General features: G+C 41.9%; 1 protein-coding gene across 1 annotated transcript; it reads left to right on the top strand.

Annotated features, from left to right (window-relative positions):
- Window positions 1-30,623: 30,623 nt before the first annotated feature.
- Window positions 30,624-40,831, top strand: LOC122451515 (cytochrome P450 7A1). The gene is made up of 6 exons (XM_043484493.1): window positions 30,624-30,784; window positions 33,236-33,476; window positions 34,657-35,234; window positions 36,914-37,044; window positions 38,363-38,538; window positions 39,351-40,831. Exons 1-6 carry the CDS (start codon window positions 30,705-30,707, stop codon window positions 39,648-39,650), a joined length of 1,506 nt encoding a protein of 501 aa, XP_043340428.1. The 5' UTR covers window positions 30,624-30,704; the 3' UTR covers window positions 39,651-40,831.
- Window positions 40,832-72,089: the final 31,258 nt, after the last annotated feature.

Genomic DNA, 72,089 nt, shown 5'->3' with positions numbered 1-72,089 from the left:
ATCTTAGTTCTCTGACCAGAGATTGAACCAATTCCCTGTAGTGGAAGTGCAGAGTCTTAACCACTGGACCACCAGGGAAGTACTCTGTACTGTATTTATCAGTACAATAAGTTTACGTCCTATGTTTAGAAAATGAATCAACTGCCAGTATCTATATCAATATTGTCTTATAGAAAACACTGTATGTTATACGTATTACTAACACTAGACATCACAAATAAAAGATAAATGTTTCTTTGTCACATTATTTACAAGTATGATGATTCAAGGAAGAAGCACCAATATGACTGCTTCCGTAGGAAAGCTTCTCAGTAGCTCAGCTTGTACACTAATGAATCATAAAAATTTCATGTCTCACAGTATTACAGTCATATTTCATAATATAGCATTGGAAATGTTACACTTTAAAAAACACTTGTGATGGTAGGCTGACATGCAGTTCTTCCAATTATGAGAGAGAGGCATACTGTATAGTAATGGAATTCTTTAAAAACAAAGTTATAAAACAGTAATAAAATATTAAACATCACTTACCTTACGCCTCTGTAAGGATAGGCCATCTACTTCAAGTTCTGCACACTGTTTTTGTTGTTGTTTAGTTGATAAGCTGTGTCTGACTTTTTTTCTTTGAAGTTTTTATTGTAGTAAGACACGTATAACATGGAGTTACCAGTTTAACCATTTTTAAGTGTATACAATTCAGAGGGATTAAGTGCATTCCCAGTGTTGTGCAACCAGCATCATCCATCTCCAGAACTTTCTCATCAGCCCCACTGAACAGTAACTATATATTATCTCTGTTCCTCAGTCTCTAGGAACTACTGCGCTACTTTGTCTCTATGAATTTGCCTAATCTATGCATGTCCTGTAAATAGAATCACATAATTTTTAACCTCTTGTATCATGTCCTACTCTTTTGGGACCCCACAAACTGTAGCCTACCAGGCTCCTCTCTCCATGGGATTCTCCAGGCAAGAATACTGGAGTGGGTTGCCATTTCCTCCAGGGGATCTTCCTGACCCAGGGATCAAACTCACGTCTTCTGCATTGGTAGGCAGATTCTTTACCACTGAGCCACCTGGGAAGCATCTCCATGTATATTTTTGCAGAGTTACTGAAAAGAATCTGCATATAAGTGAACCCACGCTGTTCAAACTCTGGTTATTCAAGGGTCAACTGAAACACTTGGGTAAAGAAAAAATAGAAATAAGTATTTTAAATTACCTTAGTGCATAATTTTTTTCTATATCAACTGACTATAAAAACAAACACATTCCAAACATTGACAGTTACTATTTTTATCAAAGCTGATGGACTTGATTTTTATCATTCATTATCTGGATTAAAATCTAACTTTATTTGTTTGCTTAGTCCCTATGCATTTTTGTTTACCAGGGAAACAATTTGATAGCAATTGACTGAATAAACCAGAATATAAGTTCACAACTTGTTATGTACCAAAAAGATGTAGGTAAAAAGGGAAGCTTATCTTTGTCCAAATGAACTATCTAGGAACTATGCCCCGAAGTGCAAAATTAATGGTCAAGTAATACTGAATAATTAAGAAGAAAGAATGCGTGGTAAAAATAACAATGGCAATTAAAATTTTCTTCTGGCCACATGGAGGAGCATATAGGATTTTCATGCCCCAGCAAAAAATGGAACCCACACCATCTGCAGTGGAATTGTGAAGTACCAACCACTGGACTGCCACAGAATTCCCAAGAGCTGGCAATCTTTTAAGTTGATCCTTTAATACTACTTTCCTTTTTCAGTATGTTTTCCTAATCTTGCATTTGATAAAAGCAACTCCTCTCCAAGGCTGGACTTCCATGTGTTATATCTGGAAGAGACTCTTTCCTTTACCGATAAGTTATAGTATAATTTTCTGATTAAACCCTTATATTTAGAAAAGACTGGGTTTCTACCAGGCTTCCCAGGAGGCACTACTTGGTAAAGAACCTGCCTGTCAATGCAGGAGAAACCTGCCAAGAGGCGTGGGTTTGTACCAGTCTCCCCTCGGGTGGCCTCTAGGTGGAGAAACAACCAAGCACTCTTAATTATGTACTAAAAATGCCTGGAAATATGTTTAGGAGGTTCCCGGTGGGAAGAGGCTGAGCTGTATGGTAGCAAACCCACCTATAGAGAAGTGATCAAACTCTTCTTTGAAGTAACTGATGAGAGGAATCAATGCACTGAAACAAGTAACATTGGCAATTGGTGTCTACACATTCAACTTTAAAGCGATGTCTAGATGACTGGTGTGTGAACAGAGTGAGAAAGTATACCAGAATATACCCAACAGTATTTGACTGTAAATAAATTTCTCCCAGCAAGGCAAACTATTTGCTAAATGTTCAGCAATACAACTCAGAGTGATAGAATCTGTAAAGAAATTAGTTTTCAACTTTAAAGTAGTGCTGTATAACAGGGATGCCATGTGGAGAGGTAAATTCATTGCAGCCAATCCTTTAAAAAGATGTCCTTTCTATCACAGGGGACTGAAATAGAAAAGTAGGAAGTCAAGAGATACCTGGAGTAACAGGCAAATCTGGCTTTGGAGTACAAAATTAAGCAGGGCAAGGCTAACAGAGTTTTGCCAAGAGAATGTAACAGTCATAGCAAAAACCCTCATCCAACAACACAAGAGAAGACTCTACACGTGGACATCACCAGATTGTCAATATCAAAATCAGATTGATTATATTCTTTGCAGCCAAAGATGGAGAAACTCTATACAGTCAGCAAAAACAAGATCAGAGGCTGATTGTGGCTCAGATCATGAACTACTTATTGCCAAATTCAGACTGAAATTGAAGAAAGTACGGAAAGCCACTAGACCAATCAGGTATGAACTAAATCAAATTATACAGTGGAAGTGTAGGATTAGATCTGATAGACAGAGTGCCTGAAGAACTATGGATGGAGGTTCGTGACATTGTACAGGAGACAGGAATCAAGACCATCCCCAAGAAAAAGAAATGTAAAAAGGCAAAATGGTTGTCTGAGGAGGGCTTACAAACAACTGAGAAGAGAAAAAGTGAAAGGCAAAGAAGAAAAAGAAAGATATACCCATTTGAGTTAGCAGTTTCAAAGAAGAGCAAGGAGAGATAAGAAAGCCTTCCTCAGTGATCAATGCAAAGAAACAGGAAAACAATAGAATGCGAAAGACTAGAGACCTCTTCAAGCAAATCAGAGACACCAAGGGAACATTTCATGCAAAGATGGGTACAATAAATGACAGAAATGGTATGGACCTAACAGAAGCAGAAGATATTAAGAAGAGGTGGCAAGGGTACACAGAAGAACTATACAAAAAAGATCTTCATGACCCAGATAATCACGATGGTGTGATCACTCACCTAGAGCCAGATATCCTGGAATGCAAAATCAAGTGGGCCTTACGAAGCATTACTATGAACAAAGCTAGTGAAGATGATGGAATTCCAGTTGAGCTACTTCAAATCCTAAAAGATGATGCTGTGAAAGTGCTGCACTCAACATGCCAGCAAATTTGGAAAACTCAGCAGTGGCCACAGGACTGGAAAAGGTCGATTTTCATTCCAATCCCAAAGAAAGGCAATGCCAAAGAATGTTCAAACTACCACACAATTGTACTCATCTCACATGCTAGCAAAGTAATACTCAAGATTCTCTAAGTCAGGCTTCAACAGTACGTGAACCATGAACTTCCAGATGTTCAGGCTGGATTTAGAAAAGCCAGAGGAACCAGAGATTAAATTGCTTACATCTGTTGGATCATAAAAAAACAAGAGAATTGCAGAAAAACATCTGCTTCATTAATTACGCCAAAGCCTTTGACTGTGTAGATCACAACAAACTGGAAAATTCTTAAAGAGATGGGAATACCAGATCACCTCACCTGAGAAATCTGTAAGCAGGTCAAGAAGCAACAGTTAGAACTGGACAAGGAACAACAGACTGGTTCCAAATCGGGAAAGGAGTACATCAAGGCTGCATACTGTCACCCTGCTTATTTAACTTCTATGCAGAGTACGTCATGAGAAATACTAGGCTGGATGAAGCACAAGCTGGAAACAAGACTGCCAGGAGAAATACCAATAACCTCAGATACACAGGTGACACCACCCTTATGGCAGAAAGTGAAGAAGAACTAAAGAGCCTCTTGATGAAAGTGAAAGAGTGAAAAAACTGGCTTAAAACTCAACATTCAAAAAATGAAGATCATGGCATCTGGTCCCATCACTTCATGGCAAATAGATGGGGAAACAATGGAAACAGTGACAGATTTTATTTTTTGGGGCTTCAAAAATCACTGCAGATGGTGACTGTAGCTATGAAGTTAAACGATGCTTCCTGCTTGGAAGAAAAGCTATGACCAGCTGAGACAGCATATTAAAAAGCAGAGACATTATTTTGCCGACAAAGGTCAGTCTAGTCAAAGCTATGGTTTTTCCAGTGGTCATGTTTGGATGTGAGAGTTGGACTATAAAGAAAGTTGAGTGTAGAATTGATGTTTTTGAACTGTGGTGTTGAGGACTCTTGAGAGTCCCTTGGACTGCAACGAGGTTCAACCAGTCCATCCTAAAGGAAATCAGTCCTGAATATGCATTGGAAGGGCTGATGCTGAAGCTGAAACTCCAATACTTTGGCCACATGATGCGAAGAGCTGACTCACTGGAAAAGACCCCAATGCTGAGAAAGACTGAAGGTAGGAGAAGGGGACGACAGAGGATGAGATGGTCGGATGGCATCACCGACTCAATGGACATGAGTTTGAGCAAGCTCTGGGAGTCGGTGATAGACAGGGAAGTCTGGTGTTCTGCAGTCCATGGAGTAGCAAAGAGTCGGACATGACTGACTGACTGAACTGAACTGAATCCTTAAAAATTCTGTGGGCCAGGGAAACATGCAAAACTGGAACCAGGGGATGTCCATGGTGGTGTAGTAGATAGGAATCCTCCTGCGAATGCAGGAGACACGGGTTCAATCCCTGATCTGGGAAGACTCCACATGCCATGGAGCAACTAAGCCCATGTACCACAACTACTGAGCCTGTGCTCTTGAGCCCAGGAGCTACAACTGTTGCAGGAAGGGGGACCCCTTCCAGGGCCCAAAACTGGGCTCTTGTCTAACACTCAGAAATGAATTGTCCGAGGAGACACATGTGCTGACAAAGCAAGAGATTTTATTGGGAAAGGGCACCCGGGTGGAGAGCAGGAGGGTAAGGGAACCCAGGAGAACTGCTCTGCCGTGTGGCTCGCAGTCTCGGGTTTTATGGTGATGGCATTAGTTTCCGGGTGGTCTTTGGCCAATCATTCTAATTCAGAGTCTTTCCTGGTGGTGCACGCATCGCTCAGCCGAGATGGATGCTAGCAAGAGGGATTCTGGGAAGTGGACGGACAGGCAGGGTCTCCTCTTGACCTTTCCTGAACTCTTCCGGCTGGTGGTGGCTTACTAGTTCCCTATTCCTTATCAGGATCTCCTGTCATAAAAACAACTCATGCAAATGGTTACTATGGTGCCTGGCCAGGGTGGGTGGTTTCAATCAGTGTGCTTCCCCTAACACAACTACTGAGCCCATGGGCTGCAACTATTGAAGCCCACTCACTTAGAGCCTGTGCCCCGAAATGAGAGAAGCCACCAGAATGAGAAAACTGCACTGCAACTGGAGAGGAGTCCCTGCTTGCTGCAACTAGAGAAAAGTCTGAGCAGCAATGAAAACCCAGCACAATCAAACAAACAAACAACAGAATAAGAATGCGTGAAAGTGAAAGTCGCCCAGTCATGTTCTTTGTGATCCCATGGACTATACAGTCCACGGAATTCTCCAGACTAGAGTACTGGAGTGGGTAGCCTTTCCCTTCTCCAGGGAATCTTCCCAACCCAGGGATTGAACCCAGGTCTCCTGCATAGCAGTGGGATTCTTTACCAGCTGAGCTGTGAGGGAAGCCCAAGGAATAAACTCTGACTTGGCTGTAGGAATGGATGCAGGGCTGGAGAAGGGCTGGGGTAAGGGGAGTAGGGGTAGGGAGGGGACCGTGGAAATCTGGGCAGAGCTGCAGCTGGGCACAAGGTCACAATGCACTGAGTCAGAGTTTTCAGTATTTAGTTATCCTTGTGGGTTAAGTAATGCCTGTGCCCAATCAATACCTGTGGTGGACCAGGTACAGAGAACCTATAAAGTGATGAACTGGACAGTGGTGGGACACAGTGAGTCACAGTGAGTCACAGCACACTAAATATGCATGTCACAAGAAAGCAGAGCTTATAAAAGTCAGATAATCAAGAGCAGGAAGTCCACCCAGGTGGCTCAGCGGTAAGAATCCGCCTGCCAATGCAGGAGTCACGTGTTCAATCCCTGGTCAGGAAGATCTCCTGAAGAAGGAAATGGCAACCCACTCCAGTATTCTTGCCTGGGAAATCTTATGGACAGAGGAGCCTTGGTAGGCTATAATCCAGGGGTCACAAAGAGTTGGACATGACTTAGTAACTAAACAACAATTAAAAGAAGAAAACTATCTCTTTTGTTGTAGGGTCTGATATCAGAGACCCATTGTATATAAAGATTGGAGATCTGCCCATGAATTTTCCACACTCTTAGAAGTATCAGTTCTCTGTTTTTCTTCTAACCAGAGTGTGACCGAGGCCAAGCTCGCTCTGTTCGCCCCACGATAGGTCAATGAATCCGAGAGATGAGGTATTGAGGCGAGGAAGATACTTTAATCTGGGAACCAGCAGACCTAGAAGATGGCAGCTTATCGCCTCAAAATAACTATCTTATTGGGGTCTGGATATCAGGTTCTTTTTTTCTTTTTTTTTGTCACATAGAGTCTTTATTTTTTTGTTTGTTTGTTTGTTTTCAGTGCTTCATTTATTTTTTTCCCCATTTATTTTTATTAGTTGGAGGCTAATTACTTTACAATATTGTAGTGGTTTTTGTCGTACATTGACATGAATCAGCCATGGATTTACATGTATTCCCCATCCCGAGCCCCACTCCCACCTCCCTCTCCATCCGATTCCTCTGGGTCTTCCCAGTGCACCAGGCCCGAGCACTTGTCTCATGCATCCAGCCTGGGCTGGTGATCTGTTTCACCCTAGATAATATACATGTTTCAATGCTGTTCTCTCGAAACATCCTACCCTCGCCTTCTCCCACAGGGTCCAAAAGTCTGTTCTGTACATCTGTGTCTCTTTTGCTGTCTTGCATATAGGGTTATCGTTACCATCTTTCTAAATTTCATATATATGCACTAGTATACTGTATTGGTCTTTATCTTTCTGGCTTACTTCACTCTGTATAATGGGCTCCAGTTTCATCCATCTCATTAGAACTGATTCAAATGAATTCTTTTTAATGGCTGAGTAATATTCCATGGTGTATATGTACCACAGCTTCCTTATCCATTCGTCTGCTGATGGGCATCTAGGTTGCTTCCATGTCCTGGCTATTATAAACAGTGCTGCGATGAACATTGGTGTGCACGTGTCTCTTTCAGATCTGGTTTCCTCAGTGTGTATGCCCAGAAGTGGGATTGCTGGGTCATATGGCGGTTCTAATTCCAGTTTTTTAAGAAATATCCACACTGTTCTCCATAGTGGCTGTACTAGTTTGCATTTCCACCAACAGTGTAAGAGGGTTCCCTTTTCTCTACACCCTCTCCAGCATTTATTGCTTGTAGACTTTTGGATAGCAACCATCCTGACTGGCGTGTAATGGTACCTCATTGCAGTTTTGATTTGCATTTCTCTGATAATGAGTGATGTTGAGCATCTTTTCATGTGTTTGTTAGCCATCTGTATGTCTTCTTTGGAGAAATGTCTGTTTAGTTCTTTGGCCCATTTTTTGATTGGGTCTTTTATTTTTCCGGAATTGAGCTGCAGGAGTTGCTTGTATATTTTTGAGATTAATCCTTTGTCTGTTGCTTTGTTTGCTATTATTTTCTCCCAATCGAGGGCTGTCTTTTCACCTTGCTCATAGTTTCCTTTATTGTGCAAAAGCTTTTAAGTTTCATTAGGTCCCATTTGTTTATTTTTGCTTTTATTTCCAATATTCTGGGAGGTGGGTCATAGAGGATCCTGCTGTGATTCATGTCGGAGATTGTTTTGCCTATGTTCTCCTCTAGGAGTTTTATAGTTTCTGGTCTTACATTTAGATCTTTAATCCATTTTGAGTTTATTTTTGTGTATGGTGTTAGAAAGTGTTCTAGTTTCATTCTTTTACAAGTGGTTGACCAGTTTTCCCAGCACCACTTGTTAAAGAGGTTGTCTTTTTTCCATTGTATATTCTTGCCTCCTTTGTCAAAGATAAGGTGTCCATAGGTTCATGGATTTATCTCTGGGCTTTCTATTCTGTTCCATTGATCTATATTTCTGCCTTTGTGCCAGTACCATACTGTCTTGATGACTGTGGCTTTGTAGTATAGTCTGAAGTCAGGCAGGTTGATTTCTCCAGTTCCATTCTTCTTTCTCAAGATTACTTTGGCTATTTGAGGTTTTTTGTATTTCCATACAAATTGTGAAATTATTTGTTCTAGTTCTGTAAAAAATACCATTGGTAGCTTGATAGGGATTGCATTGAATCTATAGACTGCTTTGGGTAGTATAGCCATTTTGACAATATTGATTCTTCAAATCCATGAACTCGGTATATTTCTCCATCTGTTTGTGTCCTCTTTGATTTCTTTCATCAGGTTCTTTTATATATCAGAGATGATGGGAGGGGAGGAAGCAAAGTGAAAAGCCCATTAATCTTGCAAATGTCTCCTAGAATGGCAAGCCTCAGGCAGGGGATATGTTAATTCTTCCTTCCTGCCATCCACAGATGGACAGAGTTCTGAAGAAAGGCACTTTAGTTTAACAGTCAGGCAGAGGGGCAGGATTCTGAGGCAAACCATCCTGTTTGATTATAATAACAAAAGCAATGAAAAGCAAGTAAAAGAAACAGTTCCAACGTGGAGTCAGAATTGGCTTCCTCCCTGCAATAAGAGGTCTTTGATTTTTAACATTTGCTGGTGATTCACAGCTAATCCTATAGGAGATCTGACTGGCTCAATTTGGGAACCCAGTCATCCCATCAAAGCAACTTCTAAAAAATATCTGCCTTGCTCAAAGCCTAAGGGGCAGTGGGGGCCACATCATACCACCACTGGGCAGTTCTTACATTGATCTGAAGAACAAGGAATGATGATTTAATGAAAGCAATTAATATCATCATCAAAATTGCTTTGAAGGTCATAGCCTGAGAAGCTATGAGAAATACCCCCTAACAGCTGAAGGAAAATAAGATACCTAGAAAGGAGAATTCGATATGTGGATCAACACGATTAGCACCAGAAATAATATCACTGGGCTCTTTGGCTTAAAATGTAAATCATCTTTATCAGTTTAAACCAAAATAAAATAACGTCATCTACTGCTGTATAAAAAGTCAATACAATATAGAGAGTCCATAAAGTTATTCATTAAACAAATCTAAAGACAAGGTGGACACATTGCTTAATTAGTAACCAGTTTTTAAAACTCAAATGGTGATATTTAAGCAGCAGGGTAAACCACCCATGCATGACAGCCCTGCCCTTGCATATAATTATTTCACTGCTGCAACTGAACCAGATAATGGCTATCTTTCACTTTGTCTTGTCTAATGGCTAAATACAAAGATTTATCATGGCTAATGGCTAAATACAAGGATTTATCATGCCCCAAATACACCCGACAATTTCCAATCAATAAATGCTGAAAAGTAGACTAAGATAAGGAATATTTAGAAACCACTTCACTAGCTAAGGTTTATTGGTGATCTGCCAAGTCACAGTACTTCCTCCATTTGGGAAAAAAAGGTAGAACACATTGAGGAGAGCAGTCCATGTGTTAGTCGCTGCTCAGTCGTGTCTGACTCTTTGTGACCCCGTGGACTGTACCCACCAGGCTCCTCTGTCCATGGAATTCTCCAGGCAAGAATACTGGAGTGGGTAGTCATTCCCTTCTCCTGGGGATCTTCCTGACTCTGGAATTGAACCCAGGTCTACCGCATCACAGGCAGATTATTTACCAACTGCATTCCATACAATCTGAGACTATTCCCTTCCTGAAAGGAAATTCATGTAAATTATAGCAAAGGAGGAGAAAAAATATGAGTTGTGTTGTTGAGTCATTATAGCATGCTCTAAGTCATGAAAATTAACACTTGCTTGATGATTCGAATCACATCTTTTAGAAAATTGAAGAAATCTGTCTTCTAGTAGGGCTTCCCAGGGGGCACTAGTGATAAAGAACCTTTCTGCCAGTGCAGAAGACTAAAGAGACATGGGTTCGATTCCTGGGTCAGGAAGATCTCCTGGAGGAGGGCATGGTAACCCACTCCAGTATTCTTGCCTGGAGAATCCCATGGGCAGAGAAGCCTGGCAGGCTATAGTCCATGGGGTCGCAAAGAGTCAGACATGTCTTCTAGTACTCCTGTAGAAAAAGTGAAAAGTTATGCAGTTAAACATTATCACTGTCAATTATCTCTGGATGCAATGACCAGATTGTTACACAAATTTGGTCTGTGAAGATCTCTCTCCTGCTTGTGTCTCTCCTAATGAAGGAAGAAACAGAATAGGCTCTATCTGGAAAGCAGGACTCCATCTTGAGCTATATGCCCAGTATCTATGTGAACGACATACCAACTGGAAAACCAGGCCCCTTGGAAGGAAGAGCCCCAGGGCTCATACCTAGACTCTCCATCACCTAAAAGAATACCCTAATTATCTGTGTAACCGAATAGAATCATACATTCTATTATGCTTATTGGGGTATGACCACAGGCCTATTGATAATTGTCCACTGTTAACTACCTAGGCTTAAGGCATATGAATCACAGGTTAACTTTGATTGTATCTTTCTTTTTCCTTTGTCCAGACTAGTTTCAGAGAATCTGGCAAGGCTGGTTTTGAGTTTGTGCACGTACACTTAGGGTATATAATGTTTTCACAAAAACTGGTTGGGGTCCTTGGCTAAGAGGAGACACTGCCTTGGGCCCTTGGTATAATAAACTGCACTCCACTATCTGCATTGTCCTTCTGAGTGAGTTTGTTTCCCAGAATGTGTGGCCAAAACACTAAGACATAAAAAGGGGAGTTCCTTCATTGCACACAGCTCTGAAGTGATGTTGGAGAAGTCTAAATATAAGATGGTTGAGAAATCACAGCAGAGAACATTCAATTACATAATGATCCTAAGTAAAAAATAAATGGAACTGTCTTGAAAACCTGTTTCATCTGAGGCCTCTCTCTTGGCATTCTGATTCTCATTACTTTATGGGAAAAAAAGTAACTTGAATACTATTAAAGAAAAAGGATGCTTCTGCAATCTTGGGTTAACAATTTAAACACAGCGTTAAAATGGTATGCAAGTGAAAATATAGCCTTAAAAACAGATATTAGAAAGATTGAAAATAAACTAGGCATACAATTCAGGAAGACAGGCAAAGTATATCAAATAGCCACCACCCCCAAAGAGAAGGAATCAATAAATACAAAAGCAGAAATGAAATCGGAAACAAAAAACTGATTTGACCAATCATCATCAAAAGTTTGTTAGTTGAATAAAATAGACAAATCTGATCTAGAATTAAGATACATTTAAACAACAGTAGAAACAGGAAAGAGATATAAGTACTGGGCACAGAGACTTTTAATATTATAAAAAAATTACCCAGAGAAATGTATTGAACTGACTTATTGATAAGTTCTATTTATTAGGACTGATGGACTTGCGTGGTGGCTCAGATGGTAAAGGATCTGCCTGCAGTGTGGGAGACCTGGGTTTGATCCCTGGGTTGGGAAGACCGCCTGGAGGAGGGCATGGCAATCCACTCCAGTATTCTTGCCTAGAGAATTACCTAGGACAGAGGAGCTGGTGGGGTTCATTCCATGGGTTTGCAAAGCATGCAACACAACTGAGTGACTAAACACACATATTAGAAATGATAGTTTAAAATAGCTCATTTTTTGTTCCTGAATAGCAGACATCTGCCAGCAGATCCACAGTTCCTCTCTTAGTTGTAGATTTCAGTTTGATGTTTTTGTGTGCAATTTAAGCCTCTCCCCTTCCATCTGAAAATGTCTCACCTAGGCTTGGAGACCTGCAGTGGAAAAGGGGTGGGGTGGCAGTCTTCTTTCTCCTCCCTGACCCCCACCCCCATCCCTGGATGTTTGTTGCTAGTTCAGCCCGACCCTACCTCCACCCCACCCCTGACCAGGCAGGGTGAGTTGTGGGTGGACTTTATAGACTGGAATGGTGGTTATCTGGCCTCCTGACCTCCTGAAGTCCATTTCCATGCCTCCCTACCCCCAGCACCCCCAGAGCATGAAATGGCAACCCACTCCAGTATTCTTGCCTGGAGAATCCCAAGGACAGAGGAGGCTGGGGGCTATACTCCAGGGGGTCGCAAAGAGTTGAACATGACTTAGCAACTTTCACTTTACTTCTGATGATGTGCTTTGTCTAATCTTGGAGTCTCTACTCCTGGGGGGATCTCCTACCAGGAAGCCCCTATTTGTAACCCACCTTCAGCTCCTGTTTCTGAAGTCTCAACCCACTTGCACCCTTCCCCTGGAGTCACTCTCCTCTCTTCCAGGCCATCCTTCTGGGCATGTCCTTGTCAAGGTGACTTAGCTGGAGTCTTTCTCTGCCCAATGCTGGAGGTGGAGGCTGCTTCCTGTGAGGCTCTCTTCTCTGTCAGCCCCCTGGCTCCAGCAAGTCTCTTAGCTATGTCCCCCAAATGCCAGGGGGCACATGAAGGTTCCTGGAGCAGTTCTTTGAAATGCCCTTGTTTGGTTTGAAGTGAGGGAAGAAAACCCCTCGTTCTTCCATCATCTGGGGAGCACTTAGTACAATATCAGAGAAACTGTACTGCTGAACTCAAAGAATTTCTCATTTCCACTAAAACCCCTAAAATACTAGACAAAATAAAAAATCTTTTAAATGTCCAACTACACAATTTTTTGTTAGCCCTTTCTCTTAGGATGCAGCTTTCTGAGGGTCAATTACTAACGTACATGTAATTAGATGCCCAGAAAAAGACAGTAAAAAGTGATCCTAGCTATATATGCCTTGGTTGCATGCTCCAGCTTGCAGAGAGAAATTCTGGTTCCTCCTCACCATTCTAATTTTCCATTTTCTGCCTCAGTCACAAATTCAAGCAGAGTCAGCTCTTAACCAGAAACAACCAAACTTTCCTACTGAAGCCCAATCTGCAGTATAGATTCTCTCTTCGCTCATGGTGAGTTTTTATTTCCTGCTATCTAACATGGATGAATTTAAATCTCATCATAGATAGGTTCTACAAAAAGGACAAAAAGAATATCAACCATCTTCAAGAAATAAAGCGTTCAAAAGATCCAGACTCAGAGATGACCAAGATGTTGGATAGGGAATGACCAGGATGTTGGATGCTGATAGGGAATTTAAAGTAACCACGAAAGAAATGTTAACAGATCTAGAGGCATAAAAGGACAGCAGATATTAACAGATGGGGAATTTCATTAGAAAAAGAGAATTTTCATTAGAAAGATGGAAACCATAAAACAGTCAAGTGGAGATTCTAGAAATAAACATGAGGTCAGAGATGAAGAATTTCTTCAATAAACTTACTGGCAGCCTAAAAACTAGAGAAGAAAGAAGTCATTGGACTTGAAAATAAGTCAGTAGGAATCATACAAACATAAAGAGAAAAAAATAAGGAACAACTATGGGTTAACAATAAAAAGTTTTTGTTATTGTAAAGTTATTGTTAACTACGGGTTTACAATAAAAAGTCCCTTGAACTGCAAGGAGATCAAACCAGTCAATCCTAAAGGAAATCAACTCTGAATATTCATTGGAAGGACTGAGGCTGAAGCTCCAATACTTTGGCCACCTGATGCGAGGAGCCAACTCATTAGGAAAGACCCTAATGCTGGGAAAGATTGAAGGTGGGAGAAGGGGACGACAGATGATGAGATGGTTGGATGCCATCACCGACTCGATGGACATGAGTTTGAGCAAGCTCTGGGAGATAGCTGCAGTCCATGGGGTCAAAAAGAGTTGGATAGGACTGAAGTGACTTAGCATGCACTCACAGAATAGTGACTGTCTTCAGTGGACTCTTTCCACAGCCCTACAAATACATGCAGGCCAACAGTGACGTCACCCACAACATTACCCAAACACAACCAGGACAGCACAGAGCCTCCCTCTCCTGTCAGGAGAGGAAGCTCTCCCTCCTCGTCCCTGCTCCCTTTTCCACCTTCCAGGCCTGTATCACTGACTCAATGGACATGAGTTTGAGCAAGGTCTGGGAGACTGTGAAGGACAGGGAAGCCTGGTGTGCTGCAGTCCAGGGGTTGAAAAGAGTCGGGCACGACTGAGCAAATGAACAACAAATGGGTGAAGAAGCTAACATACATGTAACTGGAATTCCGGAAAAAGAGTGAGAGAGGGCAGAAGACTACTTGAAGATATAATGGCCAAGAATTTTCCAAAAATCAGTGAAAGAGCAGAAGCCACAAATTCAAGGAAGAAAAAAAACCCCTAAAAACATCACACTGCTGAGAACCAAAGTTTCAAAAGAATAATCTTGAAGATAGTCAGAGGGGGAAGCACATTACACAGAGACCCAGGACCACAGGCTGATCAGCATGAGTGACTGGCAGGCTGACCCACTGCTGGATTTCTCATCTCTGTCCACAGGCTACAGAGACAGAAAAGCTCATGAGGACTAGTCCTGGTGTCTCTCAATTTGGAGCTTCTCCAGAGTCCTGCACCTTCATGGTCTTACCACCTTGTTTGTGAGAATGCCAGTGCCTTGGCTTAAAACAACAGAATGGAGGATCTCCAAGCCTAGGTTTTGCAGGCTCCAAAATGTGGGGTGTGAGGCTGGGCTCTCTTTCTGTAAGTTGGGTTTATGTGGTGCTTTCTACAATTCTAGTTCAGAGTTCACTCAGGTGCAAGTTACTGTGGCTTCTTCTGGTTTCCTTAACTACAGAGGAAGTGTCAGTTCACATAGCTCTCCACTAGAGGGCAATATAAGCATTAGGTTTTTAAAACACGAGGCCACAGATTTTTTAGCACGAGCATACATTACTGAAAAAATAAATGAATCCCTAAACAACACAAATTTAATTTTTCATATTACCTTTTGGCTTGTGCTATGGTTGGAACATGTCTAACATTTCTTAAAAATACACATTAATAGAGGAAAAATCAAGCACATGTAAGGGTTGCTAGGATGATAAAAGGGTTAATCCATCTAGAAAAAACAGTTTTAAGTATAAATCCACCTAAAAGTTACAAAATACATGAATCAAAACTGACAGAATTTGAGAGAGAAATAGGCAATTCAGCAATTATAGAACCTTTGATGCCTAATTTTCAATAATAGGACAGTGAGCTAGGAGGCCAACAAGGATAGAAGACTTGAACACCAGCGTAAGCAAACTAGACTTGATAGATGTACAAAGGAGACATCACACGGCAGCAGCAGAATACAAAGTCCCTCAGGTATGTATGCAACATTCTCTAGGATAGATACCTGTTAGGCCAGAAAATAAGTCTTAATAAACTAGAAGTAGATAAATAAATTAGAAGTAGATTTCCCCCCCACTCCTCCCAGGGAAAGCAATTTGAGTTCTTCTCCTGTGGACAGAAACTCCAAAATACCTGTGGGGACCAGGAGGCTGGGCCCTGACCAGCTAAACGAGACCACACATTTCTCATTCTCAAAATCAAGGAAAACTTCCTGACTAGAAAACTCCTTGGAGGTCAGAAGTGGAGTGGTGCTAAGTCTACCCATAGGCCTCTTCATAGGAATAAATCTTGGTTGAGAGATTGCACGCATACAAGGGAGGATCCTGAGATGTATGAAATATGGACTCAGTACCAGGCAAATAACAATGGTTAGCCAAAGGAAACCCAGAACAGATGCCCCATAAAAGTGACTGACACCACCGTAAGGGCAGACTCTCTCTGAGCCCACTTATGTGTCTACCCACATGGACTCTTTTTCCTTCTAGTTGTCAGGTGAGTGTATGCTCCTCAGCTCTGTCTCGTCACAACAAAGATTTGGAGTGACGGACATTAAAGGCCCCCTTGGTATGTCACAGCTCTCCGGTCTTGGACAGACCATGTTACAGCTCTCAGGTCTCGAACGGACCGTGTTATAGCTCTTAGATAGATCAGTGTTACAGCTCTATTTTATTTAGACCATAGCAGGAAAATCCATCTTGGAGGCGTGAGGGCACGTTGATCCAAAGACGCGAAGAGAAGAGCGCCCCAGCGCAAGGGGGAGAGAGAGAGTGCTAGCTTTGGCTCCTGTTTTTATATGTTTTTCTCTCCCTGGGCCTGTCCTATGTAAATTGGGCCATCTAGGAGTGCTGTTTGTTTTACCTGAGGTTCTCACTCCGGTCCTTGGACCTTCCTTTGTTCTATTTTCACGGGCTTTTCCCTTCCAGGTCTTTTAGCCACTGCCATTCTGGACTCCTTTTCCCTATTCTAACTACCTAACATAATGAACATTTCATTTGTTTCACTGCTTTCTGTCTTTGTGGGAATTCTTTTCTGCAAAGCCGAAAGGTTGGGGCCTTGTCACTGATCACTAGGCTAGTGGTTAGGATTTGGTGCTCTTACCGCCTCTACCTGACCTTAATCTCTGGCTGGGAACTGAAACCTTCAGCTTCAAGCAGCAGTGTGCTGAGTTCACCTGAGATCATGACCACTCAACATCTAACTCAACATCTACATACAGAGCAGCTGGGCAAGAAAAAGAAAGGAAAGACATACACATTTGAATGAAAAACTCTCTCTCTTTTCAAAAGACTTAATCTTGTATACATTTCCCTGGTATAAACTTGGTAAAAAGTTTATACTCAGTGGTAAAAAACTTGCCTGCAATGTAGGAGATGCAAGTTTGATCCCTGGGTCAGGAAGATCAACTGGAGAAGTAAATGGCAACCCACTCCAGTATTCTTGCCTGGGAAACCTCATGGACAGAGGAGTCTGGCAGGCTATAGCCCATGGGGTTGCAAAAGAGTTGGACATGACTTATTGACTAAATAACAATAATCTTATCCATGGCTGATTCATGTCAATGTATGACAAAAACCACTACAATATAAAAAAAATAATAATAATCTTGTATACACTGAAAAGCCTTTTGAATCCACCAAAAAACCTCTGAGTGCTAATAAACAAGTTCAGCAAATGTGAAACCAACACCACTAAATCAGCTTATTTCTATACATTAACAATGGACAATTCATAAATGACATTGAAAACACATTTGCTTATAAATTGCATCAATAAGAATAAAATAACTTCAGTTCAGTTGCTCAGTCGTGTCTGACTCTTTGTGACCCCATGGACTGCAGCATGCCAGGCTTCCCTGTCCATCACCAACTCCCAAAGCTTGTTCACACTCACGTCCACTGAGTCAGTGACCATCCAATCATCTTATCCTCTGTCATCCCCTTCTCCTCCTGCCTTCAATCTTTCCCAGCATCAGGGTCTTTTTCAGTGAGTCAGTTCTTCACATCACGTGGCCAAAGTATTGGAGTATCAGCTTCAGCATCCATCCTTCCAATGAATATTCAGGGTTGATTTCCTTTTGGATTGACTGGTTGGATCTCCTTGCAGTCCAAGGGACTCCCAAGAGTCTTCTCCAACACCATAGTTCAAAAACATCAATTTTTCGGCGCTCAGTTTTCTTTATAGTCCAACTCTCACATCCATACTTGACTACTGGAAAAACCATAGCTTTGACTAGATGGACATTTGTCAACAAAGTAATGTCTCTGCTTTTTAATATGCTGTCTAGACTGGTCATAGCTTTTCTTCCAAGGAGCAAGCATCTTTTAATTTCATGGCTGCAGTCAGCATCTGCAGTGATTTTGGAGCCCAAGAAAATAGTCTGTCACTGTTTCCATTGTTTCCCCATCTATTTGCCATGAAGTGATGGGACCGGATGCCATGATCTTCATTATTTGAATGTTGAGTTTTAAGCCAGCTTTTTCACTCTCCACTTTCACTTTCATCAAGAGGCTCTTTAGTTCCTCTTTACTTTCTGCCATAAGGGTGGTGTCATCTGCGTATCTGAGGTTATTGATATTTCTCCCGGCAATCTTGATTCCAGCTTGTGCTTTATCCAGCCTGGCATTTTGCAAGATGTACTCTACTCTTAGGAATAAATTTAACAAAAGAGTGCAAGATTTGTAAACTGAAAGCTACAAAACATCATTGAAAGAAATTTAAAGATGGAAATAAATGGGAAGATAACCCATTTAACGGGTCAGAAGACTTAATTTTGGTAAGATAACAAATACTTTCCAACTCGATAGAGTGAATGCATTCCCTATCAAAATCCCAGCTTTCTTTCTTTCTTTCTTTTTTTTTTTTTTGAAGAAATTTACAACTTCATTCTAAAATTCATATACACATTTAAAAGACACAGAATATCCAAAACGTCTTTAAAAAGAAAAAAGTGGAAGGACTCAACATTTCCGGTTACAAAACTGAGTACAAGCCTACAGTAATCAAGACTGTGCTTGGGACTTCCCTGGTGGCCCAATGGCTGAGACTCAGTGCTCCCAATGCAGGGGTACGATCCCTGGTCAGGGAACTAGATCCCACACGCTGCAACTAAAGATCCTGCATGCTACGTGAAGACCCAGCATAGCTAACTAACTAAATAAAAGACTTCGATGCTGGCATAGGAATAGACCTACGTATAGGCTTGTGCTCAGTCGTGTACGACTCTTTTCGACCCCATGGGCTGTAACCTGCCAGGCTCCTCTGTCCATGGGATTTCCTAGGCAAGAATATGGGAATGGGTAGCTGTTCCCTTCTCCAAGGAATCTTCCCAAGCCAGGGATAGAACCCTTGTCTCTTGCGCTCCTGCATTGGCAGGTGGATTCTTTACCATTGGCTCCACCTGGGAAGCCCAGGGCTAGACCTACTGATCAAGGGGGAAAAGGAGTTCAGAAATAAACACTTAACTGTATGGTCAATTGGTTTTCAAAAAGGAAGCCAAGAGATTCACTTCCCTAAATGGTGGTGGATAACTGAATATCTACATACAAAAGAGTGAAGTTGGATCCCCAGTTCAGTTGCTCAGTCGTGTCCAACTCTTTGCGACCCCATAGGCTGCAGCATGCCACACTTCCCCAACCTCTCAGGAAGTGTTAAGTGTTAGTTGCTCAGTCGTGCCTGACTCTTTGCGACCCCATGGCCCACCAGGTTCCTCTGTCCATGAGATTTTCCCCAACCTCATACCATATTGAAAAAATACACAGAATGGATCAAATACTGTCTTGCTGTATCTTACTGGTTCGCTGAACTCAGGGTAGGCAAGGCGCGAGCTAGAAAGTGGATAGGAAGAAGCTGGAAGATGATGGGAGGAGCCGCATGAACTGCAGACCTGTTTATTCTCTAATGGCTGGCACAGCGGCCTTAGCCGCAGACACGCTGTATATTCTCGTGGTTGATCCAGTGGATACAGCCATAATGCACCTGGAAAGGGCTTTTCAGGTGGAGCTTATATATGCTTACAGAACAAAAGTGGCCCAGGGCCAAGAGGGTGCATTGTGACAAGCATGTGCAGTGCTGTAAGTGATCTCAGCTGTTACATAATCATATATTTACAAACTGTGGGGTGAGAGGCTGCAGCGTGAGAGAGTGTGACCACTGCCAACTTGGCTGATTTGCTCTTTCCCTACAAATACCTATGTATAAGAGCTAAAACCGTAAAACTCTTAGGAGAAAACATAGCATTAAGTCTTCATGACCTTGGATTTGGCAATGCTTCTTAGATATGACACCCAAAGTGACCAATAAAAAGACAGGTAAAACTCCCCTAGTGGTCCAGTGGCTAAGATTCCACACTCCCCATGCAGGTGTCTGGGTTCAAACCCTGGTCAGGAAACTAGATCGCACACGCTGCAACTAAGACCCAGAGGAGCCAAATAAATATTTTTTAAAAGATAGGTAAATGGGACTTCAACAAAATTAAACACCTTTGTTCATCCAAAGATATTATCAAGAAAATGAAAAGACAACCAGCAGAATGGGAGGAAATGTTTGAAAATCATGTCTGATAAGGGGATAGCATCCAGAATATGAAAAGAACTCTTAAAAGTGAACGACAAAAAGACGAATACTGAGTTTAAAAAATGAGCAAACGGTTTGAATAAACATAGTCCAAAGATTTACAAAGGGCTGATAATCACATAGAAACATTTTTACTCAATAGGGAAACGCAAATCGAACCCAGAATGAGGCAGTGTTTCACACCAACCAGGACAGCTGTACGTAAAAACATGGGGACAAAAGTAACCATTGACAAGGACACAAAGAAACCGAAGCACTCTTACCATGCTGGTGGGAATGGACGGTAGTGCAGCCACTTTGGAAAACAGCTTGTCCGAAAAAGTTAGAAACACAGTATTACCGAACCAGGTTTGTTTGCCCGGCTTGCAGCAAGCCAAATGCTGAGACACTGAGGTTTGGCCTCAGAGAAAGCGCTTATTCACAAGACAGCCATGCAGGAAACCTTAGTCCCACCTGCCCAGAGGAGACAGGCTTGGGCTATTTATAGAATAAGCCTTGGGGTGGGGGACATGGAGGGTGGGGAAAGGTGACTGAGGATAAGAAAAAGGTGCAACTGTGCAGGTGCAGGTACAACTGAGTTGCTTGCTTCTCCGTGGGATGCTCTGATGTTTTGGGCCATCTCAGGTCACAAGGTCATGATCAGACATTTGAGCCTGCCCGGTTGGAGGGTCTGTAGTCCCAACCAGGGTTTTACAGGCTCCAGCCCAAACTGGATACACGTTCCTGAAAAACAACTCCCGCAAGCCTCTTGTTTAGGCTACCATGAACTTTCAGTTCAGTTCAGTCGCTCAGTCATGTCTGCCTCTTTGAGACCCCATGGACTGCAGCACGCCAGGCCTCCCTGTCCATCACCAACTCCCGGAGGTTACTCAAACTCATGTCCATTGAGTCGGTGATGCCATCCAACCATCTCATCCTCTGTCATCCCCTTCTCCTCCCGCCTTCAATCTTTCCCAGCTTCAGGGTCTTCTCTAGTGAGTTAGTTCTTTGCATCAGGTGGCCAAAGTATTGGAGTTTCAGCTTCAGCATCAGTCCTTCCAATGAATATTCAGGACTGATTTGCTTTAGGATGGATTGGTTGGATCTCCTTGCAGTCCAAGGGACTCTCAAGAGTCTTCTCCAACACCATAGTACAAAAGCATTAATTCTTCAGCGCTCAGCTTTCTTTATAGTCCAACTCTCACATCCATACATGACTACTGGAAAAACCATAGCTTTGACTAGATGGAACTTTGTTTGCCAAGTAATGTCTCTGCTTTTTAATATGTTGTCTAGGTTGGTCATAACTTTTCTTCCAAGGAGCAAGCACCTTTTAATTTCATGGCTACAGTCACCATCTACAGTGATTTTGGAGTCCCCCAAAATAAAGTCTGCCACTGTTGCCCCATCTATTTTCCATAAAGTGATGGGACCAGATGCCATGATCTTAGCTTTCTGAATGTTGAGTATTAAGCCAACTTTTTCACTCTCCTCTTTCACCTCCATCAAGAGGCTCTTTAGTTGTTGGGGTCCTTTAATGGACCGGAACCTTGTGGTATGGAGTCAACGATAAGAAAGTAAAAGAGAGAAAGAGGCTGATATCCCTTGGTTTACACAGAGGACCAATAAAGTCCTTGACACAGGACTTGCATCACTCACGAAGGCACCAGGCGCCCTCTCGAGGGGGTCTGAGAAGCCTGGGCAGAAAAGTGAGCATGACGGGTCTCCACGCTCCAGAGAGTCAGCCAGAAAAAGACAGAGAGAGAGAGAAAGAGAGAGAGAGAGACAAAAAAGACCCGGGGACCTAAGCTCTGATGAAGCAAAGGTGCTTTAATGATTTTTCTGTGAGTATATATAGGCTGCAGTACAAGAAACTTCTTTCGGGAATGATAGAGATCAGAAAACCAAACGTACAGCAACCATTACCAAGGGAACAAGGGGTAATGTTAGTCACAAGGTCAGGAGACAATCCATATCTCAAGAAAGGGGAATGAGCCTAAGCAGTTTTGTCCTAAAGAGAATGTTTACTAAAGGAGACCCAAGCCTGCCTCACACAATGACCTCAGTCCCTGGGAGCAGCATGCTGTTCTGCTTGAATAGGGACAAAGGACTCATGAGAGACAGCACGTAGGAATCCTCCTGTCAAACATTCCCTGACATTTAGTTCCTCCTCGCTTTCTGCCATAAGGGTGATGTCATCTGCATGTCTGAGGTTATTGATATTTCTCCCAGGAATCTTGATTCCAGCTTGTGCTTCATCCAGCCCAGCATTTCTCATGATGTACTCTGCAAATAAGTTAAATAAGCAGGGTGACAATATTCAGCTTTGGCATACTCCTTTCCCAATTTGGAACCAGTCTGTTGTTCCATGTCTAGTTCTAACTGTTGCTTCCTTACCTGCATACAGATTTCTCAGGAGGCAGGTCAGGTGGTCTGATATTTCCATCTCTTTAAGAATTTTCCACAGTTTATTGTGATCCACACAATCAAAGACTTTGGCATAGTCAATAAAGCAGAAGATGTTTTTCTGGAACTCTCTTGCTTTTTCAATGATCCAACAGATGTTGGCAATTTGATCTCTGGTTCGCCTCCCTTTTCTAAATCCAGCTTGAATATCTGGAAGTTCATGGTTCACATACTGTTGAAGACTGGCTTGGAGAATTTTGAGCATTACTTTGCTAGTGTGTGAGATAAGTGCAATTGTGTGGTAGTTTGGACATTATTTGGCATTGCCTTTCTTTGGGGTTGGAATGAAAACTGACCTTTTCTAGTCCTGAGGCCACTGCTGAGTTTTCAAAATTTCACTAGCATATTTAGTGCAGCACTTTCACAGCATCATCTTTCAGGACTTGAAATAGATCAACTGGAATTCCATCATCTCCACTAGCTTCGTTCATAGTGATGCTTCCTAAGGCCCACTTGACTTTGCATTCCAGGATGTCTGGCTCTAGGTCAGTGATCACACCATTGTGATTATCTGGGTTGTGAAGATCTTTTTTGTACAGTTCTTCTGTGTATTCTTGCCACCTCTTAATATCTTCTGCTTCTGTTAGGTCCATACCATTTCTGTCCTTTATCGAACCCATCTTTGCATGAAATGTTCCCTTGGTATCTCTAATTTTCTTGAAGAGATCTCTAGTCTTTCTCATTCTATTGTTTTCCTCCATTTCTTTGCACTAATCACTGAGGAAGGCTCTCTTATCTCTCCTTGCTATTCTTTGGAGCTCTGCATTCAAATGGGTATATCTTTCTTTTCTCTTTTGCCTTTCACTTCTTTTCTTTTCTCAGTTGTTTGTAAACCCTCCTCAGACAACCATTTTGCCTTTTTGCACTTCTTTTTCTTGGGGATGTTCTTGATCCCTGCCTCCTGTACAATGTCATGAGCCTCCATCCATAGTTTATCAGGCATTCTGTCTATCAGATCTAATCCTTGAATCTATTTCTCACTTCCACTGTATAATCGTAAGGGTTTTCATTTAGGTCATACCTGAGTGGTCTAGTTGTTTTCCCTACTTCCTTCAATTTAAGTTGAATTTGGCATTATTTTCCCTACTTTCTTCAATTTAAGTTGAATTTGGCAATAAGGAGTTCATGATCTGAGCCACAGTCAGCTCCCGGTCTTGATTTTGCTGACTGTATAGAGCTTCTCCATCTTTGTCTGCAAAGAATGTAATCAATTTGATTTCATTATTGACCATCTGGTGATGTTCATGTGTAGAGTCTTCTCCTGTGTTGTTGGAAGAGGGTGTTTGCTATGACCAGTGTGTTCTCTCAGCAACCTTGAACCATGAACCTTGGCAGACAATTAAATCAAGCTTGATCAGTGAAGGCAGGTGTCGGGACAATTAAATCAAACTTGATGTGAAGTTTATTATTTCTTTAGCAAGTTACAGTTTAACATATCTAATTGTTGACTACCATCACATTCAATAGAGTTACCATACGATCCAGCAAATCCACTTTTAGCTCTGTGTTGTTGTTCAGTTGCTAAGTCATCTCTGACTCTTTGTGACCCCAAGAACTGCCAGACTTCCCTGTCCTTCACCATCTCCCAGAGTTTGCTCAAACTCACATCCACTGAGTTGGTGATGGTTGGCATCCAACCATCTCATCCTCTGTCACCCCCTGTTCCTCCTGCCCTCCATCTTCCCCACGGTCTTTTCCAATGAGTCAGCTCTTCCCATCAGATGGCCAAAGAATTGGAGCTTCAGCTTCAGCATCAGTCCTTCCAATGAATATTCAGGGTTGATTTACTTTAGGATTGACTAATTTGATCTCTTTGCAGCCCAAGGGACTCTCAAGAATCTTCTTCAACACCACAGTTTGAAAGCATCAATTCTTTAGCGCTCAGCCTCATATAGGACCTTTAAAACAAAACATTGAATATGAATGTTTGTAGCAGCACAACACATAACAAGTAAAAAGTAGGAAAAGGCTCAGCCCTCCTTACCTTCCTCCCTATCTCTCTCTCTCTCTCTGTCTCATTCCCCTGCCTGCTTTCTCCTTTCCCTCTCTACCCAAGTTCTCTTACCCTCCGGGGAGGTTGGTTGGGCCCAGCCGGTCCAAGGGACCATGGCTCTCACTTCTTATCTCTGTACAGTTGAGCTTCATGGATAAGCTCCAGAGGCTCAGCTCAAGGTGAAATTGAAAAGTGAAGCCAACCACTTCTTCTCTAATTCTAGCCCTCAGGCCTGTCTTTCCCTTGGGCAATAGGAGTTCCCCTGTGACATGGCCTGGCAGGGGCCGCACTGGGACTGGAGCCAGGATATTACAGCATGAAGTAAGTGAAGTTGCTCAGTCGTGTCCAACTCTTTGCAACCCCATGGACTTTAGCCTATCAGGCTCCTCCATCCATGGGATTTTCCAGGCAAGAATACTGGAGTGGGTTGCTATGAAGCCACCCATAAATGAGGCAACTGTGTCTGTTTCCATGTACTAATGTCGATCACATCAGTAAGCGTGCGAGGATCTTTTGATGCATTGCCTGACCTTTTCTGATCATACAAATGATGCTTTATCAGAAACCAAATAGTGGGTTTGTTCTCCTGTCAATTGCCTGTGTCCCCTTGAGCCTGCCTGTCTTACGTATCTCTGTATCTCCAGCACCTAAAAAGTGCTTTACAGCAAGTGAGTGCTAAGTTACCATGAATGAATGAAATGTTTGTTAAATCATCTATCCAGCTTTCCCTCATTTCCTAACAGGGCCTTCCACACACTTGGTGTTCAGAACAAGTTTGATGAATCAACTTTACATTTGAATGTGCAGGTGGAGTGCTTATTCTTCCTTAATCTGGAGTCAGGTGCCCATAGGTTCTGAGCTATAAATGAGGAATGTGTGTGTGCTCAGTCACTCAGTTGTGTCTGACCCTTTGTGACCCTATGAACTGTAGCCCACCAGGCTCCTCTATCCATGGAATTTTCCAGGCTTCTTGCCAGTATTCTTTGCTGGAGTGAGTTGTTATTTCCTACTCCACGGGATCTTCCCGACCCAGGATCAAACCCTAGTCCTTGCACCTCCTACACTGGCAGGTGGATTCTTCACCACTAGCGCCACCTGGGAAGCCCGTAAAAGGGGAATGCTTAAATTCAATTCAGAAGATCTGAGGCTGTGTCCTGGATTTGCCACTCCCTGGTGGCTCATGTTGTAAAGAATCTGCATGCAATGCAGGAGACCCAGGTTCGATCCCTGGGTCGGGAAGATCTCCTGGAGGTGCAAAGGGCTACTCATTGTAGTATTCTTGCCTGAAGAATTCCATGGACAGAGAAGTCTGTCAGGCTACAGTGTATGGGGTCACAAAGAGTCTGACATGACTGAGCACGCAAGCTCACACACATACACACACATTCCACCATTGAATTAGTTTTAGTTGTGAATTCAGGAAAACAACTGGTTTGACTCAACTGTTTAACCATATTGATAGCTTACATTATTTCGAACAATCACACATACGTAAACTATGTTTACAACTAGAAGGAACCAGTTATGCCATCAGGTTAGATAAGCAGATAGCTTGAGCAGTTCTCTCTACCTTCTCTTCCTCTAGTTTGAGTTCCCAAGTTTTGTATGTCCGTTTTCATGGGATGGGGTGTTAGACTCGGGCTCTGTGTTCTCTGAGGCTCAGAACAAGCTCTTCCTCTGAACATCAGTGTGGACCCTTCACTACCCTTTAAATACAGAGGAAATTGATAGACTACAGAGGGATTAGAGTGTTTATATAAGCTCCGTTCGTGCCAGGCCTTCTGGCAGCTCAAACATCCTCCTTTCTGCATCAGAGCACTTACATTTTGTCTTGTTGCTGTGCAAACCCCATAGGTCAGAGCCCATGTCTGATACACATGCTCAGCATGTGTGTGTGTGTGTTTGTAATAAAAATTCACAATTTGAAACATAGCAGAGAATAAAAAAATAAGCAAATGACTTTCCAATTCAGCTGGCATTTGCTCATTTCCTGATAGTCCAATCACTGCGCTAGCCACCCTGAGATGCCATGGAGCCCAAGCCTGAAACTTGGAGTGCTTGACTCCTCAGGAGACCTTGCAGGTATTTACCTGCAACCCAAGAATAGTTGTGATGACATAAGGAGCATCTCAGTCCCACTCGGCAGATTAGAGGCAGCATGTTAGGGGTGTAACAGATCCTTGTGTGGACAGGACAGTAGAAAGAAGTGACATCCTAGAAGGAAGATGTAAACCACAAAGAAAATTACGAACATGGACATGTGTGTCTCTGCTTTTCCTCAGCCCACTGAAGAAAATGGGGTGTGTGTGCCCTGGGCTTTTTTTGTCTAGAAGAGGGACAGTGAGAGAAGAAGTAGGAAGAATAGATGAGGCTAAAGGGATGGCTGTATATTGTCACCCTGCTTATTTAACTTCTATGCAGAGTACATCATGAGAAACCCTGGGCTGGAAGAAGCACAAGCTGGAATTAAGACTGCAGGGAGAAATATCAATAACCTCAGATATGCAGATGACACCACCCTTATGGCAGAAAGTGAAGAGAAACTAAAAAGCCTCTTGAGGAAAGTGAAGAGGAGAGTGGAAAAGTTGGCTTAAAGCTCAACATTCAGAAAACTAAGATCATGGCATCTGGTCCCATCACCTCATGGGAAATAGATGGGGAGACAGTGGAAACAGTGTCAGACTTTATTTTGGAGGGCTCCAAAATCACTGCAGATGGTGACTGCAGCCATGAAATTAAAGGACGCTTATTCCTTGGAAGGAAAGTTATGACCAAGCCTAGATAGCATATTAAAAAGCAGAGACATTACTTTGCCAACAAAGGTCTGTCTAGTCAAGGCTATGGTTTTTCCAGTGGTCATGTATGGATGTGAGAGTTGGACTGTGAAGAAAGCTGAGCGCCAAAAAATTGATGCTTTTGAACTGTGGTGTTGGAGAAGACTCTTGAGAGTCCCTTGGACTGCAAGGAGATCCAACCAGTCCATCCTAAAGGAGATCAGTCCTGGGTGTTCATTGGAAGGACTGATGCTGAAGCTGAAACTCCAGTACTTTGGCCACCTCATGTGAAGAGTTGACTCATTGGAAAAGACCCTGATGCTGGAGGATTGGGGGCAGGAGGAGAAGGGGACAACAGAGGATGAGATGGCTGGATGGCATCACCGACTTGATGGGCATGAGTTTGAGTAAACTCCGGGAGTTGGTGATGGACAGGGAGGCCTGGTGTGCTGCGACTCATGGGGTCACAAAGAGTCGGACACGACTGAGTGACTAAACTGAACAGAACTGAAAGGGAATCCAGGCTGTATTTGAAAGGAGTTCATGGTGTGCTGAGGGGGGATGGGGAAGACAAGACTTAAGAATATTTTCTTGGAGTTGTGAATGTACTTCTCCTTTAGCATTCTGAAAACATTCTAATTTTGACAAAATTATAAATGCACCAGAAACTGCAGATAATTTCTAGAGGTCCCAAGTACCATTTTTTCCACATTTGTCATTTGTTTGCTTGAGAGGTGACTCCCAAGGGTTAAATGGTTGGCTCTTAGGTTGGTGTTTACTCTGATTGTGACATTCTGTTGTGACAGGCCAGCTAATGTAAAGGTTTCACCTTTAACGAGTCATATAGAAAACAGACATAAGAATTCAAAAAGGCACATCAGTCTAAATGTATTTAATGGGTGCAATGCCCTAAAAATATTTAAATGGACTGAAAATTCTATGTACTGCCACAGAATGGTGGATATTTATAACTATGATCACAAATCACCCACAAGAAAATATTTGTAGTTTATGTTTAGGGAGGCAAAAAAGCATGAAATGAATTTATGGATTCTGTAGCCAAGAACTGGAAACCAAGTAGAGAATCAGTTAACTAAATAATAGTACATTTAGTCAATGGAAGACTATGCACACAGAAAAAAGTGAAGAGATCTTACAGATACAAATGTAATACATACAGATGTGTGTTGTCATGGGAAACATTCATGATATTCATTTTTTTGTGCTATATAAAGTCTTTAATGGAATCCCATCTTTGCGTGTGTGTCTATGTGTGACTCACCAGCTATCTCCTCATTGTCGAATCCAGCAGTCCTTTCTCTGTCCTCTTCCTTGACCTTAGAGTAGCCTGTGATATACTCATCTTTCTTCAAGGGCATCTTCCTCTTCCTGTGACACTGTATTGTCTCGGTTTTATTCCTGCTGTTTCTTCCCCATCTTCTCTTCATCGTTCTCTGACTGATCTCAAGTAATGGGCTGCTCTGGGGTCTGGTGTTGGATTCTATTCTTCTCTCGGGCTTAATTGTTTCCCTGGGCTTTCCTGTGGCTCAGATGATAAAGAATCTGCCTGCAATGCAGGGGACCTCGGTTCTATCCCTGGGTCAGGAAGATCCCCTGGAGGAGGGAATGGCAACCCACTCCAGTACTGTTGCCTGGAAAATTCCACGGACAGAGGAACCTGGCGGGCTATAGTCCATGGGGTCGCAAAGAGTCTGACACGACTGAGTGACTCATAACTTTCAATTTCACATTGTCTCCCAAGGTAATATGATATAGCCTCTGGACTCTAAACACCATTCAAACACTGATGACTTGTGATTCCTATTTCCACCTTTGACTTTTCTCCCTCGTTTCAAACTCAAGTTCGATTGTTAACCTGACAACACAGCAGTCTGTGTAGCTGAAGACACTGTTTTGATCTGCTGCCCTCCAAAATCTCTCTCCCTTCAAGCGTCCTATATGTGACTGAGCTCTTGCCTGTCTTTTGTCTTATATCTTAATCAAGCTTCCCCTCATTCACTTTGCTCCAATGTATCCTACATCCTTTCTGGTTCTTAGATAGACCAAGTTCATCCTTAACTTAGGACTTCTGCATTTGCTCTTTCTTCCTGGATTTCTCGTCCTTCTCGTTCTGTCTTGGCTAATCCCCTGATCTCAGAAGAGCAAGTCACCGTGCTTATAGTTGCTCTCATGCCCTGATAGCTCTCTGCACCTTGCTTTATTTTATGTCTTATATTTTATTATTTGTCTCTCGACTAAAATAGTGCCTTCATTAAAGCAGGCAATCAGCCCATCTTATTAATACTTATAGTCAGAATACCTTTAAAGAGTTCTTGGTACAGAATAGACATTCAATTACTACATAAGTGTGCATAGAAATAAAGTTTGGGAGGATATACATACCAAACAGTTAACAGTTCTGATTAGGGAGATGTGGCAGAGGTAAATTATGAATTGACTTTCCCTTTCTACTAAGATATGTTTCAGTTAGTCTTGAATTAGAAAAATTAATAAACCTATTTTCAATTAGAAAAAAGTGGTTGATAAAGTTTTGATGCTTTAAGATAAACTGTGCTTTGGGGAACTTGCCTCGCGGTCCAGAGGTGAAGACTTTGCCTTCCAGTGCAGGGGGTATGGGTTCAATCCCTGGTTGGGGAGATAAGATCCCACATGCCAAAAAGCTAGAACATAAAACAGAAGGAATATTGTCATAAATTTAATAAAGACTTAAAAAAACAGACCATGTTCAGTTGGAAGATGAATTTGTGTGGGATAATTTCTTTCTTGAGGGTGATAGGTAAGTAACATGTTACTATATATAGTAAAATACCTATGATTTTGTAAAAGCACTGAAACGTGAAGCAGCAGAAACATTTCACTCAGTTCTCTTTCCTTTGAACTTTACAGCTCTCTCTCTCATGAATCATTTAAATTATTTCTTTTTAAAGGTAACAAGATCAAATCATTAGCTTAATGATAACTTTTACTTACTTTTCTTTACCTTATTATATTTTACATCTCTATTTGATATGTTCATCTTGAACAGGTTTATTTGTTCTTTTCATAAGTATACTAAATTTGTAATACTGGCTGTCACTCCCAGGTCTGAATGTTAAGTCAACATATGTTTGAGTGACCTTCAACTTATCAAGTATGGCAGGCCTCTGATTGTTTTGGAACCTCTTCTGATACTTGTGGACTTAGTTCAAGGCCAGTTATTTTATTTTTTTTTTTTACCTAATAGGGATGGTTAATTGTTTGCTTTGATCACTCAAGTGAAGCATCTTACCATGTATAAAAAGTCTAGCTGGAGTCTGTGGTTACATCCTTACCTTTCTCATCGCAGACGCTCCTCCTCAGAGGTTTCACATTAGATTTGCAAAATGATGAGCCTCTCTTTGATATGGGGGATTGTTATAGCAGTGTGCTGTTGTTTATACCTACTTCTTGGAATGAGAAGAAGGTAAGTTTTATCTTTAAACTGCATTTTTGTTCATTCATTTAAAGTTATTTAACCTTCATTGTTATACCATGTAGTTGGTTTTCTGTACTTACAAATGCTAGCATTTTCTTCCTTAATATTTTTAAATTAAAAAAAATTTTAAGTATCTTTTTTATTATATCTCACAAGAGATATAATGGCAATGTTTCCTTTTTAGTATTGAAATATATTAGTCTTAAGACAAACTTGTTAAACATCACTGACAGAAACTTTGTAAGATCTGTGTGTGTGTGTATGTCTGTGTGTCCATGTGTGCATATAAAGTGTGGACTAGTAAGCATAGACGTGGCAAGTGGGATCCGCAGTTCCTATCTTATAGATTAAATAGATGCTCTGACTAAATAAATATTCTTTTTTCAGCTAGTTCTTGTGTACTGTATACACTCAGTCTAAGCTGAATAATAGCCTAGAGCCTGCAGTGATCATCCTATTATTCTTTTTTTTAAGCTTTATTTTATTTATTCATTCATTTTTAGCTTCACTTGGTCTTTGTTGCTGCGAGGGCTTTCCCTAGTTGTGGTGAGCAGGGGCTACTCTTTGTTGCAGTGCTCAGGCTTCTCACTGCAGTGGTTTCTCTTGTTATGGGACACAGATTCTAGGTGCTCAAACTGCGTGGGCTTCAGGAGTTGTGACGTGTGGACTCAGTGGTTGCGACTCTCTGGCGCCAGAGCACAGGCTCAGTAGTTGTGGCACATGGACTTAGTTGCTCCGCGGTATGTGGGATCTTCCCAGACCAGGGATCAAACCCATATCCCCCTAACATCAGGGTTCAGAATCTATTACTCTTACTAATGATAATCAATCATGGTGAATTGGGAAACTGCTAAACACATGAGACATCACTTATTTGCGTGTATCATTTACAATTGGTTGAAGAAATACAATAAAGACAGATACATCCACCATAATTATTTAACTTCTGATTGGTTCAAAGAGCATTTGGGGGAGGGCATATAAATATTCTTGACTACGTCAGTCTCCAAAACAGAATTACCCACTGCATATCTTCAGCTATGTAGGCTGCTATGGGTTGTCCACCTTTTAATAGTTTTTTTTTTCCCTTTTTGGTATTTTAATTCAGGCCTGGTAATTTTTATTTTTAATTAAATTACTTACCTGCAAACTATGAAAAGAAAAATCATTATTTCATGTTATGTTATTCTACAAAGAGGGAGAGTGGTTTCTATTGGAAAATAAATGTTTATTTTATTAAATGAAAACATTTAAAATAGCATGAGCATTAAGTTATAATGCTAGATTATAAGAAAGAACATTAAATTATAATCAATAACCATGTCAATACCTATCTTATTCAACTTCATTCTATAATGTGCTAATTTCTCAGATTTCCCTCTTCAACTATCATTACAGAATAATAAAATATTTAAACTATGAAGATTTTTAAAACTTCAATTCTGCAATGCTTTCTGTCATTCAGTATGCTATTCCTTTAGAGAAGACAGTAAAATAAAACATTTTGAGATACTTAGGCAAACAATCGGAGAAGGCAAGGGCAACCCACTCCAGTACTCTTGCCTGGAAAATCCCATGGATGGAAGAGCCTGGTAGGCTGCAGTCCATGGGGTCGCTAGGAGTCGGACACGACCGAGAGACTTCACTTTCACTTTTCACTTCATGCACTGGAGAAGGAAATGGCAACCCACTCCATTGTTCTTGCCTGGAGAATCCCAGGGATGGGGGAGCCTGGTGGGCTGCTGTCTATGGGGTCGCACAGAGTTGGACATGACTGAAGTGACTTAGCAGCAATAGCAGCAGCAGGCAAACAATGCTTAGAAACAAATATAAACACTACACTGTAATTTCATTTCTACAGTGAAAGCAAAAATCTTGGTGGCCTTGGTTGACCCTTTTATCCTCATGATTGGGAAGAATGAGCAGCATATATTAGACATTCAGTAAGGGCTTCTCACGTGGTGCAGGGGTAAAGAATCCCCCTGCCAATGCAGGAGATGCAAGAGATGTGGGTTTGATCCCTGGGTCAGGAAGATCCCAGGGAGATGGAAATGGCAACCCACTCTAGTATTCTTGCCTGGGAAACTTCATGGACAGAGGAGCCTAGTGGACTACAGTCCATGGGGCTGCAAAAGAGTTGGACATGATTAAGCATACCGTACACACACATGCGTGCGCACACACACACATATGTGTTTGCTGAATGGATGCATGGATGGATGGATGGATGGATTTATCTATCATTTTTACCAACATATCATGTTACTGAGTTAAGATGACTCATTATTTTAGTAAAGGAGCAGGGCCCCACCAACCAAAAAAATATCAATAAACTATAAAGTTTGAAATTTGACATCAGTGGTAGTAAATTTAATATAAATAAACATAAACAAAGAACTATGTAGAGTTTTCCATATTTACCATCTCTGTTTCTTACAGGCAGATGGGTGAACCACCTCTGGAGAATGGGCTGATTCCGTATCTGGGTTGTGCTCTGCAATTTGGTGCCAATCCTCTCGAGTTCCTCAGAGCAAATCAAAGGAAACATGGTCATGTTTTCACCTGCAGACTGATGGGAAACTATGTCCACTTCATCACCAATCCCTTGTCATATCATAAAGTACTGTGCCATGGAAAATACTTTGATTGGAAAAAATTTCACTTTACTGCTTCTGCAAAGGTAACCAGATTTGCATTTACTAACATTAGGCTTGTTTATTTTCTACCTTTTCTATGTCAATCTATTTAACCATTCTGATGTACTCCAATTTAAAGACAGAGATGTTGAAGAGAGCTACCCTTACATGAAGCTTCTTAGAAACACAATAAATCAAATTGGACATAATCTCTTGGTACTAACCATTTAAAAAGTTGAAATAGGTATAGATTTGTCATTTCCTAACCAGTTTATGAAGGTGAAATAAAAACTAAATATTTTACTAGACTAGATGGTACTGTATAAGACAGATTAAAAACTCACTCATGTCAATAATTTCTACACAACACCCAGAATACACATGGGAACATTCAATAGTTGTTTTACCACACTCATGCCACACAATTGTTTAATTTTGTTAAGGAATTGTCCAGATAGTTTGGCATCACTTTAACAGGCTCTTTTACAGAGAAAAGTGAATCAATATTAACTGAATTTCTGCAAAGAAATATTAGACCTGGTCTCTGCTCCTAAGTAACTTAAAATCTGGTTAAGATATATTTACAAAGAATATGAAGGAGAACCAATGATTAAAAAAAAAATTCTTCAGACTTCCCTGGTGGTCCAGTGGCTAAGACTCTGCGCTCCCAATGCAGAGGGCCTGGGTTTGTTCCCTAGTCAGGGAACTAGATCACAGATACCTCAACTAAGAGCTCCCTAGTACCCTAACTAAGATCCAGTGCAGTCAAATAAATAAACATTTTAAATAAACACTCTTGATTAACACCAAATTAATGTGCAAATAAATGCAGAAGCATAGAAAAATAAGAAAGAGAAGAGCAGAGTAGCTGTGAAGGAAGTTTCACTGATAATCTGGGACTTAAAGTTGGCCTTGAAGGATGTGATTTGGCCATTTATTTGAAGTGGTATTTCAAATACAACTGCTATGAAATTGCAGGTGGGAAGGCTGGTCTCCCCTCTCCTCCCTTTTTTTAACAAGTAGAGAATCATGAAAGAATCACGCTATTTACTAGCCCTGCTGTTAAGTCAGTTCAGTTGCGTCCGACTCTTTGTGACCCTATGGACGGTAGCCCGCCAGGCTCCTCTGTCCACGGGATTCTCCAGGCAAGAGTACTAGAGTGGGTTGCCATGCCCTCCTCATTTACTAGTCCTAGGTCAGGCTTAATTTCTTTTTTCCCATCAGGCATTTGGACACAGAAGCATTGACCCGAGTGATGGAAACACCACTGATAACATAAGCAAAACTATCATCAAGACCCTGCAGGGTGATGCCTTGAGCTCCCTCACAGAAGCCATGATGGGAAATCTCCAGCTTGTCCTGAGACCTCAGGGGCCACCACAGCCCCCCACGCCCACCTGGGTGACCGAGGGGATGTACTCCTTCTGCTACCGGATCATGTTCGAAGCTGGCTACTTGACGCTTTTTGGCCGCGATCTCGCAGGGCAAGATGCCCAAAAGGCGCTCATTCTAAAGAGCCTGGACAACTTCAAGCAATTTGACAAAATCTTTCCAGCCCTGGTGGCTGGCTTCCCCATCCATGTGTTCAAGACAGGACACTACGCCCGGGAGAAGCTGACAGAGGGCTTGAGGCTCCAGAAGCTCAGAGAAAGAGACCACATCTCAGAGCTGGTCAGGTTTCTGAATGACACATTCGCCACCTTGGATGACACAGAGAGAGCCAAGTCACTCCTCGCAGTCCTCTGGGCATCACAAGCAAACACCATTCCAGCCACTTTCTGGAGCTTGTTTCAAATGATTAGGTAATTAGCAGATTATCCATTTATTTCTTTATTTTAGTTGAAAGCAGAAATTCAACCATTGTAACTAAAAAAAAAAAAAAAGACTCATGGTACCTTCTCATGCTGTCAATCATGAATGTGGCATTTACTCTTGTGAATGTTTAACATTTACATTGGCTCATCCGATCCTCTAAAAACAGCTGTGACTGGTGAAAGCATCTTGTAGAAGCAGAGACTGACCGTCCTGGGGAAGGGAACATACTGGTACAGGGTCAGTGAGGCTGTCTGCACCCAGAGCCCTTCTCCTTAAGGCCAGGTTGTTCTTCACGACGCCTCTTTAAGTGCATGAATTTGGTCTTTATAATCATAAAAATATCCTTATGTGATTGCTGATGTACTGTCAGCAAAAAGGACAGTGTGTGCATACTTGCTAAGTCACTTCAGCCTGCCTACATTAACTGTTTTTTTCACTCAGCTAGTGGTTGCTGTAATACTATTTGACCAACTCTAATACCTATGAATCAATCGTAATATACTGTTATTGATGGAATTTAGCTAGATTTTGCCTTCTAAACACTGTATATAACAAAAAACTTGGAGGCAACATAAACTTTGCATAACGTGATTTCTTTCCCAAAGGTTAGTCTCTTGGGAATTTGACATTCAAATGTTTTATTGAATTATTCCAATTAAACTGGATGTTGCACAGACACAAAATTGCTATTGAATTGGATTGGGAATGCCAAAGTTCTGTTGAGGACTGCTAATTTTATGTCTTTAAAATATTTTTTTAAAATTTCAGATAAAAAGCTCATCTGTCTCAAAGATTAAATGTCTTCTAAAATGTTTACTTCGGAAAGCTCTGTCTGGAGTAAATTCACATATTAACAGCAAGGTTACAACAGCAACTTTATATCCTATAGGTAATAGTAACCATTTCCTGATAGTCATGCAGAGACATCAATCAGGTGTTTCTGAGACTTAGTTAACTGTGATCCTGTTTTATGTATACCTCATCATGCGCTGAGGATCAAGTGAATGCTCTAAAATGAAGCTGAATTCATTTCACAGGTTCAAGTGTCAGAGGAATAAATTATCATACAAGTGGAAAAGCTGTTTTATGTGGAATCATAAGGATTTTAAGAGTAAATTTAAATTTCCTTTGGCAGTTTAACTAGTACTTTAGAGTTGTTATCTTGGATGCAACTTTCTTTCTCACATGCCATGCAATGACTACTTTGACCATTTAATCCTCATTAGAATCACTTATTTAAAAGTCTGGCCAAAGTTTGACTTTTATGTAGCAAGACCCTTTCATCAGTTCTTGCTGATATCCAAGGACTTAAAAAACAACTATAGGGACTTCCCTGGTGGTTCAGGGCTAAGGCTTCATACTCCCCAGTGTAGGGGGCCCAGATTCGATCCCTGGTCAGGGAACTAGATCCCACATGCCACAACTAAGAGTTCACATGCCACAACAAAGAGTTCACATGCCCCAACTAAGACCTGGAGTAACTATAAAAATATTTAAAAAGCACAACTATAAAACAGTAAAAAAATAAATGGGAATGTCCCTTTATTACCTTCTCTGTATCTTGACCACCTGGTTAAAAGAAGGGGGAAATGCCTATTTGCAGACTTTTTGGTAGAGAAAAAACTTATGCTCTGTACATCTTTTCTTTTCTCTTAACTTTTCATAGAAACCCGGAGGCAATGAAAGCGGCCACTGAAGAAGTAAATAAAACACTAGAGAACGCTGGTCAAAAAGTTAGCTTTGAAGACAGTCCTATTCATTTGAATCAGATACAACTGGACAACATGCCCGTGCTAGGTGTGCTTGTGTGTGTGTTACGTGTTATATTCTGTGTCCTCCTACCAGTGATCGTCAGCTCACATCACACACTTACTTGTTGCAGGCGTTATGTCCCACCTGACCCTCCAGCAACCCCATGCCTGGGGACTAGCCCTGTTTCTATATAACAAGTGAGGAGACGGGCATTTAGAGGTTAAGTCACAGCCTGGGATGGGAAGGAGGAACCAGTGACAGCCTGTCATGGAGCTCTTGACCCTATACTTTCAAGCTCTTCTCTTCACTTCCTCCTTTGTTACTGCTCTTATTATAGTTAGTAAACTTCTTATAGTTAGTAAATTATTTGTGTGCATGAAATGAAAGGGGAAAACATACCACCATGAAACCACAATTAGCTGCATGGGTTGGGAGATGGGGTGGAAAGTTATTTCATTGAAAAATGTTTGATTCTCTGGATTTTATAGAAATACAGAAGTACTAAGTTTTTAAGTAAGAAAAAAGTTTTCTCTTGCTTTTGTTATGTTTCTTTAGAGGAAAGAAACCAGTGTATGCTTTCAGAGGCGGTGTGTCTTAGCGGAAGGGACAGGGAGGCCAGAAGCACAGGCCCCATGTGGGGCTCTGACTTGCTGTGGAGATTCAGACATGTCATTTCACTTTGGGGGCCTTATTCTCTCATTTGTGAAATCAAGTGCTCACGTGCTATGATTTTATGCACAACTGTGTGACAAGCACTTAAAGCATGACAATTAAAAGGACAGAGACTGGAAGGTCTCATCACATATTTCAGCTATTCTCAGCATGTTCTTTGTGTCCCTTTATGTCCCTACGAGAATGCAGGGTGTACTCACACAACCCCAGGTAGTGTAATGATAAATATACAGGTTCTTATAAACACAGAAGTGAAGCTGCACCTGGAACAAATATTTCCATATAAAAGTGTTAGTATATTAAACCTCAAAAGTGATAAACTTTGAATAATTCACATAAAAGTTATTTACTGATTTTTTGCAATTATTAGATGTCTAGTATCATGTAGAAATAAGATTATTTTTCCATAAAATTATGAAAGTCTAGTTCCCATTGATGATCAAGAAGATTATATCAAGAGATTATAATTCAGATTATCAGATTAAAAAATACATTAGGCACAACTGAATCACTGATCATAGCACATAAAAAAGTTTGAGAAATTTGGATCTGGCCAGCTTCCCCTAGTCTGTTTAGGTTTGTGTTATTGGCTGCTAGGGGTACATCAGACTCTACATTACATGGCCTTTATAAATACTTTGTTCTTCCTTCTTCCTTTTCTCTCCTCCTTTATTCCTCTTAAAATCTTTAGACAGTATCATCAAGGAGTCTCTGAGACTTTCCAGCGCTTCCCTCAACATCCGTACTGCTAAAGAGGACTTCACTTTGCACCTCCAGGACGGTTCCTATAATATCCGCAAAGATGACATCATAGCTCTTTATCCACAGTTAATGCATTTAGATCCAGAAATCTACCCAGACCCTTTGGTAAGTGACTGCTCATCAAAGTTCAGTGTCCAGGTGATGTGTACCCAGACTGAAATAAAGTGGAAATTTACCACTGCAGAACTCATTTGATCATTGAAACTATAGGGACTGTCTCTTTTATTAATGTCAAATATTTATATTATATTTTGGAGAATTTGGATGATGGCTGAAATTTTAATTTTTATTCCTGGTATTTGCCATCACATCTCGACTAGAGGCTTCCCTGGTGGCTCAGCAGTAAAGAACCCACCTGCCAATGCAGGAGAGGCAGGTTCAGTCCCTGGGTCAGGAAGATCCCCTGGAGGAGGAAATGGCAGCCCACTCCAGTATTCATGCCTGGGAAATCCCATGGGCAGAGAAGGTTCTTGGGCTACAATCCATGGTATTGCAGAAGAGTGAGACATGACTTAGTGACTAAATATCAACAACAATCTCTAATAGATTACATCTGCAGTTGCAATAATAAAGCTGCCTCCTTCCTTCCTTCAAAAGTGCCTCTTCCCAAGTCTAGGAAATTAGAGGCTAATACACTGACTCTTCTAATTTCTGATCTAAATCCTTTCTCATTTTGCTTAAGGGAGGGAGGAACTAGTCACCCAGGTGGGATAGGAGGTATAAAGCTCTCCCATTCCCCTCAGTTCTCTTTAAATTCCTATTTCTTACTACTTTCTGATTCAAGGTAGGGTATTTGCTATGTAACTCATAGATTGGATTAAAAAAGAAAATTACCCTTTGGAACTTCCAGGTTAAGAAAAAGATAGATTCTTTTTAAACTAGCTTATGCATTTGTTTCTTTTGTATCTTTATTGCAGACTTTCAAATACGATCGCTATCTTGATGAAAATGGGAAGACAAAGACTACCTTCTACAGTAATGGACTTAAGTTAAAGTATTACTACATGCCCTTTGGGTCAGGAGTCACTATATGTCCTGGAAGATTATTCGCTGTCCAGGAAATCAAGCAGTTTTTGATCCTGATGCTTTCCTATTTCGAACTGGAGCTTGTGGAGGGCTGTGTCAAATGTCCGCCTTTGGACCAGTCCCGGGCAGGCTTGGGCATTTTACCACCATTGTATGATACTGAGTTTAGATATAAATTCAAACATCCGTGAACATATGCTTGGAGAAAGAGGCCCCCTGATGCTGTTACAAGGCTGCGGAGCACCATCACTCACCAGTGCCCTGTGGATAGACGTGTTGAGCGGCAGTGGAATGGTGCAGCAGGTTCTGTTCTGCACACCAGTGCTTGCTTGTGAATCTTAACAGTTTGGTGATGGTTTCCAGATGCTGTTTCAGACTCTGCAAGTGAAAAAAAAAAAAAAAAAAAACAGAACTAGTTTCTAGAAGCACAATAATTTGCTTTCATTTGAATAAGTCTGTGAGTGTTCACATTGCCAGGGACTGAACTTCATTACTTTCAGAGGAAAAAGTCTTTTTTTTGTTTGTTTGCTTGTTTTTTCCCAGAATATTTGGCAAAAGTTCTTCTTTGTTTTCCTAAGGAAACTGCTTTATTTTTATATAAACTTCCCAATGGTTATGCAAAAGCTACACATTCACGTTTTAGTGAAAATGCATGACTTTCTGATCAGATATGGGGCTCTTTGGGTGTAGATATATATTACAGAGGATATTTTAAAGGATTATATCATGACTTTTAATAAAAAAATTTTTCAGCTTTCCTTATATCTAGTAATCACGGCTTTTAAAATGACTGTCTTGATGTCTTGAGAACATTAAAGCTGGTTTTACTATATTCTCTTTATACTTAATTTATTTTTGCTGGAAACTCTAATATCTGTGTCAGGTTTCAATAATTTTATCTACACTTTTATTAGATTTCATAATTGGAAGATTTTTTCCAAAAAAGGCAGTTTTTTTCTGATATTATTAACACGCATCTATGAAAAGAATGTATCTCTCATGTGACATATTTTAAAATTAAAATTGGATGAAAATGACCATCTGAAAGTTTTGGATGAAACTGCAAAAAATTCATTAAATTGGCATTGTGTTTTATTTGAAAACTCTTTATCTTTAAACAAGTTGTAATTGAAGGAAATATAGTTTAGGCTATAGGACAGTGTTCAGCTACTGTGTACAACAGTGCTTTGGTGAAATATTTTAAGTACTGGAGTTATGAACTGTAATACTTTATTGATATTTCTCTATGTATATATTGTAAATTATATTTAACTTTTTCCTTGCACTACAAATACTAAGAATATATTGTAATGTTTGCTAATGTTGAAATGATTCACTTTTCAGAAATAAAAGTGTGAATTTTTGTTTTAAATTTTTAAGTATTCCAAATGTTTAAAGTGATCACCTACTAAGTTGCAACAATTTTGCTCATTTTTCATCTCACAGAAAAAGCAAAATAATTATTCACTCAAAAATCTCCTCCATACTTTATAAAATTCATTAAAGATTTTAAATCTTTCTATTTATTTAATTTATTAGTAATTGCATTTATTAATAATATAACCGTGGGATTATCTCCTATGTTATTTTTCATATCAAGAAAATTAAAGTCATTTACATGTGGCCTATTAACAAAATCCTCTTTTACAAAAAATTTGTTTTAGACTAAATTTTTAATGTGGTTCCCTAATATATTTCATATAGACACAGTCTGGAGATATAATGGGTTTGGTTCCAGACCAGTCCAATAATGCACATGAATTTTTTGGTTTCCGAGTGTATATAAAAATTGTTTTTACATTATATTTTAGTCTATTAAATGTGCAATAGCATTATATCTAAACAATGTGCATACCTTAATTAAAAATACTTAATTGCTAAAAAGTGCTAATCATCTGATGGTTTGAACTTCTTTCAGAATTGGAGTGAGTCCTCTCAAACCCTGCCACTGCTTTACCAACTAAGTTTACATATTCTCAGTTCTTTGTTGTCACTTCAGCTACTTTTATGGCATCTCCACCAGGAGTAGATTCCATCTCCAGATACCACTTTCTTCGCTTATCAGAAGAATTCATCATATGTTAAAGTTTTATCCTGAGGAGGCAGCAACTCAGTCACATCTCCAGACCCTATTTCTAGTTCCCCCCACTATTTCCACCACATCTGCAGTTATTTCCTCCACTGAAGTCTTGAACTCCTCAAAGTTATCTACCAGGGTTTGGAGTCAACTTTCTCCAAACTCCTGTTAATATTGATATTTTCAACCTCTTCTCATGAAATATGAATGTTCTTAATGGCATCTTGAGTAATGAATTCTTTCCCTAAGATTTTCAAATCACTTTTTCGGAATCTAGCAGAGGAATCACTGTCTATGGCAATATATATTTCTTATGAAATACATATTTCTTAAAGAATAACACTTGAAAGTCAAAACTACTCCTTGATCCATGGGTTGCAGAATAGATGTTGTGTTAGCAGGCACGGGAACAGCATTAACCTAATAGTTCATCTCCAGCAGAGCTCTTGGGTGAACAGGTACATTGTCAAAGAGCAGTAATATTTTGAAAGAGATCTTTTTTTCAGTGTGGTAGGTCTCAACAGTGGGCTTAGGATAGTTGGTAAACCATGTTGTAAACACACGTGCTGTCATAAAGGCTTTTCTGTCCCATCTATGGAGCTCAGCCAGAGTAGGCTGAGCATAATTCTTACGTGCCCTGGGATTTTCAAATGGTAAATGAGCATTGGCTTCAACCTAACATCACCAGCTGCATTAGCCCCTGATGAGAGAGTCAGGCTGTCCTTCAAAGTTTTGACATGCACTGACCTCTCCCCTCTAACCAGGAAACTCTGAGATGGCATCTTCTTCCAACATAAGGCTGTTTCTTGTACACTGAAAACCAGTTGCTTAGTGTAGCCACCTTCATGATTATCTTAGCTAGATCTTCTGTTTCTACATCAGCACTTGCTGCTTCATTTCGTACTTTGATGTTATGCAGATGACTTCTTTCCTTAAAACTCATTAACTAACCTCTGCTGGCTGCAAACTTTTCTTCTGTGGCTTCCATGCCTCTCTCAGCCTTCACAGAGCTGAATAGAGTTAGGACCTTGCCCTGTATAGGCTCTGATTAAGGGAATCTTGTGGCTGGTTTGACCTTCTATCCAGGCCACTAAAACCTTCTCCATATCAGCAATAAGGCTGTTTCATTCTCTTATTGTTCCTGTGTTCACTGAAATAGCACTTTTCATTTCCTTCAAGAACTTCCCCTTTGCATTTACATCTTGACTAACTGGTATAAATCTGTATGCCAGTCAGGAAGCAACAGTTAGAACTGGACATGGAACAACAGACTGGTTCCAAATAGGAAAAGGAGTACCTCAAGGCTGTATATTGTCACCCTGCTTATTTAACTTACATGCAGTGTACATCATGAGAAACGCTGGTTTGGATGAAGCACAAGCTGGAATCAAGACTGCCAGGAGAAATATCAATAACCTCAGATACGCAGATGATACCACCCTTATGGCAGAAAGTGAAGAGGAACTAAAGAGCCTCTTGATGAAAGTGAAAGAGGAGAGTGAAAAAGTTGGCTTAAAGCTCAACATTCAGAAAACTAAGATCATGGCATCCAGTCCCATCACTTCATGGCAAATAGATGGGGAAACTGGATACAGTGACAGACTTTATTTTTTGGGGCTCCAAAATCACCGCAGATGGTGACTGCAGCTATAAAATTAAAAGACGCTTACTCCTTGGAAGAAAATTTATGACCAACCTAGACAGCATATTAAAAAGCAGAGACATTACTTTGCTGACAAAGGTCCATCTAGTCAGAGCTATGATTTTTCCAGTAGTCATGTATGGATGTGACAGTTGGACTATAAAGAAAGCTGAGCGCAGAAGAATTGATGCTTTTGAACTGTTGTATTGGAGAAGACTCTTGAGAGTCCCCTGGACTGCAAGGAGATCCAACCAGTCCATCCTAAAGGAAATCAGTCCTGAATATTCACTGGAAGGACTGGACTGATGTTGAAGCTTAAACTCCAATACTTTGGCCACCTGATGCGAAGATCTAACTCACTGGAAAAGACCCTGATGCTGGGAAAGATTGAAGGTGGGAGGAGAAGGGGACGACAGAGGATGAGATGGTTGGATGGCATCACTGACTCAATAGACATGAGTTTGAGTAAACTCTGGGAGTTGGTGAGGGACAGCAAAGCCTGGCCTACTGCAGTTCATGGGGTCGCAAAGAGTCAGACAAGACTGAGCGACTGAACTGAACTGAACTGAACTGGTATAAGAATCCTAGCTTTCAGTCTATCTCAGCTTGGACATGCCTTCTTCACCAAACACCATCATTTCTAGCTTTTGATTTATGAGAGACATGGGACTCTTCCTTTAACTTGAACACTTACAGGCCATTGTAGGGTTATTGATTGGCCTGATTTCAATACTGTGGTGTCTCAGGAGATAGGGAGGCCTGGGGAGAGGGAGGGAGACAGGAGAATAGCCAGCAGATGGAGCAATCAGAACACATACACCATTGATTAAGTTCATCTTCTTATATGAACATGGTTCACGGTGCCTTCAGATGGTTACAGTAGTAACATCCAAGATCACAGATCACACCATAGCAAATATAATAATGATGAAAATGTTTGAAATATTTCAAGACTTACCGAAACATGACACAGAGACCGGAGTGAGCAAATGCTGTTGGAAAATGGGGCTAACACACTTTCTTGATGCAGGGTTGCCACAAACCTTCAGTTTGTTAAAAAAAAAAAAAAAAAGCAGCATCTTTGAAGCAGAATAAAGGGAAGTACAATAGAATGAGGCATGCCTGTCCCTTGTTGAATGTGTCTACACATCTTTCCACATCTTTATTCTTATACAATAGGGGTTGCCAGTCCATAGCACTGTAGGCCAAAGGTATCCTGTTTGTGTATAGATTGAAATCTGGGTGGTTTTTACGTTTTTTACTGGTTGGACAAAATTAAGAGAATAGTAATATTTTATGACATATGGAAATTACACAAAGCTCAGATTCCCATGTCCATAAGTAAACTTTTTTTTTTTTAATTTATTTTTGGCTATGCTGTGTTAGATTTTTTTTTATAACAAAAATAAGAGAGTTCCAAGGACAGCAAGATTTCTCAATATGTTTCAATTTTAATTGTGTGTCTATAAGTTTTTTAGCAGTCTGTAACTTTTTTTTTGTAAGGGGCCACTGCTCTGTCTAAATAGGCTCATCACTTTTCTAAGTTATTTTAGTAATTGTTTTGTTTGTTAAATGAGCAGTGGCCCCTAGGAAAAATGTGGAATGTATATTTGAGTTTGTCATTGCATAAGTAAATCTCTTTTTATTAGATTAAGGGGTTTATCTATCACATAAGGTCTTAACATTGCAGGTTGGCCTTCTGGCCCCTCACATGGATAAATTTGAATACTCTGATAAACCTCTTGTACTTTGGTTTGAGAAATTCTTGCAATTTGGCAAGAGATTTTTTTGTATAGGCCAGGATTTGGGCCATAAATGTTTGGATATAATAGTAATATCAGATCCAGTGTTGAGGAGGCCAGAAAATCTTTACCATTAACTTTGATATTTATATTTGGTTAGGCATATTTAGATAACAGTGATGTCCATAAGGATTGTTTTTGATCTGTACTGCCAAATCCACCGGTCCATACAGCATTAGAGGAGTTAATAGAAATGTAAGGTAAAAGAAGTAATTGAGCAATTTTGTCCCCCTTTTTGAATTGTCATAGAATCTGAGAGGACATCATAATTTGAATTTCTCCTTCATAATCTGAATCAATTACTCCAGGGTGAACAGTAATTTCCTTAGAAGTCAAACTAGATCGGCTAAGTAAAAGACCGAAAGTTTGTGGGGCAGATTTTTTGGAGGTTTTTTATTAGCCTTCTTAGGGTAGTCCCTTTTTAAATTGTTCTTATCCCCACATGTAAAACATCCTTAATTTCCCCTTTTAAAGCATGCAGCAGTGGTCTTTTAATGGACCGGAACCTGGTGGTCTGGAGTTGATGATAAGAAAGCAAATGAAAGAAAGAGGCTAGTATTTTTTGGGTTACGCAGAGAACCAATAAAGCCCTAGGACAGGGCTTGTACCGCTCACGGAGGCACAGGGCATCCTCTCAAAGAGGTCTTGAAAGCCAGGGCAGGAAAGTGAGCTCAGCAGGTTTTTACGTTCTAGAGAATTAGCCAGAGGGAGAGAAAGAGAAAGACACAGGGACCCAAGTCTCTAGTGGAACAAGGGTATTTTATTAGCAGAAATGCAGGCTTATATATCTTTAGTAAAATGATTACTCAGCCATTACAAAGGATGAAATCTCATCAATTGTAACAAAATGGATAGTCTAACACATACAAGGCTGCTGACGCTTAAAAGAGTCATTGAAGGGAGCTATTGAAAGGAATCTAAGCAGGTATCCTTTTCCATGATCTCAGTCCTGAGAACTGCGTGCAGCTCTACTCGTTTCCGAAACAGGAACTGATAAGGAACAGAGACTCTTTGAGAAATGGCATATAAAGGAAGAAGAGTGCAACATGTTGGATTCCTTAAAGTTGAACGTCCCCTGACAACGCTGGGTCTTTGTTGCTACGCAGAGCTTTTCTCTGGTTGCAGTGCTCAGGCTTCTCGTGGTGGCGTCTCTTGCTGTGGAGCATGCGCTCCAGGGCATGCGGACGTCAATAGTTGCGGCTCGCAGGCTCTATAGCGCGGGCTCGGTAGTTGTGCATGGGCTTAGCTGCTCTGCAGCATGGAATCTTTGAGGACAAGCAATGGAAACCATGTCCCCTGCACTGGAAGGCAAATCCTTAACCACTGGACCACCAGGGAAGCCCCCAAAGTGAAGTTCCATTGCCCCTTTTCTAGTGCTCTTGTCCAGGTCTGCTCTTATCATGCAGATAAGACCACATGCTCTTATCATGCACAAAGACCACCTGGGTGCAGAACCAACGATATTTACTATCTGGGCCTTTATGGAAAATGTCTTACAGCTCCTGCTGTAGAGCAATCCCAAAGGTTATTTTGTTCTATAATTTTTATTAAACTTCTAAAAAGTGTACTAGTATATGAGATTTTTGTTTCTTCACTTTAAAAAAGAAAGTATGTGAGAGGGCTACATTAAAACAAAAACCAGGTATAATTTTCTTGTAAATGATCTTAATTTAGAACTTTCTTAAAGGCTAAATTTTCCAATTTAGCCAAGAGATTTTTATTATGACTCTAACCATGACCCCATATAGTATTGCAGTGTTAAACTATGCCCCACCCCTCCACACAGGAAGGCCTTCCCCCAACTCACCAGCAGCTAGGATTTGTTAACTGTGGAATCTCACGTTGCTCTCAGGATTCGTCTGAGTCATTTCTGCAGTTAGGATCAAAGCCTTGGTCTCATTAATAGAAGATGAAATGCAAACACCATAGTCACCAGCCCCCTTCTCCATCTACCTGGGCTGACACCAAGTCAGAGGCTCAAACCTAGAAAGTGACACCAAGACAGGGACACTGATGCTTCAAAGAGAACTGCAGAGTCAAAGTCACCTGTCTAAGCTCCCGTTTTAGTCAGAAACCGACCTCTGGTGAAGGAGAAGTGATTTTGTGCAGAAGCCTGCTCAGCAAGTTGCAGGGGCAGGCTTGGGCCTGAAACCTCCTATTTGCCAGCAAATACCACATCCATGGAATTAACCTGTATACATGTAATAGTAAGGGTTTCATGCTATGCATGCTAAGTCACTTCAGTCATGTCTGACTCTTTGTGACCCTATGGAGTGTAGCCCACTAGGCTCCTCTGTCCATGGGATTCTCCAGGCAAGAATACTGGAGTGGGTTTCCATTCCTTTCTCCAGGATATCTTCCCCACCCAGGGATCAAACCTGCATCTCTTACATCCCTTGCACTGGCAGGTGGGTTCTTTATTACCCGTGCCACCTGGGAAGCCTAATATTAAGGAACCCACCCTCTAAATCAAAATAAGAGAGACCACAGAGTCAGAGACCCCGGTGTCAGAGACCATGGAGTCAGTGACTTTTATAGGTCAGCTCAGGGGTCAGCCGATCATTTCACACTTAGGTTCTTACTCTGTACTAGGATATCTCCTATCTTTTCCTCCTGAATGGACAGCAGGCCTGTCATATTCCTGCCCTGACTTCACACAGAGCCCAATTCTCCAAACTGACATAGTTGATGTCCGTGTTGACAGTCTAACCATTCTTTTTGACTGCTTGTTTAACTCAATCTCTCCATTGTTGTTGTTGCTATTCAGTTACTAAGTCGTGTCTGACTCTTTGCGACTCCATGGACTGCAGCTTCATGGACACCAGGCTTCCCTATCTCCCGGAATTTGCTCAAACTCATGTCCGTTGAGTCAGTGAAGCTATCTAACCATATCATCCTCTGCTGCCCCCTTCTTCTTTTGCCATCAATCTTTCCCAGGTTCTTTTCCAGTGAGTCGACTCTGCATCAGGCGGCCAAAGTATTGGAGCTTCAGCTTCAACAACAACCCTTCAATGAATACTCAGGGTTGATTTCCTTTAGGATGGACTGGTTGGATCTCCTTGCAGTCCAAGGGACTCTCAAGAGTCTTCTCTAGCATCAGAGTTCAAAAGGATCAATTCTCTGGCGCTCAGCCTTCTTTATGGTCCAACTCTCACATCGGTACATGACTACTGGAAAAAGCATAGCTTTGACTGTATGGACCTTTGTCAGCAAAGTGATGTCTCTGATTTTTAATATGATGTCTTGGTTTGTCATAGCTTTCCTTCCAAAGAGCAAATGTCTTCTAATTTCATGGTTGCAGTCACTGTCTGCAGTGATTTTGGAGTCTAAGAAAATAAAACCTGTTGTTGTTTCCACTTTTCCCCCATCTATTTGCCATGAAGTGATAGGATTGGATGCCATGATCTTAGTTTTCTGAATGCTGAGTTTTAAGCCAACTTTTTTTACTCTTCTTCACCTTCATCAAAAAGCTCTTTAGTTCCTCCTCTCTTTCTTCCATTAGAGTGGAGATCATCAATCTCTCCATAATTAGTAATAAAACTAAGAAAATGAAAGTGAAAGTCAATCAGTCGTGTCCGACTCTTTGTGACCCCATGGACTATACAGTCGATGGAATTCTCCAGGCCAGAATATTGGAGTGGGTAGCCTTTCCCTTCTCCAGGGGATCTTCCTAACCCAGGGATTGAAAATTCCCAACCCAGGGATCGAACCCAGGCCTCCCACATTGCAGGCGGATTCTTTACCAGCTGAGCTATACCATAGCAATATCCTAACTTCCTCCTTTTGCTTTATAAACCAACAGAGGTTCCTAGAGGTTCTAACACTCTCAAGATCATTGCCACAGTTCAGTGATGGCAGAGCCGTAACTAGATTTGGTCTCTCCTTTCCCCAAATTGGGCAAATTCAAGATGACTGTCATTAGCTCAAAGTGGGAATCTGGTAAATAAGCTCACATAGCACTCAGTTATCATTGTACCATTTTTTTCTAATAAATGGTTTCTGGGGGGTACTCTTTTGCCCCCTTCTGATGCCTATGTCAGAAGTTTTCTCTATCTCCTTTATACTTTAATAAAACTTTATTACACAAAAGCTCTGAGCGATCCAGCCTCGTCTCTGGCCCTGGATTGAATTCATCTCCTCTGGAGGCCAAGAATCCCGCGTCTCATCGTTCAGCAACAACCTTTCATCTTGGGGGCTCGTCCGGGATCCTTCAGGACAAGATGGGCCTGATAATCTATGTGAGCCTACTTCTGCTGACTCCAGAAATCCCCAGTCTGCCGTTTGATCCTCAAGACAATGCCTTCCTGTCCTGGGCTCACTCCTATGCTGCATTCCACAATCGGTCTAACTGCTGGGTCTGCGGAGCACTCCCCTCTTCATCAGTGGAAGGTGTCCCATGGTGGACATCTCCACTTCAAGGGAAGGACTTGCTCCAAGTCTGCAAATACCTTCAACAATCGCATGTGATGCCTCTTCTTAAACTGATGACAACAACCTTAAGATGGACTGATGTAACTACGGACATAATGTGACTTTTCATTTTGATTTTAACTTGGTTTAATGACTATTTTGCCTTACATCTGTAACTGTATAATTGGGTTTTCTTTTCTTTTTTTTTTTTTATAATTGGGTTTTCTAACTGCTTTTAATTTACAAATAGTTGTCCGAGCTCCTATGAGTGCCACAGCCTCCTCCAACTATTACTTGGGGCCCCTGGATCAGACATCCTCACTATGAGGATTAGGAGACTATGTTGCCTCACCAATTTAGGGACAACACCCCTTGTCAGCTCAGAAGCAGTTGTGGAATGAGAAGGATGACCCTTTTCCCTAGGCAACATAATTCTCCTAAAAGAAAAGGGGGGAATGAGAGAGTCATTTCCTAGGCAGGTTGATAAGAAGTCTAGGGGTCCCCAAGGAGAGAGAGGTCTGGGATATTCAAGGAGGAAGAAAGGACAAACTTTTTTACTTTTTTCCCTCTACATTCCTTAGGATTATACAACAATAATGTATCCTGCCTGAGGACAGTCTTTGGATTAAAGCCTCTGGCTAATTCTGTTATTTTAAAACATAAATTATGGGAGTAGGTCTGGTCTTTACAAGGATGTATCCTGCCTGAGGACAATCTTTGGATTAAACCTTCTGGCCAACTCTGTTATCTTAAAATGTAAATTATGGGAGTAGGTCTGGTGAGGTCTTTGCAACCTCCAGACATTCTTTGGATTCATTGGAGAGTATATAACTCCACTGCTAACACTAGCAAAGGGGGTACTCTTTTGCCCCCTTCTGATGTCTATGTCAGAAGCTTTCTCTATCTCCTTTATACTTTAATAAAACTTTATTACACACACACACACAAAAATAAATAAATGGTTTCTATAGTTCAATATATATATATATGTGTGGACATCTATACAGGGAACAATTTTTCTCCAGAGATTTTCTTCGCCTGTTGGGGAGAATGTGGTTAGAGAGGAGGTGCAGGCAGCTTGGTGATGGTGTCCCCTGGAGTATTCAGTGCTCAGGTAACACGGCCTGTTGTCAAGGGCTGTCCCTGGGGCAAGGGACCAGGGTATGCCCCGAGGAGTGAGCGCAGGTGTCCCTGAGAGCACTCTGGCCACAGAAATTTGACCATTAAGCAGTCAGCAGTTTCTCAGAAACTTGGCCGTAAAGGCCTTTGCTTCATCACTTTTGGGGAGTGATTCCAGGAATGCCAGCCTCACATGAAGAACAGTTCTCTATTGTACTCAGGTCTACAGTTCAGGGAAGCATCTAGCTGGCACCTTGCGCTTAGTAGAAGCACCCACATTTGAAAACAGCGACGAAGGGAAGGAATGACTTTTGGGAGGAGGCAGGGTGCACCCTGAGGTCTCAGTTTTTCTGAGCCCAGGAGCCAAAAAGTTGCAAAGGATTTACTTGGCTGCTCTGTGGGTGGACCTTTCTGCTTCTCTCTATTGACCTCCCATCTGTTGAAACATTGGGAAAGAGTTACACACAGAACTGAGAACACAGCTGTCGCGTGCTCAGGCCCACGCTGCATGATAACGCAGGTTTGTTCTCTGCCAAAATCAGTGGATGGGCTCGGAGGCAGAAGTGGAGCAGAGTCCGGCAGGAATCACACAGAACTTCACAGGCTCCTATCAGTCATTAGTTTACTGAATACCCCATGTTTATACTCTGTTTTGTTACTCAGTGAAGTTGCAGAAATGTGCGGCCTGCTGAGCAGCTGGGCCTAGTTTTGGTTTTAATCAGGGCTTTGCTCATGGCCTGGTGAGGGAACCCACTCACTGTACAGTTTTCTAGACTGGAGGATGAAGCTATAATGCCAGTCACCTCTTAGATGACTGTTCTTATTATAATTAGGTCAAGCTGATTGTTTCATCATGATAAAAGTGTACTGCCCCCATCCCAAAAAGTCAAGATTTATGACTTGTTTCATTCAACTATGTTCAGACAGTCCCAATGTATAAGCAGTCAGCTTCCCTGGTGACTCAGAAAGTTAAGAATCCGCCTGCATGACAAAACCCACTGAAATGTTGTGAAGTAATTAGCCTCCAAATAAAAAAAAAAAAAAAAAGAATCCGCCTGCAATGCAGGAGACCTGGGTTCAATCCCTGGGTTGGGATGAACCAGGAGGAGTGCATGGCAACCCACTCCAGTATTCTTGCCTGGGAAATCCCCATGGACAGAAGGGCCTGGTTGGCTATATTCCATGGGGTTGTGAAGAGTCAGACGGGCCTGAGCGACTAAGCAAAATACAGCACAATGTATAAGGAGTATGTTCCAAAGATTCACTTGTGACTAGAAGGTTTGGAACTCTGAGCATAGTTTATGGAAGAAACTATGTTAGAAGAGAGACTTAAATTTCCAGAGAAATGCAAAAACCGAATTTAGTCTGTCACATCCTGCCGGTCATTCTGTTCTGAATGATTCTGCAATGCAAGGAAAAAGAGGAGAAAATGCTCAAATCAATTAAGAAATAGTATTAATTTACCCTGAAAACAGAGGTCTCAAAAGAGGACGGGAGATGGGACACGATGTCTGTAAAGGGGCTACCTCGGTACATCTATAGCAGGTGGTCAGCATCATGGCATCTCCAGGTTATGGACACTCACTTTGTAGCTGAGGGAAACAAGAGATAGAAGGTTACTTATCTTACTGTGAAGCTTAACCATATTCTTTTCTTTCCGCTTAGCTGTGTCAGTAATGATGGAGAGGTGAGGGACACGGCTAACAGGACATGAGGAAAAATGAGAAAATGGGATGGACCAGGCTGGGTGGCTTCAACAGTTCTGGAGGCTGGGCATCCAAGATCCAGGCGTAGGCAGGTCTGGCTCCCCTCAGGCCTCTCCTTGGCCTGCAGACCTCACGGTCTTTTCTCTGTGCAGTCACATCCCTGGTATCTCTTCCTCTTCCTACAAGGAACAAGTGATGTTGGACTATGTCCCCCTCCACCTCTTACAGCCTCATTAAACCTTAATCACATGTTTAAAGACTGTCTTTCCAAATACAGTCGCAATCTGAGGTGCTGGGGGTTAGGGACTCCATGTATGAATTTTGGGAGGGCATGGTTCAGCTCATGTGAGCAGAGAAAGGAGAGGAAGCAAGAAGAAAGTTAAGGAGGCCGTAGTGCTGCCTGTGGTCAAGGGGATGGGGCAGGGCCCACAGAGCTGTGCTGGGACAGGCAGAGCAGGCTCCGTCACAAGGGGTGGGGGATGGTGGGGGGAGTGAACATGGGGGCTGGGCTCCTGGGTCAGCTTCAACCACCAATCCTTCTGTGTGTGTTTGGGTGTATACGGGTATGCATGGGGCGGTTGAGTAAGAAGCCTCGAGTCTCATCACTTTGAATTTTACTTTTTCCTTCGGGGCCCTAAATGCCAATGCCATCATACATAGCCTCCATCAAGGGCACTCTTATTCCACATTCAAGGTCTTGAACAGGAGGCTGGCTGAGATGACTGTGAAGCTCCCAAAGAAGATGCCCTTCCCAGCTCCCATGTCAGATACACAGACAGCCAAGAAGCCCCCACCTTGTGCTGGAAGGTCTTCACCGAGTCTCACAGGAGTTTCAGGATATTCCCAGAGCATCGGGGAACCACTGTCTGCGTCCCACTCTTTCCCAAGCTGAATGGGACTGGTTCCTTGCACTTATCTAGCTCCTGCCCCAGCCTGGTTCCTAAATTCTCCAGGCAGGAATACTGGAGTGGGTAGCCATTCCCCTCTTTAGGGGATCTTCCAGACCCAGAGATCAGACCCTGGTCTCCTGCACTGCAGGCAGATTCTTTACTGTCTGAGCTACCAGGGAAGCCCCTTTTTAGCTCAAGAAGAAGGGATCTGCTCTGAACTGATCAGAAAGGTGGATAATTGTGGATAATGACATGGGCTCATCAGCTGCTGTTCATTGTCCTCTTAACCATCAACGCCTGCCTCTCGCAGTCGGGCTAGGGCCACTCACCCGGCTCTGGCTAACAGGACAAGGCCCCAGCACTGCGGACACTCCCAACCTGGCCTTGAGAAACCCCCTCCAAGACGCGCAGCTGCTCTCTCCTCTGCCATGGTGACCTCAGGTGCTGGTGAGAGACGAGCACATGATGAAGAGAAGCCACCCAGAGGCTGCATCAGTGAGAAGGAAATTGGCATCGTGATCAGTTACTGGAATGCTAGCACCTCCCAGCCTTTCTGACACCAAGGCTGCCTCACTGTTTTCTTGTTTCTTCCCTTCAGATCTTCCTCAGTATTTACTTTCACAGACATTTTGTGTTTGAAATTCCAGCCCATCACATGTGCTATAACTCACTCCTCACAATTCCCCCTACAGCTTGCTCTTCAAAGCCTGGAACAACTTCTCAGGCAGCAGATCCGAGGTTCACTTCCCAGACCTCAGCCTGCTCTCCTGTGTGCATCTAGCATCAGAATCAAAGTCAGACCAGTGACGGCTCTGCTGAGCAGCTGACCCAAGGGTCACAATGAACCAAGTATTTGCCAAAACTCCTCTCCGGAAGGCACTGATGAGCTGCTGTGATGCGGGTGGGGTGAGACCATTGAGGAGGGGCACATTCCAGAACTGGCTGGCACCTGCTCTGTTACTTCCTAGGGAAAGGAACTCTGAATCCCGAAACCCAGCTGATTTGTTCAGGATGAAGGAGAGGCTGAGAATCCCTTTCTCCCACTTGGAGCTTAGGGCTTTGATGGGAACATGGATTTGGTCTGATCCGGATCCTTGTGGGGGCTTTCTTGGTGGCTCAGATGGTAAAGAATCTGCCTGCAGTGCAGGAGACCTGGGTTCTCTGCAGGGGTTGGGAAGATGCCCTGGAGGAGGACATGGCAACCCACTCCAGTATTCCTGCCTGGAGAAGGGCATGGCAACCCACTCCTGTATTCTTGCCTGGAGAATCCCAAGGACAGAGGAGTCTGGTGGGCTAAAGTCCAAGGGGTTACAGAGTCAGACATGACTGAGCAACTAATACACAGATCCTTGTTACTGTGTGATCAACTTACCACTCATTCACCTCAACCCAAGGTTCAGAAACAAAGCATAAACATCTATGCATGCAGAAGCCTCTCCCCGCTCCAGGTTCTACTGGGTAGGCAGGTGATTGCAGGACTACAGGGACCACAGAGCAAGCCTCAGCCTCACCTGTACCTTGTATTACCTGCAGGCAATGGGTCCCTTAGGAGCTGCTGCTGCTAAGTCACCTCAGTCGTGTCCGACTCTGTGCGACCCCATAGATGGCAGCCCACCAGGCTCTGCCGTCCCTGGGATTCTCCAGGCAAGAACACTGGAGTGGGTTGCCATTTCCTTCTCCAATGTGTGAAAGTGAAAAGTGAAAGTGAAGTCGCTCAGTCATGTCCAACTCTTAGCGACCCCATGGACTGTAGCCCACCAGGCTCCCCCGTCCCTGGGATTCTCCAGGCAAGAATACTGGAGTGGGTTGCCATTTCCTTCTCCAATCCCTTAGGAGCTAGCAGATAACAAATACTGCAACTACCCGGAGCCTACAGCATTCATGTAACTGGAACTGTGAAGCACTAGACCAGAGTCACAGGTGCAAGGCCTCAACCAAGGCCACAGATGCAGAGCCCTACAGAAAGGTCATCTCAGAAATGACTGAGCCCCATTGCGACTGTTGCCATGAGCCCCCCTGATCTAAATCGGGAAGCAACCTGACCCCATATTAGGTAAAAATACCCACCCTAACCAATCACCTCATGCCACCCTTCCAGCAGGAATTTTGGTTTGAGGCTATAAAAACTGGCTGATAACCCATGAAAGGGGATCAGCTCTCCCTGGTCTGTCAGGAAGTTGGCCCACTGTGCTTGCAATGCCCTCAGTATCTCTGCTTTTCATTCTTAATGGACTCATTTCTTTCCAAAATATTCTGTGTCTGGAAATTCCTTTCCAAACTGCACTCAGACCATGGCAAGAATGACCCCCATTGAACTTCTGGACGAACCCAGAGTCTGATGCCTGAAAACAAGGCAAAGTGAAAGCATGGAGTGAGGGGTATCTTTGGTGGTCCCTTGCTCATCTCATGGCATCCATCTTTCATGCATGAGAGAATGAAGAGCTGCTGGTGTCAGGAATGGTGATTTATAGGAAAGAAAAGATTCAGTTCCTGCCTGCAAGAAGCTTGGAGTCTAGTCCAATCATGTCAGAAGCCCTAGTGGGTCTAATTTCAACACCCACAAACCTAAGGGTGGATTTAAAATGACATGATCCTTTTTTTCCCAGGGTGGGGAGGTATTTAAAGTGTCACTTCTACTTTCAGAATGAACAGACTTCATCCTAGGCGAGAGGACCTGCAGGCACAGAAGGGTGAGGCTGTTCTAGAAGGGTGCTGTCAGGCCTGGAAACAAACGCTCTTTGGCACTGGCCCAGTATCAGGGACAAGATGGCTGCTTCTGTCTGACTGCTTACTTACAAAACACCAGGGGTTGTTTTCTGGGAAGCTGTTTGCTTTATTCATCAGAATTCTTGTGCCCTTAACAACACTTGTATGATGTATAAATCCTGAAAAACAACTTTGGGGCTCAGTGCTCCAAACTGAGAACTGTCACTGGCTCTCTTCCAATGCTGTCTCATTGTGTTTGAAATTCTGGCAAGGGACCTGAGGTCAGTAGTTGTTTGCAAAGTACTTGCTTTGGTTACCTCAGGTGAAATGATGTAAACACTGCTGTATCTTTGGTAAATCAGGTACCCTTTAACTCTAAAGTCATTTAAGGGCAGGGGCAGGGCTGATGGGTAAATGTAGAAAACCCAACTCTTGCCCAAATATGGCCTGGTTGAAACAAACATACACACACACTCACACATGTGCACACACACTCACACATGTACACACACACACACACACACACATGCAATTAACTAGTGCTTTGCATCCATATAAAATAAGGGTAGGAAAAATATTTTTAAATAATAAAATATCTTGAAATTAGATGGTAAACTGAAAATGATGCAAGGCAAGGAACTCTGAGAAGAAAGAATAACAATAAACAGATTAAGTGCTTCCTTGGCACTTAGAGACGTACTTTTAAGACGAGTCAAACTTAACAAATTTACAAAACCAGGCTTCCCTGGTATCTCAGACAGTAAAGAATCTGCCTGCAATGCAGCATACCTGGGTTCGATCCCTGGGTTGGGAAGATCCCCTGCAGAAGGGGAAGAGCAGCCCACTCCAGTATTCCTGCCTAGGAACTCCCATGGACAGAGGAGCCTGGCAGGCTACAGTTCACGGGGTCACAAAGAGCTGGACACAAATGAGGAACTAACACTTTCACTAATACTTTCTTTCAAATTTACAAATACCATTGTGACATGTAATTCCTCCATAAAACATAACCTTCCACAAGAGTTAAGACGGTGATGCTGGTTTGATGATCAGGTGTCTACTCATGAGGTAAGTGCCTCACTCCTGTACATAAATATCAGCTGGCAAAACCACAAGTTACTAAATGACATACGGTCTTACCCAATGGCTCAGATGGTAAAGAATCTGCTTCAATGCAGTAGACACAGCTTTGATCCCTGGGTGGGAAGATCCCCTGGAAAAGGGAATGGGGGAATCAATGAAAACAGTGATACTTTATTTTCTTGGGCTCCAACATCACTGAGGATGGTGATTGCAGCCATGAAATTAAAGGATGCTTGCTCCTTGAAAGAAAAGCTATGACAAACCTAGATAGCATATTAAAAAGCAGAGACATTAATTTGTCAACAAAGGTTTGTATAGTTAACGCTAAGGTTTTTCCAGTAGTCATGTATGAACATGAGAGTTGGACCATAAAGAAGGCTGAGTGCTGAGGAATTGATGCTTTCGAGCTGTGGTGTTGGAGAAGACTCTTGAGAGTCCCGTGGATTGCAAGGAGATCAAACCAGTTAATCCTAAAGGAAATCAACCCTGAATATTCATTGGAAGGACTGATGTTGAAGGTCCAATTCTTTGGCCACCTGATGTGAAGAACTGACTCAGTGGAAAAGACCCTGATGCTGGGAAAGACTGAGGGCAGGAGGAGAAGGGGGAAACAGAGGACGAGATGATTGGATGGCACCACTGACTCAATGGACTCAAGTTTGAGCAAGCTCCAGGTGATTGTGAAGAACCAGGAAGCCTGGTGTGCTACAGTCCATGGGGTTACAAAGAGTTAGACACACCTGAGCAACTGAACAGCAACAAGTAAATGATATGGACCTTCCTAAATGTCCCAAACTGTGAAAAGTGAAGGTGAAAGTGTTAGTCGCTCCGTTGTGTCTGACACTGCTTCTCCGTGGACTGTAGCCCACCAGGCTCCTCTGTCTATGGAACTACTTTAAAAAGGGGACTATATAAAGCACCAGCCTCATGGAGCTGTTATGAGGAATAAATGAGTGCCTAAAACACTGCATGGCACTCAGGAAGCCTTACAGAAGTTCTAGTTATTATTACAAAGGTTTGCTTACTGCCCTTGGTTTCAGAATGTTCTGCGGAGTAAAAATGAGAACTTTCTGTATTAGTTTACATCGTAGGCAATACATTTAAGTGCATGAAATGTATTGGGATGGGGGAGGAGATGGGACTAAGGGAAAGATAATATAGTTCAACGTCAAGAATGACAGAGAATAGACCCCCTTCTTGTGGAAAGGGCCTCAGATGAAAGGCAGTGCTAGACTGGAGAAGCCAACATCTAATCACGAAAAGTCCTAGAAGACAGAACCCAAAGAGCGGCATCTCTGAGCTGCTTCTGACGGTCCCTTTTAGCTCTATTCCTGGAGAAAAGAGGAGATGGGGGAACCTCTTGAGTTTGCCCTTAAGAAAAGATATACTTGAGAACTGTCCATTTGAGCCCAAGATTACAAGGTTCCAATTAAACTAAAGTCAAAGTAAACATCTCTCTGCCAGTCGCTTCTGACCTTTGAGCGAGGCTATGCCTCCCCACCAGGCCTGAAAACATGCTACTGCCAGTGCAGAAAATGTGAAGGGCACTCTGGAGGCGCCTGCCAGGCTGGAGAGGCAGGGAGATGGCAGGTCAGAGGCCAGCCTTCAGCCCCTGTGAGGATCACACATGAGGCACAGGGGCCATTTCCCAAAGCATGTCTTCTTCAGGTCATGGCAGGGTGAGAATTCTAGATTTTTAGGATCCTTCTCCATCCCCCAATCCATCAAGAGAAAGGATATGTAAATCATGCAGTGCTGTGCTGTGCTTAGTCGCTCAGTCATGCCCAATTCTTTTCAACCCTGTGGGCTGACTATATGGCCTGTCAGGCTCCTCTGTCCATGGGATTTTCAAGGCAAGAATTCTGGAGTGGGTTACCATTTCCTGCTCCAGGGAATCTTCCCAACCCAGGGAATGAACCCACGTCTCCTGCATTGGCAGGCAGATTCTTTACCAGTGGGCCACCTGGTGAGCCCACATTTAATTAAGAGGGATGTAAATGAAAATGGATCGTGAGTGGCTTCTAGATACCCTGATCTTGCCCCAGAAGGTCAAGTACGTTTGTATCAATGATAAAAAAAACATCTAGAGTCATCAATAGGTTAAAAAAAAGTGTGGTAAGTATACCCAGTGGGATGTTAGTCAGGTTTTTTTTCAAGATTTTTTTTTTTTTTTTGATGTGGACCATTTTTAAAGTATTTACTGAATTTGTTACAATATTGCTTCTGTTTCATGTTTTGGTATTTTGGTCAAGAAGCAGGTGTGATCTTAGCTCCCTGCCCAGAGATCAAACCTGTTCCCTCTGTGTTGGAAGGTGAAATCTAAACCACTGGAACACCAGGAAATTCCCCTATTAAGTCTTGAAAATGAAGGAAATTCTGACACCTGCTAGAGCACCTTGAGGACACTGCTAAGTGAACGAGCCTGTCACAAAAAGACAAATACTGTATGATCACACTTACATGGGGTTCTTGGGCTTCCCAGGTGGAGTTAGTGGTAAAGAACCTGTCTGCCAATGCAGGAGACATAAGAGACATGGGTTTGATCCCTGGGTCAGGAAGATTCCCCTGAAGAAGGAAATGGCAACCTACTCTAGTATTCTTGCCTGGAGAATCCCATGGACAGAGGAGACAGGTGGGCTACAGTCCATGGGGTTGCAAAGAATCAGACAAAACTGAAGCAACCTAGCACGCACATACATGAAGTCCTCATAGTAGTCAAATTTGTAGAGATAGAAAGGAAACTGGTGGTTGCCAGGGACTTGGGACAGGAGGTTGGGAAATTGTTTAAGGAGTACAGAATTTCAGTTTTGTCACATGAAGAGTGCTGGAGATTGACTGCACAACAATGTGAATGTACTTAATACCACTGACCTGTGCACATAAAAATGGTCAGGATGGTAAATTTTTTGTGTATTTGCCACCACCACCACAACAAAAAAATCAACTGGTAAAATGAATGCTATGGAACCTTGCTGTTAGAAAACAAATCTAACTGTTGATGAGTTAGATGTTACACTAGATGACCTTTTACCCCAGATGCTTAAGAATCTGATGCTAGCTATTATCCACTATTTTTCTCCCATTCATGGTACACATGGAAAATCATTCTGTTTTGGCATATAGGGGTGGGCTTCCCGGGTGTCACAGCAGTAAAGAATCCACCTGCCAATGCAAGATACTCCCGTTCAATCCCTGGGTCAGGAAGAGCCCCTGGAGAAGGAAATGGCAACCCACTCCAGTAATCTTGCCTGAAAAATCCCATGGAGAGAGGAGCATGGGCCGGGTGGGGGGGCTGGCTACAGTCAATGGGGTCGCAGAGTCAGACATAACAGGGTGAGTGAGCACAGTACACATGAGGGTAACCGGACGGGCCTGCTTGGCGCTGAGGGCAGTTGGTCTGGGGGTTCCCAGGGTCCCAGAAGCCAACCAGCTCACCAGGTGCCGGCCCTCTCTGCCCTCCAGTCACCCTTTCACACACACATACTGGGGAGCCCATACCCACTAGGTCTGTTCACATGATTGTTACCTCGGTCAGTGGCTTGATTCCAAAGCTGACAAAGCATGCGGCATGACCTGCAGCCTGAAAAGATGGAGCAGTTTTGCTTGGGTTGTTGTTTTGTAGATGACTTTTACCTGCAAAGCCTTGAATACCGCACGATGTGTACTTCATAGCAGTGACTAGCTGCTATTAGAGGGTCCTCAGATGTTAGTGGAGAGACTAGACTGAAAATAAGAACAAGTGTTAGTTGTTTACTAAAGTAGATAAAGCACAACTAGCAGGCCCTGAGACATTATCTTTAGGGTTCACTATTACTTTTGGATATAAATATAAATATTAGTTGATTTCAGAAAAATTATTTCTTCTCCCTATCCAACCAGCCACAAATTCTATTGAAATAACTTATTCTAGCCTGGAGTGAGTATTTTCTGAAGCTGTAATAACAAGGAAAATGCGTGCTCCAAGTAGGGCATTGCCTTTGTGCTATATACCATTACATATTACATTACATTTGTGTGTGTGCTCAGTTGTTCAGTCATGTCCGACTCTTTCTGACCCCATGGACTGTAGCCCTCCAGGCTCCTCTGCCCATGGGATTTACCAGGCAAGAATACTGGAGTGGGTTGCCATTTCCTCCTCCACAGGATCTTCCTGGACCAGGGATTGAACCTGTATCCCCTGTGTGTCAGGCATTGCAGGCGGGCTCTTTACCACTTAATTCCAAAACAAAGAAAAAGTTCTCTGCATCTTAAACCAAAAGTTGCCTCTGTCACTCTTAGAATCCGTCTTGGTTTTATGAAGTGACACTTTAAGTAAAAATGTTTGAGATGGTTTTTCTGGAAAGTGACATTGTGGCAGACTAAAGGTGATAATTGGTCTTTGAGAAGTCGGGTTGATTCTCCCTCCCTTTGGCCTGCGTGCACTCTGGGATTTGTTTCATTATAAGTGATGCTCATTATAGAAGGCTTGGTTCAAAGAAGCTTTGCTCACATAGAAATCTTGCTTTCTGTACACAGTAAGTTAAGTCTATCTGTGAGTTTGGACAATTCTGTCTAGTTCAAAACTAAAACCAAAAAAAAAACAAACCAAAACCAAACAAACATTCAGATATTTCTGAAAAAGCTAGGCAAACAGGGAGAATAGCACAGATGGAGTTAATCTGAGCTAAATATGAGACAATTCATCCAAAGAAAGTTCAAATAATACTTAAACTGAGAGCATAAATGATTAATACCTTACATTTATATTTTATTTCTTTCCATTCTGGTCACAGTTCTCAAGAAATCTCCAAAGCATTTGAAAGTTGAAAGAATCTTTAAAGAACTGATCAACACTGATTTCCTGTTTTGGGAGAAATAAGTAGGCTTCTAAGTCTGCTTGTGGTTATTATAATAAAATGATAAGAGGAGTTTGGGGGGATGACTATAAGGTCATGATAGTAACCAAGAGGGTGACTTTATTTTTCATCAAATTCCAAATCATTTAAAAAGTACAGACTCCTTAAGATGTAAACAAATTTTAGCAAAATGAAAAGGAGTAATCCTTACTTTATAGATAGTAGTGAGCAAAGCAAGGTGATCTTAAATCAATGATGATAGATGCACTATAATTTATTATGTTGTATAACATTTTACTTGATTGGGTGGTTTGTCTAAGGTCTCTTAGTGGCAAATAAAGATTAGGATTCAGGTTACAGTCATAAAACTGTAGACCACACAACTCCTATGGAAACACACAGGAGACATGTACATTTGAGAAATACACCACATCAAACATGTAATCCAATGAGCCCACTGCCACACATTAACCTACAGAACTTAACTGGAAAGCTGATTGCATCATCTGAAATCATGGGGGATACTGTTTTTGTTGGCTGCTTAGCTGAAGTGCAGAGAAAGCAAGAACTTTCTCCATGTGCCAGACTCCAGTTCACACCCAGTTCATCTTATATGGGACACATACTAGGTTCTATAGGTGTTTAGAAAATACCTATCTCAAATAAAACAGGAGGATCCAAAGTTATTTCTATTGAGATTGTGTTCATTGATTTAGTATTATTTTATTCTCTTTGTTTTGGTTCACTTTGACATGACATACTTTTCAAAGCCTACAAATAATAGGCTGACACAAAGAGGTAAACTCCTAACTATATCTATGAAGGACAAAGAAATCTCAGTAGAGGTGAAGTGTGCACTTGTGTGTATGTCAGAAAGCTCAGAGATGGCAAGAACTGGCCCCAAAGAATCATAAAACCTCCAAAATCAACAGAAGCCACAGGAGGTTACATACAAAACCCACTCAACTCTGAACCCAATAGCCAAGATCAAGGCCATTTACTGATAAGAGGAGACCTTGAACAGTATTTATTAAGCCCCTCCCCACTCTTTTTTGTTTTAAAAGCACTACAGCTATTTGGGAACACCAAAACCAAACTGCATTTGCATGTAGCCTTGACCCTGTGTGTGCTCCTCTTCTTATGTTTATGCTGAGGGAGTCCTCTATTCTTAGGTCTATGAACTCTAGGTAAATGCCATTAAAAATTAACTGAGATACTATGACCACACTTTCATGATCGTCCAAATCATTATGTAATGATGGGCAGCATGCTTTTCACTACCTCTAAGGAAGGCAAATCTGACTGAATTAACTGTCTACCGATTTTCACCGAGGGCTTCCACAGGTCCAGCTGAGGGGCTAAGTTTAGGATTAGAGACAGAAAAGAGGTGATCTGCTCCACTTACTAGAGAATTTGGGGTTCCAGGGAGCACTGACCTTCAAACAGGGAGCACAGAGCTGGCCTGATGGCCTGAGCCGGAAAGTGAGACATGGAGCGAGGTGGCCAAAGAAAAACCCCTAGGGATGGACGGGGAAAAAAGAATTTTGAAAATAGTTGTTGAATGTTCAACTGAGGTTGTTTGTATGGCTGTAAAATTTCATTCTCCTTTCCCTGCAGTCTCCTTTTACTGGTGCTGGCTGCTGCAGAAAGAAGACCTTGTGTGGGGAGTTTTGTTTTTGCTGAGCTTTGATTTTCTGGGAGGCTTGGGTGGGTGAGGAAACCACTGTCTAATCTGACATCTGCATCAATGCAGTATGGGACAGAAATGTCAAGCGTGGGGTGGCGGGGTGTCTGTTCATCAATCCAACCAGTTAAATGAAAGTAAGAAGACTCTTGAGAGTCCCTTGGACTGCAAGGAGATCAAACCAGTCAATCCTAAAGGAAATCAACCCTGAATATTCACTGGAAGGACTGATGCTGAACCTGAAGCTCCAATACTTTGTCCACCTGATGCAAAGAGCTGACTTATGGGAAAAGATCCTGATGCTGGAAAAGACTGAGGGCAGGAGAAGGGGGCGACAGAGGATGAGGTGGTTGGATGGCATCACTGACTTAATGAACATGAGTTTGAGCAAACTGCTTATGAAGATAGTGAAAAGACAAGGAAGCCTGGTGTGCCGTTCATGGGTTCCCAGAGAATTGGACACAACTTAGCAACTGAAGAACAATGACAAATTATCTTGACACAGCTTTTAATTTTCTCACCCTTGGGAGACATTATCAGATTATATTTAAATTTATAGATGAATACACAAGAGCTCAGTCACTTTTCCAGGGCTACTTAGGGATTAAACTGAGTCACTTTTCCAGGGCCATGTATGCATGCTCAGTGTCAGACTCTTTGTGACCGCATGGACTGTAGCCCAGCAGGCTCCTCTGTCCGTGGCATTTTCCAGGCAAGAATACTAGTCACTTAGGGGGTAAACTGAGATCTGGTTCCAGAGTGATGTTTATTCCACCAGGCTCATGCAAGTGACTTGGACCTCCAGAACTGCCGTAAAGCATGCTTACTCACACTGGGGGCGGGGAGAACCTCTGCTGACTTACACTCTAAAAAGCTTGGTTTGCCATGTATTAGTGACTATGTATTGATCTGTATATTCAGATCCCTAAGGCAATAGGTAGGAGATTTAAAAGGAATGAATGACCTTTGCCCTGTTGTCATTTTCATTTTATCTGTCAACAAGAGTCAGTCTTCTTGGGTTGAATTGCCTCCAGAAAATAGAACGCTTCTGGTTCTTTTAATAGAAATTGTAAGAATTGGAAAGCAAATGTGATGAAAACATGGAAAAGAATTCATTATGTGCAAATAAGGGACAAGTAGGCTGTGATCAAGGGCTTCCCAGGTGGCTCAGTGGTAAAGAATCCACTTGCAATGCAGGAGATGGGGGTTTGATCCCTGGGTAGGGAAGATCCCCTAGAGAAGGAAATGGCAACCCACTCTTAGTATTCTGGCCTGGAGAGTCCCATGGGCAGAGGAGCCTGGTGGGATACAATCCATGGGGTTGCAGAGTTGGACATGACTGAGCGACTAAACAACAAGGTTGCGATCAAATGAGAGAGTTCAGTAAGTTACTGGAAAACTAAGAAAGCCAGTTGAATGTAAATTTTTACAGGTGGGACCAGACGCTAAGCACGGGCAGCTGAAGAACGTGAGCACTGGTGATCACAAGGAGGATTTGGGGTTTAGAAAGAAGAAGTTAAAGGAGACCTCATCACAGCTGTTTCTGACAACTGGAGGTGACAAAGTCAGAGCTGGAATTGGAGACCTGGACGGTGGACATAGAAGCAATTCGGGGTCAGCAGAGTACATCAGGGGCAAAGTGGGCTCAGATTCCATGGAGGAGTGAGATACAGGAGGCATGGAGATAGAGGTGTGGGGACACTGAGGAGAAAGTGGCCTCCCTTTTATCTCTTTGATGAGAGAGCGAGAGAGAGGCAAAGAGGGAAGAGTTGGAGGAAAGGGAGGAAGGAAGGAAAGAGAAGGAAGAGTGGAAAGAAAGAAAGAAAGGAAGGATGGATGGATGATCTTAGGAAATAAACAGCTGAAGGAGGTTATAAATTGTCGATAATAAGATGATACTAACCTAAGAGTCACAAAGTGACCAAGTGGGAGGGGTTACTGACTATTTCAATGACAAAAAAGCTAAGAGAAGTGAATCATTATGTAATCGAAGTACTCAATGGCACAGAGAGAGAGATGACAAGGGATAATTTCACGCTGAGTGTTCCTAGCACAAAGAAAATGAAAGAATAATGAGTGAAAATGATGAAATCAAGTGAAAGCTAAAAATAGCAAGGAACAATGAAGAGATTTTTTAAAAAATGTAAAGTAGAAAAAAAAAATAGGTCAAGCATCAGGAAGGAGGTGGCATAGTAGCTCGTTGTTAAATTGTTATTGTTAAGTTGGTAAGTTGTGTCTGCCACTTTGTGACCCCATGGACTGCAGCATGCCAGGCTCCTCTGTCCTTTACTGTCTCCTGGAGTCTGCTCAAATTCATCTTAAATGGTGCATGATCCCACATAATTCCTGTTATCCATCAAAAGCAGGTATAGCATACAAGCTAACCAAGGTGTGGAGTCTGAATGCCTTGGCCACCTGGTGAATGCTGAGGTCAGGGGTCATACCCAGGCCTATCTCCTAACCTGAACTTCACCACCCTGAGCTTTTGTATTAATGAGCATGAACATTTTTGGATGACTTCAGCACACATTAAATACATATTTTTTTACATAGCTAAAAACATGATCTCATACCACAAAATTATCATTTCAACATACCCAGTCCATATTTCACAAGTTGCCCTCAAAATATGATAGGTCTGGTCTATCCAAATCAGAATCCAGTCTGAGTTACACCAACCTAGCTGCATTCCTTTCCTCCCTTATAATCTAGAAGAATCTTTTTTTTGCCGTGTAAAATGTTTCATCTGGGCTTGTCTGATTACTTCTCTGTGGTAGGTTTTAACTTCTTCTATGTACTTCCTGTAGACTGAAAGTTACATCTGAAGGCTTGACAGATTCCAGGTAAATCTTTCAGTTGAGAATACATACCAGGAGATGTGCAGACTGCAGGCAGTCCACCAGGGGATGCACAGTACCTGGCTATCCACCATGACAGGTGCCAAGTCTGGCCACTGAATTAGTGTAGAGATTGCTGTATTCTTTTAAAATTTTTGTTATTTTATTATTATTATTTTAAATCTTATTTTATTTTTTTTGACTGTGCTGGGTCTTCGTTACTGGGCCGGGCTTTGCTGAGTTGTGGCAAGCAGGGGTCACTTCACTGTGACCACTTCACTGTGGTGCATGAGCTTCTCACTGGTGGCCTCTCTTGTTACGGAGCACAGGCTCTTGCCACATGGGCTTAGCAGCTGTGGTGCGTGGACTTAGTTGCCTCATGGCATGTGGCATCTTCCCAGATCAGGGATTGAACCAGTGTCCGTTGCATTGGCAGGCAGATTCCCAACCACTGGATCACCAGGGAAATCCTGACCTTATTCCTCATATTGTATGATTTTAGCCTCACTCTTTTTTCTCTGTTGTACAGTTAAGATCTCCTCCTTTGATGAATGTAATCTTTTTTGACGTTACTCGGGCAAAGCACACACAAAATTCACTTTGCCATCCACCCATCATCCAATAATTTTAATACCAATGGGTAATCCTTGTCTGAGTCAGTGATTTCATAGGGGACTGTGAAATGATGATTTTACTTTTCTATTTGTCACCATAGACCACTATTAGCTGGTATTCTTCTTTAGGTACAGCTTTTACTATCAACTAAGGCTACTGGTTTTGAGATACAACAGTCTTCCTGGAAATGCAGAATAAATGCGTAAAGTTTTCAAGGCAAGGGGTTGGTTTAATGGCTACATCAAATGGTGACAAAAGGATTTTAGTGACTCATTTGATAACTGCACAAAGATTTATGGATTTTCATGAGCTCAGTGTTTTTCAGTTAACTATGATCTTAATAATTTGGCTCAAATGGGCCCAAACTAGGCTGGAGAGAATTACAGCAACCTGGCTTTTGTGCCCTTTTGACAGGATGCTGTCAGTCTTTTAAAGCTTCTTCACTTTTTGCCCCCGAGATAAACTGGGCTCATCTTGTACTTCCCTTTGCCTCAACTGCAGGCAGTCATTTCTTCAAGGGGCTCTGGAATAATATGAGAGATCAAAATTTGGGCTAGAAATGGTGAGCAGTTTTGCCCCTCCCAACTAAACTGTAATCCTAGGGCAAATCTTTTCTAACTTGACCTTTTTCTTACCATAAATTTTTTCACATCATGATTTACAATTCTGCCACTCATGTCTCTGTTAGTGGCCTTGTGTTTTGTAAAGGGGCATGCACAGTTTTGTAAGCGGGAAAGATCAAAATAGAATTCACCATAGTGAGAGCTGGTGACTGCAGATAGAAAAGAATCAAGAACTGAAATTCGAGTAATCAGAATTTAGTTACAGAAAAACAGGAGGGGCGATGGCATGGGTTAAAAAACAACAACAACAATAGGAAAAAGAGTTAAGAAAGTTTATGGCAGTGCATTACAACAGAGAATGTCTTGGTGGGAGAGTTGAGACCCTTCAGTTCAATTCAGTTCAGTTGCTCAGTCTTGTCTGACTCTTTGCAACCCCATGCATTGCAGCATGCCAGGCTTCCCCGTCCATCACCAACTAACAGAGCTTACTCAGACTCATGTCTATCGAGTTGGTAATACCACACAACCATCTTATCCTCTGTCGTCCCCTTCTCCTCCTGCCTTTAATCTTTCCCAGCATCAGGGTCTTTTCCAATGAGTCAGTTCTTAGCATCAGGTGGCCAAAGTATTGGAGTTTCAGCTTCAGCATCAGTCCTTCCAATGCATATTCAGGACTGATTTCTTTTAGGATTGACTGGTTTGATCTCCTTGCAATCCAAGGGACTCTCAAGAGTCTTCTCCAACTCCAGAGTTCAAAAGCATCAATTCTTTGGCACTCAGTTTTCTTTATAGTCCAACTCTCACATTCATACAGGACTACTGGAAAAACCACAGCTTTGACTAGATGGACCTTTGTCAGCAAAGTAATGTCTCTGCTTTTTAATATGCTGTCTAGGTTGGTCATGGCTTTTCTTCCAAGGAGCAAGCGTTTTTTAATTTCACAGCTGTAGTCACCATCTGCAGTGATTTGGGAGCCCAAATAAAATGAAGCCTCCAATGGGAAGCCTCCATTGGAAAAAAATGTTTCCATTGTTTCCCCATCTATTTGCCATGAAGTGATGCGACTGGATGCCATGATCTTAGTTGTCTGAATGTTGAGATCCTTAGTGGGGCATTTTAAATGCTTTCCACGGAGAATAGTCGGTGGGCAAGATGCCAGTAATGGACATCTGCTTAGCTGCTGCTGCTGCTAAGTCACTTCAGTCGTGTCTGACTCTTTGCGACCCCATAGACAGCAGCCCACCAGGCTCTGCCGCCCCTGGGATTCTCCAGGAAAGAACACTGGAGTAGGTTGCCATTTCCTTCTCCAATGCATGAAAGTGAAAAGTGAAAGCAAAGTCACTCAGTGGTGTCCGATTCTTCGTGACCCCTTGGACTGCAGCCTACCAGGCTCCTCCGTCCATGGGATTTTCCAGGCAAGAGTGCTGGAGTGGGGTCCCATTGATCTAGGTCATGTTTAATGGGCAATATTGCACTAAAAAGCCCCAAGGCCTAATACATTTTGACACTAGCAGCAGTTTTACAATTTAACATTGTTACATCTCTAAAAACACTAATTATCTCTAGCCAAGTATTCCTGATCTATGGGGCTTCCCTGGTGGCTCAGATGGTAAAGAATCTGCCTGCAATGTGGGAGACCCAGGTTCAGTCCCTGGATCAGGAAGATCCCCTGAAGAAGGGCAACCCACTCTAGTATTCTTGCCTGGAAAATTCTATGGAGAGAGGAGCCGGGCAGGCTATAGTCCACGGGGTCTCAAAGAGTTGGACACGACTGAGTGACTAGCACACATTCCTCCTTTGTAACGGGAAAGTCAGAAAAAAGCGCTAAACGATATTCATGTTTGGGTAATTTCTAGTTCTTAAACAACTAACTTTCATCCTCTCTTTATTAAAAAGTCAAATCACTGTTATACACCTGAAACTAGTATCTGTTGTAAGTCAACTATACTTCAATAAATAAACCAAGAACCAATCAGCTAAGGCAGATAACAATGATTCTTTCCCAGGGCCCACACGCCCCCTGGTGAAGATAATAGTAAGTAACCAGATTCCCACACAGATGTCCTAATGTTACCTTGTCAAAGGTAACTAGGAGATTTTACTATCAGCAAGTAAAGATTAACAGGGCCTGTGGCCTTAGATATTTATGCCAGATGATGACATATGAAAAAAAATTTTTCTTCACTCACTGTTTGACCCCTCGTGTCTTCTTTCTGTACATACACAGAGGAAGAAATGCCGGGCTTCCTCCTCTGACATCCAGGGCTGCTAATTTTAAGACTGGAGTCATCTCATGAAAGAAGTTAAAACTGGAATCAACAAGAGCATTTTTGATATTGTTGAATGTTGTCAGTCAGTGATACCTACCATAGCAAATACTGCGTCTTTGCCCCATGTTCTCATACATTAGATTTTTAAAAGGCTGCATCAAGAACTTTTCAGGGTTCTAGATTTAGTCATCTTTTTGGCTCTTTCAAGATAGTCTGGGTTATAGTTGTATAAGAATACTAGATACTTGTACTAGATCAATGTGAAAAAGAATTTGATATTTATATCTACAGTTTAAAACACAACATAATATTTTTCTAGAAATAGTATCAGACCCTTTTAAATTGCCTGCTTTTTCTGTTATTCTTGATGTGATAAAACTGCTAGGAAGATGGCAAACACTGAGGAAAACAAAGCACTGAACTTCATTAGAATACTTCACACAAGAAATTAAATGGAATCAAAATTACCAAATTGTCATAAATTAACATTCACCTGAGGATGTTTCTGGTGATAAAACTAAATACGAGTTATCATGTTAGCTGAATATTCTTTAGAATATTGCTTCATATGCTGAGGATTAAGTGCTAGGTACTCGCACTTTTGCAAACACTGAAATGCAATTATTTAGGTAAAATCTTAGCCTTGATTGGACAACCATCCATTTAAAAGTGGAGTGAGGGGTCCTATTCGTTAAGTATGAAACAACAGGCTTGTCATAAAATATAAAAATCTCTAGAAATGTAAACATCACTTGTGATTTTACTTTCATTAATAGATTAAGGGAGATCTTATTTTAAAAAATAACTTACAGGAAGAAAAATTAGTTTGTGAACAACCCAGTGGTCCTTTGCACCTGGGGAGATGAAACCAAATGAATTATGTGCCACATACTCACCAAGGCATGGCTGTGACTTGAAATCAAATATAGCCTTTTTGATGAAACCAAAGGATTAAGATGCCTATGGATACTGTTGTGTTAAAAGTAATTTCTTATTGCTAAAACTGCACACGAAGAACCCACTTGCCTTACCATTATAAGCTTTAGTGCCATTTCTCATGTCAAATATAATTAAGATTTTGTATTTAGGTTAAAAAAAGAGAAACTTAGGCAAATTAAATAAGCACTTGTTGAGCATTTCAACTTACATAAAAGGTTGCTATTTAGGAATATTAAAATTAAGAGACTTTTATAACATCATTCCTTCTGAGAAAGTTTCAAGAACATTGAAACTCATACATGTTTGCAGAGATCACCCTTGTCTGTTTATAAAGGTAATTTGGAAATATGTAACTCTGGGTCATTTCTGCCTTCTTTGCTTGCGTGGAAGATTGGGTAATGGGGTTAATTTGGAGAACAAGCACGATGTATAATGACTAGTGAGTTTTCTTTGTAAGTTCAGCCAAATTGAGAGCATAGCCAAAGTCCTCAAACCAGGTTGATTTCAAAGGCACAAGTGATGTGTGGTTAAGGTCTCTGGTGTCATCTGATTTCTGGCAGCTTTTCAGTTAATTCGAGTGTTGCCACATATTTTAGCCCATTCCTAATTTATTGTGATTAAATTTCATTACAACAACTTTCATGTTTTGGGGGTATCAGTATTAAAGTAACACATGAGGATGGGGTATTACATCAAAAATAAAATGTCAATGGCTAAACATTTTAAATAAATTATGTGATGTTAGTAAAATAAATAGCTATTACAAGGCTAGCAACATTTTAATTCTGATATGACGAGTGACCAGCGCAGCTGTAAGCAAGCAGAACTGAGCCTGTTGAGGGAGTCCCACCAAGTGTTAACAGAGCAGTGTTTTTCCTTATCTCAAGACTTCTAGAATCACAACCTGCTACTAAGATTCAGATAACCCGAGGCACCTCACCTCCTGCAGGATTCTAAGAAGTGAATTCTTCAGCCCAGTTCGATCTAGGAAATCGCCCAGACCACTCGCTCACAGGTATAGGTGCTCCTACTCTAGTATGAGTGGAGTCAAGGCCACCATTTCAGAAAACGGCAGCCCACTCCAGTATTCTTGCCTGGAGAATTCCATGGACAGAGCCTGGCGGGCTACAGTCCATGATATCACAGAGTTGGACACGACAAAGGAGCTAACACTTTCTTCTTCCTTTAAACCCAAACAAAATGTACAAATGTTTTCTATCACCAGTATCGACTCTATTGGCACTATTAGGAATTTCTGCTTTTGAAAACATGAATGCATGCTTTTCCCATGTTCAGAAAGTCCCATTCTTAATTCACTGATTTATTACTTATGAACCACCTCCTATGTGACTCCTACATTTAAATTACTGCTCTAGGTTTTAAGGACACAGCAGTAGATAAGAAAAACTCCTGCTGCTCACAAACTCACATTCTGAGAATCCAGGGTGATCA

The sequence above is a fragment of the Cervus canadensis genome, chromosome 12 (genome assembly GCF_019320065.1).
Source record: "Cervus canadensis isolate Bull #8, Minnesota chromosome 12, ASM1932006v1, whole genome shotgun sequence".
Classification (NCBI taxonomy): Eukaryota; Metazoa; Chordata; class Mammalia; order Artiodactyla; family Cervidae; genus Cervus; species Cervus canadensis.
The sequence above is the reverse complement of the archived record's forward strand: the minus strand, read 5'-3'. Positions and strand labels throughout refer to the sequence as shown.

Coding starts and splice junctions, on each gene's coding strand:
- LOC122451515 (XM_043484493.1), top strand. CDS start 30,705: ATGATGAGCCTCTCTTTGATATGGGGGATTGTTATAGCAGTGTGCTGT. Junction 37,045..38,362: donor GGACAACATGCCCGTGCTAG/GTGTGCTTGTGT, acceptor TAAAATCTTTAG/ACAGTATCATCAAGGAGTCT. Junction 38,539..39,350: donor AAATCTACCCAGACCCTTTG/GTAAGTGACTGC, acceptor TCTTTATTGCAG/ACTTTCAAATACGATCGCTA.